The following is a 72,089-nucleotide window of genomic DNA, read 5'->3' on the forward strand; positions in this document are numbered from 1 at the left end:
TAGGGTTGATCATGATGTCAAATATTTTTTGAGTGTCATCATAACCACAAACTGTATAAAGTAAAGAACAATAATAAAAACAAAACACACTCCATTACATGTTGGTCTCCTTTTAACTTCTACATCTATGTTTTTGAATTTTTCTGCTTTTGCATGTTCACATATTTAGAAAACGTTTGGTGAACTTATGAACTTTTCTATTAGGACTAGTGCGGGGATATTATGAGGATATTCATATTTTAAGTTACAACTTTTGTGAAATTCGGTAGAGAAGCTGTGAAAAAGACATTTGCATAAAATGTGTGCATTAATACAAAGAGTGGCAGTCATATCGATGCTAAAGGAATCAATTTCTAGAGTATAAGCAGTTAAGCTAAGTCTTATGTTAAGTCGTTCATCAATGGCTGCATTGTGGCAAAATAGAAATATTTTTTTCTGTCACTCATTTCCAAGCTTAGAGAAACATTCAACAGAAATTAATTTGGGATTAGTCCATAAGACTATTAAAGAAGCACGACTAGAAAGGAAAACACACAGGCAGGTTCCTGTACAGTTCAATAATAGCTGTTCTTGAACAGAACCAAAACATATTCTAAACCAGAAACATGTTAATACAGCTCAACATACATGTTATTTCAATAATGATTAAAAATGTAAACCAGGGGAAAGACATTTTTTATATATCTTACATTATCTTGACATGCTGTGGGAAATCTACATAAAAACAGAAGAGGTGCACCATGGAAGACATGACCTTGTCTCAACTTTTTTGAGACATGGTAATTGGTAAATGGCAAACGGTCTGCACTTATATAGCGTTTTTCTACCCAACTGGCACTCAAAGCACTTTTACACTGCTTCTAATTCACCCATTTGCACACACAAAACACACTCACACACCAATGGCAGAGCTGCCATGGAGCTGACCTTAGGGTTCAGTATCTTACCCAAAGACACTTTGATGTGTGACAGGAGGAGCTGAACCACCGATCCCATGATTGGTGGATGATTGTGCTACCTCCTCCTTTTATGTTCTTTAAATGCTACATTTAAACATTTGATATGTTTTCTATGTTTGAAGAAGACAGCACACATCAGTTGGACTAATGTTGAAATATAACTTCTTCTTCAAACATCTGTTAAACTGCCAAACTTTTAATCTGCCATTTTACTGTTGTTTGTTTTGCTTTAGTCCAACTGCCTGTCCGACAGTTTTATCCACCATATTGGAAAGTCTCATACACTGTGAGTGTGTATGTGTGTGTGTGTGTGTGTGTGTGTGTGTGTGTGTGCAAAATCCACAAGATTTTCATCTCCTTGCCAGCCAGCTAACCAGCTAACTTTGCAGTCTGCTCACACGCGCACAGCTCTCTCCTCTGGACAAACACAGCAGTCTCCTCTGTGATGGATGTGGATTAAGTGCCACCACTGTTTTTAGCCTTCTAAATATTTCTGCTCTCTCACAAATGCCTCCATGTGCTTGACTCTGACTTTTCTGTTTGGCCTCTTTGTGTGCAATATTTGCACCTGTTCTATGTGTCTCTCCACCCAGCACGTTGCCGTTCTTTCCCTGTTTTCACCACAGCATTTGGTTTTGTTCTGTGTTTCTCTGAGAAAATCCACTGGATACTTACTGTGAGAGCTATGCTAATTTCCCCAACAATAGTGTGGGTGAGGGAAACATATTGCCTATTATGGAGAAAATATGTGTGCATACACAACACCGTATATACACTTGTGTGGGCATCCATATGTTTGATGTGTGTTTCCTTTTCTTCTCTGTCTGTAAACGTGTTCTGGTAGGTTAAAGACACAAACTGAGGTTTGATGAGACTGAATAAAGTGTTTTTGCTGCAGAAAATCTAAGTTAGGAGGGTAAATCTTTAATTATACACAACAAAATCTGTTGGTCTCCTGTACGAGATAAGAAAATCATACATAATATGGCAATTATAAAGGTTTCAAACTGAGTGGAGCTATTTAGTTTTAACTTCTCGCAGGTTGTGTGTGTATGTGTGTTTGAATCTCTCTACATTTATGACCACCGTTGGACAGTAACACTACATGTAACTTAGTAGCGTGTTATCGTAATGGGATTGATTTGTTTTATTAACAATTTCAGTATTAACATCACGGTTATTGAGTCCATTTCTGCTCCATTTTGCTGTGATTTTGTTAGTCTATTTCTATCGCACCAGCAATTAGTTAACCTAGATTTTTGACCCTAGAGCATTAATATAATCTTGGCTTTCTGAGTTCAGTTAATAGACTTGTCCAGTAGCTTGATGCAGGGAGCAGGGGAACAGAGGTTAGTTAGTGAGGGAAGGGAAACCATGAGAGCAGAAATGGGACAAACAGTAATTCCATAGTTGTCTAAGTATTATTGTTGAAATATTGTGTGTTGGGCACGTTGTGGGACTAATCTATCTATATTTGATTAGCGTTGGAGAGGGAGTGAATCACGCTAGGTCCAAACCTCTAGGGAGCTGTGTTCAGTCACTGTGGTTAAGCTACTGTAGCAGCTGGATGGTCAGTAAATCGCTGCAGTTTGTAGAACTGCATGCTTTAAAACACAATGTGTGGTTTTCTATTTCCACGTGTTAAATACAGGATGAGTGTATGTGAAGTCTTGAGCTGTAGATTAGGAAATAAGCTAATTTTTTACTTCATTAGATTATGTTGGAATATAAAAATACAGATGTATTGTTTCTATCATGAACATCAAAACAATAAAATGTCTTTCCCTATAAAACTGATTCAGTTTTACAGTAGAAACTGCTATACTTTTACAATCTGTGGTTGTAAGATTTCATTTGCGGTCAACATCCTTGATTTTCTTTAGTTTCTAACTAATAACTTTGTTAAAACACTAAAAACTAAAATGCATTGTGAGCAGTAAAGGTATTGGTTCATAAAAATACACAAGCAACTCTAAAAGGCAGCCGGCAGCTTTAGCGAAGTTATTGACCTGACAATGATTGTCGGGTAGAAAAATAGAAGGCGATGTTTTGGAACACATTTGGTAGGCTGATGTGTGGCAAAAATGTACACTCAGAGAAAAGTAATGCTTTAGTTAAAAGAGACCGCATTTAGTGAAGTGACAACAGCTAAAAACTGGATGTTGACCGAAAAGTCTAATCTCATTGCATGCATAATATATCTCTACAAGGCACTATAGGAACCCATAAAGGAAAAGCAGTGATGAAGTATTAAGTGACCCAAGGACATAAGTCCTGTTAATAAAAGTTTTCTATTGTTACGGTTGAGCACTAGGGAGACAAATTCTGGCGGGACACAGTTTATGTTGACACATTTACAATGAAGCAATCCTCTAAGCTATTCCGTCGAGGGAGACTTGATTCGGAACAGAACCTTGGAGAGTCGGTTTCAGACTGCAGCAGACACAAACCGACCATGAAGGGAAGACATCAGTGCTGAGCTGTTTCCTGCCTCTTTAGGGAGGGGTTGAGTAATACTGGGAGACAGCCTAAGAGTCAAAGATGCACTGAAGGGTGTCAATATAGTGCAAAATTGAATTAAAGTGTAATTAGGGAAATCATTACCTGACACTTCTGCAGTGGGGGATTTGGTTAATTTACTGAACAATCCTTCAGCGAATGGACTGTGTCTTAGAAGATTTTTCTGTCAAGGGTGACTGAGCAGCTGCAAGTAGTAGAGGATGAATTCATAATGCACTCCTTAATAATGGAACACAGATTCAATCAGATCTGCTTTAAAAGTGTTTATGCAGTGTAAAAGATGGAAAAGTTAGTGCTGACAGAGGTATATCTTATCCTGCATTGAGGCGTAAGCAATAACTGTGAGGGGCAATTCTTCGCTTAAAAAGTAGTATAAGTCACCCAATTTATACCTCATATTGAAATTTCAGGAGAGCCTCGGATATGATGCCTTTGAATGACATTACATCCTTTAGTGTATTTACTTTTTGCCCTTGGTTTTCCTTTCATTTCTCCATTATTTATTGAGGTAAGGTCTTGTCGGATTTAAAATGTCTTTCTCAAGAGACACCGATCCAAGAGGGTAGAAACCAACACCTGAAAACACATTGACCAAACGTATGCTTTTTTTTTTCCTTTTCACTTCCATATTCTTGACACAGGTCCTCCAATATAAATAACTATATACTGTGGGTCATTTGTACCTGCCCTCTGATACACATCAGTAAAGTAAATAATGACCTCTACAGCAGCAAGGAACATGACACAATCTCTGTGGAAACGAATACCTTCATGATGTGACAATTCTGCTGCTTAGGTTTGAGCACAAAATCAACATAGGTTTAGGGAGAGATCATGTTTTGGACTAATGTAAGTTCTTTGTAGAGGTAAAAAGACCTTTGCCAACAGACATTGTTAAAGTTAGAGAATGAACAAACACATAACCTGAAACAGGAAACAAACAGCCAAGTCCTGTGTTTTGTCAACCTTTGTCTCCACACCAACCTCCTCCCTCCTATCTTCTTCTTTAAATAACACCATTGTGACTTCCCGATTTCAACCGTGTCTCCTAACTGCTCATTAGGACAGCTAAGGAAAAGTTTTTGTAGGTAATAAAAAAGTGGTTCACATCTAACATAATGAGAATACTGAAAATCTATGTAAATGGTAAGTTGCAAATAGTTATGTACTGTAGGTAGTGACGTTTTAATAAAATGATCAGATAAGATCAGAGCTCATGAGCTTGGCTTTTTTTTAAAGGGAGGGAAAGTAGCCCTAGGTCCCATTCCAATTTCACTTTAGTACCACTCAGACCACAAGCCTGAAGCATGCCCAAACCAGTACCAGAATGCTCTTTACAGTCAAAAATCAAAACCGCAATCCTTGACTAATCTTAACAGAAGTACCTGTGTTGCCTAAACCCAACCACACCCTGGAGTCGGACACCACCTTAGTGTGCCAGCCCTGTGAGAAATCTGTGAAAATAAACAAAAGTTAAAATTCCCATTATCATATTGACTTCAGGCATAAAAACTAAGTGTTATACTTCATAAGAAAGCTTGGTGATCGTCTTTTCAACTATTGCCGCTTTGTATAACATGGAAGTGGTGGAGGAAAGTTTTATGGCAGTACTGTACAAACAGCAGTGAGAGCGACTTGCCTGTTAGCTATTTACAGTCTTGTTAAAAAATGTTTTTTGGCATATGCATATGCAGTAAGAATGAAACAACCTAGGGAACAATTATTAATCAACGTCAACCACTGTGAGACTCTTTACACAAACAATGGCCACTCATCATACAAAGTACAAGGTTGTAGAGGGTAATGACAGCCAGTGACAAATGCAAAGCACAGCTCAATATCCAATATGGGCAAATGTACTGTATACTTGGAGAGCAAATCACTATTAGGCAGTAAAGTAAAAGACGAAAAGAAAAGCCCTAAAGGAGAAACTAAATCCAAACCTAAAGCTTAACATGTATTTTAACTGAGGCAAATAAAGAGTTTTTAAATATGTGACTTACTCTAAATGATGAGGTTGATTATATTACCTACATACTTGAGGTCATTTGGCTCAATTTGGGTTAGAGGAAAAAATGAACATCAAAGGCAGAGCTGCAGGGATTCAAAGGCTTGTACTACAAACGGGGAACTGCAATCAATAACAGTATCATCAGCATAACAATTGTACAATTAATTTTAACACAAAGAATATTTGCATAAGTGAAAAATAACAATAGTCCCAGCATAGTACCCAGGGGAACATTGTTTAAAATGGGAAAGATGGGAGAGGAACACCAACCAAACATACACTGAGTTTTGGCTGACATGGAGGGGGTAGACCTTTCTCAAATGAGCTAGTACAGAGCAGTCTATTAACCAAGGTGATATATTCAAATGTATCACAAGCCTTGGCCTTTAAACTACCCTGTAAGTTTTAAAAGTAGTTGATGCCTTTGGAAATAAATCTGGAAGCGATGTCGGTGACATTGCTGTACATGCTGCACTGATCATTTTCAGGCTAAACAATGTAGCTACACACAAGTTACATGACCGCAATTAGCTACAGTGGTCCCCCTGGGAGAGAGATTTATGAGCAGGTGCATGTTATTGTGTGTGTATTAGTATGTGTGTGTATGTGATCTTGGAAATGCTGCACTGGGGCAACACAGTATGGTGTGTGATGCTATTATTTTCACAGAGGAGCTTCATTTGTTGCTCCTTCTCAAGTAATTAATTTATTCATGCCAGTTAAAAATAAAACCAGGAGAAGACCCTTGTGAGAATACTAAGGCAGGGGAAGGAGCTGGAAGGGTGTCAAAACATCTGCTGGTCACACCGCAACTGCTGCAACCGCTGACAAAAACACAAAAAATATTATTTTATGGGCTCTTAGTAGCGCTTTTACATTTTGTACTGCTTCATCACTTTATTTGGCAGCAGCACAGCCAAAACATTTACCTCCTTAGAGAAAATAAATAAGAGCATGAATCCTGAAACTTGATGCTTGGATGAAACTATCAGGATGTTCAAGTCCAGCTATGCAGACACTCCTGTGAAAGCCAAAGTGAAGAAGCGATAAAAAGAGAGCAAGAGAGACGGGCACTTTTAATCTTCAGAAATAGCATTTTTATCTTACCCTTTCCATTGAATCTTCGTAAATAAGGTCTAATGCTTCGAAGGTGAGTTTGGTTAAAAGCAAAATGTTCAAAGTTTCATTTGCAGTATTGTTGCTAACGCTCAATAGGTAATGATAAATAAAAACATGTGAAAAATGTGACCTTCAGTCACTGAATGTCGTCAGATAAACGGCCACCAGTAAAAAACATAACTGCATTTTTAAAAAGCATTTACTTCCCTCTTTGCACTCATCATTTATACGTATGCATTTACATATAATTCAATTTACTTTGCTTTAATGATGAGTACTACTTCAAAGTAGATCCTTTTGCAGAAAATGACCCAGGAACGACTTAAACCACTTTCTTTAACACCTTTTCACTAATTCCTTTGATTTTCTTCCTTTCTCATGTGTCTCTGGCCGGAGTTGTGACAGACGAGGTCCCTGCAGTCTCCCCATGTGTCAGTCATTTTTCAGCAACACCCTCAGATCACAACATTCCATTTATTCTGTAAGTGTTTGTGGTCACATGTAATTTGGTTTTCTCTCTACTGTCCCACTGTTGATGGCAGCTGATGAGGTCTTATAGAGCCAAGCCTTTTATTCCCTTGAGAGTGTGTCCCAAAACAGCATCTGGCCATGCCTCACAGCCAAACCCACACACATGCAGCCTGTCACACAAACTGCCACACACTCGCTGAATATACTATATTTAACCAGTTCAGTCCGTCTCACTGCTGCATTAGCTCTAAGCATTCATCCATCTGCAGTCACTCTATTAAATCTCAACGCAGTCTGTTGTCTGCCGTTTAAAATCTCACTGCTGTGTCATTTCAATATTGCGGGGACATATGGTCTCTTATAAAATTATGATATTATGTTGTGCCATATTAAAATCATTTCACAAATTGCACTCTGAGAGGAATTTGTCTTTTATTTCATTAGTCTTAACTGATGCACACAACATGAAAACAACAAAACATACAAAGCTGCAAATAATGAAAACTATATGAGACAAGTTAAAGCAGGACACGAGTGAGAATGTTTTTTACAGCTTTAGGATGTAGCACCATAAGAAAAGCTGAGTCCGTGCCTTCCTTTTATTAACATTCTGATACGTTTCCAACATCCACCGTATTATCTCAAATATAGCCTGCAGCAAATGGCTGAGCAATACCTACAATTTGTTAAAGTAATAGTGTCAGGAATTTAAAATGTATTATTACATTCATCTGGGGTGGCTACAGAGAAGAGAGGAGATGAGAAGAGAGGAAAAGAGAAGAGGAGAGTTCACCAGAAAAATGGAAATCTTCTGGTCTAGATGAAGTTTGCATATCATTAGGACGTAACGAGTTAGCTGGTGCAGCTCCTTCCCCAAAACAGTGCTGACCTATAACGAGGTCATTTGAGCTCGAATGTGAGCAAACAATGACCATAAAATTACTGCAAACATCTTGTGCAGCACAATCCAATGATTCAAAAGTCCAATATTTACCTCATTATCTCAGAGATTTTTCCCACTCACAATGCTCTAATGGTCACGCAGCCCTTAGAATAGAGCTGCTGCTATCTTCATGCCCTTATAAACACATTCTTCCACATTTCAAAGCAATAAATACAACATACGTTATGAGACATAAAAGCAGTGGGATGAAAATAGCTCTGTTGGCATTTATTTATTATTTGCTACCATGAAATGCAAAGATGTTTCCTGTTGCATTGTAGAATTAATAACTATTCTAAGCAAAATTAGAATGGTTTCGTTGTAGTGTGCAGATGGTGTCACAGTTCAGTTAGTTTGGTAGATGTATTCATTCAGTCTCTCTCTTTCTTGCCATCACTCACTAACTGTCTTGTCTTCTCAGTTCCAGTCACTCCACCAGTCCTGCGGCAACCCCACAGTCTCCTGATCACCTGTTCCTCATTTCCTCATTAGCTCCCTACTGGTTCACCTCCACTTGTGCTCTTGTGGTGTCTCAGCTTTATCTTTGCTGCCTTTTCAAGCTCATCTGTTTGTCTGTTTATTGACCTTCTGCATTATCTGGTGTTTCTCCTTGTCACAGACCACTGCCTGACTGCTGACTTTGCATCTCATTCAACCCACTGCCTGCTCGTACCCCTGTTACCTTTTAATAAAGGTGAATTGTTTAAATTGTTCTTCTGTCTCTGATTTGTCCTTCTGCAGCTAGTTTTGTATTTCTGAGCTATAACAAGTTAAGGGTTGGTTGATTTATTTTAAAAAATTATTACAATAAAATGACCGTTCCTTCGTGATCTGACAGAAACTTTGAAGTTTAGTCTTTCTTCAGTAAAAAAATATGAAAGCAGTCAATTACCAAAAGCTCAAAGTCAAAAAGACGGATACAACTAAGCCATGTGGACCATCAGCATACTCTGACGACAGTTATCCTTACAATGAGTGAGCAAAAGAAAACCAAGAAGAAGGCTTTTATACAAAATGTGAGCCACATGGAGAGGAGCAGAGCTCTTTGGATATTTCAGCTGGACACTGCACAAGACTGGAGGCTGTTGGCTGAGGTCATTTATCAGCAGCCAGCCACTACAGGCAGAGGCTGGGCACTTTCTATCCCTGACCTATGTTCTCTATAAACCGAGACAATGTCCTACTAACGCCGGGTTTTATTCTAGAAAAAGTCTCTTTATCACTGCTGAATTGTTTGCTTGTTTGCTTTTCTTACTCCGGAGGGAATGAATCGTCCTTGGCTCCCCTGCAAATGCAGACCAGCATCAAGGGGGGGACAACTCTGTAGAGGTAAAAACAGAAAAAGGAAGAAACATAACACTAACAAGGTTTATACAATGGGCAGTGCCAGCCAAGCAATCTGCTTGGTCAGATAAGCAGTTGTACCATGTTTTATGGGACTCTTAACCACGTTCAGCTCAACTGGACAAAAATGAAATTGGTTGCTAAGCTAAAAAAGTGAGCTACCTTGCTATTCAGGGCGATGAGAAACCATTTGTAGCTGTGTTTTTGTTTATTTACAAATTCACTTTAAGGGCATCATGGAGTCAATAATATGTTAAACAGCTGTGACTCAGTGTGAATGAGAAATCAGTTATGATCTGGTGATGGATTTCTTAACTCTTCAGGAAATACTGAGGTTACATAAGACAGCCTTTATGAATACTAATCATTTCAATTACAGAGTCCATGACAAAAACTTATAGGACCACTAAATATATAATTTCAGTTTCACTGCACCACAATCATTAATCAGAAGGACTCAGCGATGACAAAGTTAGAGATTCGTTAAGTGCAAATATTGTCAAAGTCGCAGCGGTGTCGCACACTTTAAAAACTAATTAAACAATGCGATACAGAGGAAGTAACAGCCAGTTGAACAGATTACATAAGACAAGTATGAGTCAGCAAATGGATCTGACCCGGAGCTAACTAATGCTGCAGTCCATAGCAGGATAACAGCTGTGTAAAGAAGGCACGTCAGACGCTTCAGCATTCCTGCAAAGCAGCATTAGTCATCAGAATCACATTTTAACTCTGTTAACTGTTTTATATGTTTCCCATTCTATTGGCTGATTCTGGCATGTTACTTTCTGTATTTGTGTTATTCTGTTTTTTGTATTTGATTCTAATAAACCATTCCCACGGTCTGCACAAGGCATTATAAATCTCTGCAATACACCCTCTTTGCAAAATACACACTATTAGAGGGTGAAGCATCAATTAGAAACTTTGCAGACTGTGTCAATGCCTACCTCCCTATTAAACTCTGTATACTGTATAATTGCTATCAGTACAACATTTTGAATGTCTAACATGGTGGAGTTTGCAAACTGCTTGTTAGCCTAGTGTTTTCTCACTCAATAAAAATGCAATAATGTTTACTCTTTACTATGCAACACAGTATATATTTCAATCTCTGAAGTTAATGGTTTCTCGACTGGAGTGGCCACATTTGCAAATAACAATTTTGCTCCTGAAAATGAACTCAACTCCCTGATGAGGTGAAAAGTCTAGCAGCCTTAACAGTGGGGAATGATTTCACACGGGTCCTTATCATATCATATACGCACGTGCACTGTCACTGCATTCTTGACTGAATATATGAATGTCAGAATCGTTCAATAAGACAAGTAACCACAGGGAGAGGCTGAGCATATGGGGAGGTGTGAGCCACTCCCTCGGTGGGTCGACTGACACATTTTATTATTTTCTCTTTCGCTTCAAATATACTGCGTTTGCATGGATGTGTAAGGTGATTGTAAAGCAAGCAGTGGAACAACTCAAAGCAGAATATGCAATGCATAAAACACAGTATAACCACAGAAATGGGTCCAGTTGATTATATGCATCATACAAATGATATATTTACTATGTGCTTTATTATATACTCTATAGTACGACTGGTTTACATGGTCTCAAACAGCTGTTTTATATCCGATGTTAGAGCAGGTGAGAACATCCTGTACTTGCACAAACAGTATCTGTGTTAGTTATACACTTTCCCCCAGCAGAATGCAGACTTCCTTTTAACAGTTAAAAGTTAATCCTACACAACCTTACAAATAATGAACAACTGAAGAAACATATGCACACTGACTAAGAAGTACCGTGTGCAGACAGAGAGGAGAATGTATGTTAATGTTAAATTGCACAGATGTTGGTCTGAATGTGTTCAGAAACCAGATTCTCAACCATCTAACAAAAGGAAGGTCTATGAATCTCAGTGAAGGAAGAATCAATGAAATAAACCATGGCCAGCATCTACTGTTGAGCGGTGAAACATCCTTTCAGCGACGATCAATCTCCCGTTGACTCTGCATGTGCACGATACAGTGGTGTGTCTTTAACAGTCTGAGAACACAAGACGTCACAGTAAACCAGGCAATTAGCTGAAAACAGGGATTTTATTATACTGAAACCCAAAAATGTAAAACAGAAACCTTGAATAGTCTGACAGGCTCTGGAGCTGCAGTACACAAAGCATGATGAGGATACAGCAGCCAGAGAACCAGACAAGAGGCTCAGCATTTTCTCAGGTTGATTAATGGCGAGTGTGGTGACCCAAATGAACAATAAGAAATGCAGATTCTGATTAAAGCTTTGTCAGGCTATTGGTTCTTTTAATCACCACATTATGTATATCTCTAACCCTGCAGAGATATGGACAGTGAGGATTTTCACAAATGGCTGGTAACATTTTATAATTTATGTATAGAGACACATAAGCGGTTGCAGTAATTGGCACCCTACACTACTTAGTGCTATTTGTTCAAGGAAAGACGACGCTCTATCGTGGCGTAGGTGAAGATAATGCTGAGGATTTATTTTTGAGGATAAACTCATCTGGTGTGCATTTCATCAAGCATCTGGAAGCGTCAAACAAACACACGATTTTCCCTGTTCTGTATCGCTCACAAAGGCAAATGTTAAGTAAAGTAAAACCAGCACTGCTGTGACAAAGCAGTGACAAAGGCTGTCAGATTTTCAGGCTAATTAAAACCTCAGCTTCACTCTGTTCCCTGATCACTCCTCACAAAGACCCTTGAGTGGCATCAGTGAGCACGCTCAGGCTTAAGTGAATGTTTACCTCCCCTAATGACTATCTGTCTCAGTGCTGAGTAAATGCGACTGACTCGGTCCTCTCCACCGCTCGCTGAGGTTACACACACTCACACAGAGATGAGACCTCCGTCTGAGGTCTGTGTACCAGCTGTTTGTTGACACAAAACCATTTGTAGGATGTTATTAAGGATGTTATTATTTTACTTTGCATAATGACTGTTGGACAGCACAGCAGCTCAGTGGTGCACTGTGCTGAACAAGACTGAGAAAAATGCTGCTTGGATTCGACGCCTCTGTCTAGTTGGAGGTGCACCCACTTTACTTTTATAAAGAATTCAATTCAGGTGGGTGAAGGAAACTAAACTGTCCAATATGAATGTCTCTTTATCTGTCTGCCCTGTGGTGGAATGACGACACACTCGGGGTGCTTTCTTGACTGCTGCACCCATTCATGCTGGCTGCTTGGTGGGTTCCCAGTGATCCTTAGATGATGAGGTTAGGACTGGATAAACTCCAGATTTTATTTGATGCACACTGTATTTAATGCATTTGATGGGTCAACAGTTTGCAGGGGAGAGATGCAGGGACTTATTTAATCCTTTAACTGTATTTATTTTAGCTTTTCACTTAACCAAATCCTGAATGTTTTGTTCCAAACTACACTCTGTGTCTAAACTTGTTCCACAGCTGTAACCCAGCATTTATTATTTATCAACTGTTTTTCACTACACCTTGCACTTTCACTACTCCAATGAATATGTTTGGCTGCTGCATGTTCTATACAGTTATATTACATGTTCAGGGAATCAATGTTATAAAACTGATGCATACGGCATAAAACTGCAACAATGAAAATGCAATTTATTTGTAATTTCATGAATTTCAACAGCCTCAGCAAGAGTTGCCAATGACACGCATGTACAATCTTTGGGTATTGTGGTCTGCAAGAGTGGAAGGATGACTCCTTGATATAGGTCATTGCTCAGCCACTGTGACCTGCACATTCCCTGCATCTTTCTGGAGCTCTAATGAGCCCTTTGCGGTGACATTCTCTTGTTTTTGTGTGTTGTTTTTTTTCTCTTTGGTTTAGATCTGGTCTCACATGGATGTTCCCATGTTCCAGCAAATGACAATCAATTCAGTTCCCTCGCCTGTCTCTCCGAAAAAGAAACAAGCGAGCACAGATGCTTGTGTGCACATTACGCCACACTTGTAAATGTATCTATCTGCTCTCACATACATAAACATGAACAAATTAATTTATGTATCTAAAGGGGTGAATATGAGCTGTGAGGACGTGCTTTCACTCTGTCCATATGAGTTTTGGGCTCAGAAACCTGAAACAATGTAGAAGTGTCTAAAAGTTAATGTGATTCCATGGAAGTAATGAGCCGTGACTCACTCCCCACTACAAGTCATCTGGTATTCAAAACATAGAATAACATTATTGACAATAATAATAACCTGTGCTTGCATATGAACTTTAAATGATCAGCTACAACGCAGCCTGAAACAAGTGGAAAACAAATCTATCCACAAACAACACTATAGACCACAGAATGTCCTTGTTAGGAAGTTGTCCTTCACAAATCATCATGGCTGCTAGGCAGGGTCAGAAGAAAAGACACCCAGTCCCAAGACATGATGATGAAACCGTGACAAATCAACTCATTCTTTCACTCCACATTCTGCAAGTCGCTGTGCCACGGGATTTGCGCTTCTCTTTAAGTTTGGGAGCCAGTGAATCCCGCGACTCAGTGGTGTTCATTTCTCTAATCCAATCCCCGTATAAAACCTCCCTTTGAACGTCTACAGAAAAGCTGAAATGCAGCGCATATCCCTCTCTCCATTTAGCTGCTCTGCCTCTGTGATCCACGCTCAGTGTCCGACGCACAAGCGCTCAGATAGAGCGGGGATAGAGCAGATCTAATTAAGTTTGCTGATGGTGAAAGTGGTGATTATTCTGCAGGAAGAAAGGAGAGGGAGGCAGAGGGCGACGAAGATAACGAGAAGAACTGCAGGGCGCTGGATACATTCTCTCCTCCTCCTCAGGATCATCATCATCATCATAACCATAATCATGATTAAAGTAATTATTCAAATAATTCAGACTTTCATTTACAGGATACAATTCTATTATTATTTTAGCAATATACTAAAAGAATAACTTTACCAGTATATGTATTTCAGTGGACTAAATTCCCCTCTCTAAATCCAAATCCCATCATTTCTCATGTACTTTGATTTAGTCTCACTTGTCTCAGTTGTTTGTTTTTGATATTTGAACCATCTTGGTAGAATTTCAAGCGTTTTGAAAAGAAAAAAAAAAGATTGTAAATGTCGACTTTAAAGTTCAATCGACTGCCCTGAGACGGCTTTTAATCCTGCTTTCTCTCTACTGTGCCTTTAATCTGTACTCATCTCAACTGCAGGTGACTTCGGTAAATGAAGCATCTGACTCCAGCGCATCACCATCCTCTGACCATCGCCTCACTCACTCTACCCCCCCATCTGAACACCTCCTACTCTCACTTCCTCCAGTTACGTCCCAGCCAACCGGGAGTGCGCTCGCTACTGGAATAAATTAAATTGCGGCGTTATGGTACAGGAGGGAGAGTGGAGAGAGAACCGCGAATGCCATTCACACATTGTGTGCGCTGGGAGAGTAGGCACCGTCAGCAGCATCAGCAGCTCTCCGTGCGCCCTACATGCGCCCCGAGCGCATCTCTCTTATCAGCAGCAGAAATGAGTTAGAGGACAGCAGCTACCGGCGCTGCTCACATGCGTTGTGGTCACTGGCTCCCTGCGCATTCAACGAATCAAAAACGCACTGCTTAAATAATTAATCTACCTGGAAGGTTTGCCCCTGTGCGCTGCTGAGGCATCGTGCCCACTGCGACTCATCTCTTTGGGTTGGACCTACAATACCTACAGCTCATCTTGGGAGGCTCTCCGCTGGAAATATCGCCACCACTGTGAAAAAAGAAGAGAGGAGTGCGCCCTGAGGAGACTGGATGTCATCTTCTCTTTCGCTCAACTCACGCGGCCCCTGATTGTGCGTCTGTTTGCATTTGTGGCGAAAATCCTTCCCAAGAAAAGTCTTTTTCTGATGCTGCCCCGTGTACGCGCCGCGCTGAACCCAACTTCACGGTCCTATCAAGGGATTTTAAGGAGACTGATTCCGACCAGTCACGGACCCCAGTACTTACAGAATAAGGTATAAACCACCACGTTAAAACTATAACGAACATTATTGGTGAACATTGATATAATAGAACTATTATAGAACAGGTCATTATTTTATGTGCTTTACTGTGTAAAATCTAATTTTTGTACACAATAAATTAACTGTAGATATTCTAACCTCTAAAATTGCTGTCCCTCTGCCATGATTTTTGAATGCTGGACAAAATGCAGCCCTCAGTTCATCCTCACCCCCCTCACGCCCCAAACCAAAATTACAACCTTACAGTTTTGTGTTCACTCCTTTAACTCCTCTCCCTCTTCCTCTCCTTCCTCCTTCCTCCTTCCAGCAGGACTCATCCAGAGTACAGGGAGAATGAGGAGTCACCGGGGCCGGGGGAAGCAGCATGAGTGGCCCGTGCATCTCCATTAGACTGACGGCCCTCATGTTTCTATGGAAGTGCTTAACACTAAGCCTGCTCCAGAGCTGGGTGTCAGTAGGGGCTGGTGCTGCGGACCCCGCTGGAGCTGGCTTCAGCGGCTCCACTGGGCCCCTGGGCTGGCTCCTATCGGACAAGGGTCCTTTTCACCACTCGCAGGAGTTTGTAGATTTCACAGAGCGCTACCAACAAGGATTCACCACCAAGTACAAGATATACAGGTGAGAGATGGGGAGAGGTGTCAGGGCTGGCTGAGAGAGGCTTTTTCTGAAATCTGATTCTAAATCCAACATTTGCCAAATGCAAAAAAGCTACGCAATTGTTTAAACTCTCATATAATAGTGACTGATATGGTCTTCCTTAGAGGAACATGATTTTTGCAGGATCTTTTCAAATAGTATAGACAAGGGATCACATAATACTTTTCTTTAGACTAAAAAAGAATTCAGATTGAGTAGGTGGTGTGCTGTGGGATGAGCACCGACTAGATTACTTAGTAGAATTTTGCATACAAATGAAAGCTCTGCATGCATTCTGTACAGATGCAAGCTTCTTTGGGTGCGACTGCTTCTTTCTTCTTTTGTGGGCAGCAGAGACACATGGTTTGAGTCTGATACAAACCCCCAGAATGCTGCATATCAATGAAAACTCAAAGTGTAGAAACCGCAGGAGGGTTTGGGCAGAGCAGCAGGATATAACAGATATCTGACTGAGCCAGTTGATGTGTGACAGTGGGCAGGCAGGATGGCTTCAGAAGTGTGAGGAGTGAAGTATAGTGGGTGTGTGCTGAGGACCAGCGGGGTTTTGTTTGAAAGCCTGCTATGATAACATGTTCTTATTTTTTTAGAGATAAAACACTGAAATTAACAGAGTGATTAAAATTGCCCACTGCCACGTATGAATGCACAAGATATTAGATAGTTGTCTCTTTAGTTGTTGTCAGATAGAGTTTATTGAATGAAATGAAATGTCATACAACACATGCACATCTGTTGTTCGAAGCCGTTTTCTAACAAATTGGCAGTTTTGAACCTCGCTTGTGAAAAGAACTGGACTGTAATCGTACATACAGACTTTCTGTTTGATAGTCGTCTGTGTGTATGTTACTGTGGGTGTGTGTTTGTGCTGGTGTTTCCCACTGAGTCTTATTCTCTTTGGCTTGAAACACCTCTGAAGCATTTAAACTCAGACTGGTAAAAATCCTTCAGCTGGTGCTTCAGTATATGTTTAAGGCAGCATGACTCACACTGGGTGTATCACTCTAGGGCAAACGTGACGGAAATATAATTTTTTAAATCACATTTCAAAATCAACATTTACATTATATTATGATATTATACGTATTTGATACATTCTTATTTTAACCTCAGGGTCATTGTGTCCTCTAGTGTCAAAGTTTTTCAACAATCTTTATTTAAGATCTCAGACAAAACTCAGACTCAGACGAAACCATGTGTTTCATCACGGGAAACTTTACTGCGTGTCTGTACTTGTGTCTTCGTGTATGCTTGGTAAGTGTGTGTGATGCATTGTGATGAGAGCGATGTTGTCGGAGTGTCCACAGCCATGCAGTGGAGGGGTTGATGCCAGCTGAATAGAGGTTTGACTGACACTGGCATTTAGCAGCTGACAGGGGCGACAATGCCAGGCAAAGATAGAGAATGTAACACTGTTGGCTTCCCCACATCCATCACTTCCTCCGTCACTTGCTCTTTGTTGGCCTCTTCTCTCCGTCTCTCACGATGTCTCTATACCTCTCCTTTCTTGTTTTTCCTTCATCCTGCACCTTTAGCATGCAAATTTAACAAATATCTCCATACGTGAGATTTACTCGCACAGATCTTGTCTGTTCAAAATAATAGCTGTTTGGGCCGTTTAGGCATTTTGTGACCTTCTGTGCGACTTCTTCTCCTCTATCAGCAATTAGACTAATACGAGTTTTCAGTTTTATTTGCATAATTAAAGTAAGATGGTTAATATGTGGAGTGGAGTGACTCTTCCTACCTTGCCATTGGCTTTATTTGGCTTGACAACCAGGCTTTTTTAGGCTTTAAATATCTTGCACCCATAGCACGGTCATCCATCGCTGAGCAGTTTAGGATGCCAGTTAGTTGAGAGCTGAAGAGATCAGAAGTGCCTTCAACCTGCAATGGGCTGCAGTTTTTCCCCTTTGTAACAAAACAGAGTCATGAATTTTGAAAGCCAGCCAAAAAAATCCATCAAAGTAATCCTTGTGTCGTTTGTATTGATCAACAACACTCTTCTGCTTCTTGCAGACTGTTTACAATCCTTTATGGGTCAGTAAAAGTCCTCTTATTGCCTCTTGAATCGTCACAGCTACGTGTCGTAACCTTAAATCCAAGTCCAAACCTTAAACTTAACTTGCCTCACGTGAGCTCGAGTAGCGGCAACAATTTCATCAGTATAGCCAGCTTTCCTCAATTCTCTTACAGATTTTGGTCCTCATAAGCAGTTATAGGCAGTAACACATAGAGAATAAGTGCACACACACACACACACACACACACACACACACACACACACACACACACACACACACACACACACACACAGGAAGAGAAACAACATTAAGAAATTAGTTTTAATTAACCACCGGGTTAAAAGAAGGTCAAATGAAAATATTAAAATCAGCCGTTGTCTCTGCCTGCCAATGATCTCCATGCCTTTCTCACAATTTCTCTCTCTTCCCTCGCTCCTACTGCCGCCCCACCACCACCCCCTCCATTCCTCCTGACTTCCCTCCCTCCCTTGTTGAATGATCTCAAACCAATTGCTCTCCCTCGCTCATAAATATTCTCCAGAGCTCAGTTGGCCTTTCGCGTCGGGGGGGCAGTGGAGAGGGAGTCAGGGATGAGGTGGAGGACTGAAGGAGTAGAAATACCGAGGAGGGGATGAGAGTTGAACTGGAGCATTATCCCCCCCTGCTGGCTGATCACTGCACTGGAACAGCTTAAAGTCATTTCTAATTTAATTAATAAGAAGTTAATTAAGTATTGTTCAGAGCAGAAGTTATAAATGGTTTAATATCTACAGTAACACATCTTCATCTTCTGTCTAGACTGTATTGAAGGGCAGATTAAAAAGCTAAGAGAACAACATCTTTCTGTTGCCACGTTTCAATGTGAGGGGTTCTAAAAACCGTGGTTTTCAAACTGCAAATTCTCTGAGTGAAACCATTTTCCTCTTCTCAAGGTGTGATCAGATGCACTAATCAGAGTGATGAATTAATGGCTTCAGCTGACTCAAAAGCAGCAAAAAAAAAAAAAAAACAGCCATAGAGGCACTTAACAATATTACTCCAGCTGTGATTGCAGAAAAATGCAGCTCTTGTGTCAGGAATAATAGGGGTTTTAAAACACCTATTCATTCATTCAGTCATTCTTCCTGTTCTCCTAGCGTAGCTTCTTTATTGTCCGCTCCTGTCCTTCACAACATTACCATGAGTTCGAATTAACAGTATTTTTTTGTGTAGTTTCTGATGTTACCTGATCATCAGAGGTGGAAAAAAATATATACTTAAATTTAAGAAAAGCATATTTTATTTAATAATTGTGGAAAATAATATCAGCAAATGGGAGAATCTCTTGGTCTTTGTCTCCTTTTGTGTAGTCGAGCAATATCCACAGACAGAAGCATATTAGTCAAAATGTCAGCTCCTCCTTTCTTCTTCTTCATGGGCCATAACTTTTATATCACGCCTCATCTCCCATGTTTCTTCCTCTGTTTTCTCCTGACAGCTCTCTGGCAATTCCATTGACTTGATTTGATGTAAGGCGTCATCTCTTGTAATTATGGAGTGATTAGTGTTTTAAATATATGCAAACATGTTTGTGGAGAAGATGCATGATGCTACAGTACCTTTGCTGCACTGTGTAATCACGTCATTTACATTTGGAAGACGTAGAGCCTTTTGTGCTTTGTGGCTCGTGTTTGTGCTGTACTGTTTTCAATTCTTTGGATGGTGAAGTGCATTTAAAAGACATTATAAAATGGACTGGAATAAATAGGCGTACTATGGCATGGAGTGTAGAAAGCAATGAGAAGAAGAAACAAGGAAAAATGAGAGAATTGCATTGAAATGCAATACTTTTGGAAGCCTTACAATTGATAGTGTATGTGCATGGGGAGTTATCGTTTAATATTTGAGGGTGCAACTCTGCAAAGTTGAAGACTTTGAAAAGTTTCTGGTAACTTTTAAGGCTGAACATATAGCATTAATTTATCAAATGATATAGGAAGTGGACATTTCTTTCTGCATGAAATGTGAAAGTATGCTGAATGGTGAATTTGGTGGCTACAATGTTAAATCTAAATTTGGTTAAATTGTGTTAACATAGCAATAATTCCCAAATAAAAACATCTCAAGGCACATAGTAACATTAAGACCTAATGAAATATAAAGAAAACTTCCCCTTGAGAAAAGTTTACAGGCCAGTGGAGTTTAAAACCTCCCTTCTGTCAAGGAGAAAACCTCCAGGTTAAGGGTGGGCGGCCATCTGCCTCGAATGGTTGGGGTGAGTGAAGAGTGGAGAGAGAAAAAAAAAATGAACAGCAGCAACAAGCAACTGACTGAGCAAAGACTGAGTAGGTTGATGTGGCCAGCAACTGGACACTGCAAACATAAAGCACCCAAGCTGGGGATACCTGCAGAGGGAGGGAAGCAGAGAGGGAATGAACAACTATCCAACACACAGAATGATTGGAATACAATGGTTAAACAATGCAGCGTTAGAATACATTACAAATATTTACGAATGTTTTATGGTAGAGGAATAGCATCAGCATGTTTGAGAGACGCCATTGGACTGAACAACATGGTCATGTTGAAACAAACCTGAAGCATTCATGTCGTTCCCATAATGACCGTTGTCTCTCAAATCAGTTCTGTGTCCAAGAAACCCAACATTTGTATCCTACTGAACTGTTCCAAGTATGTCGAGGCGGCACTGTAATCACTGGACGGATTATGTTCTTATGTGCACAACTGTCACACTAAAGACTGGAGTTTGCATCCAAAGTCTCATCTGTGGTTGGGTTTAGGCAACAAAGAGCTTTTGGTTAAATACAAATCAGCATGTTTTGTACAAAGCTGCTCTAGATTTGTTCTCTGTTTAATCAAACCATGTTCCCTTTTATTTCAGACCACGATCTTTCTATGAGTGTCTGACTATGACCATAAAAACATATATTGTACTGAAAAATCAGATTTACGTAGAAACAAGAGTTGTTGCTTGTGACAATTTTACTTTCAGTTTTAACATATTTGGAACTTATCAAAGATGCAAATGAACATTCTTTTGCTAATTGTTTTAGAAAATGTGTTCAGGCTGCACCAACTTTTCCTTGAAAATTACTTTGACCTTGCAAATTCTGATTTAGTATAACAATAACAATATTTTTATGATGTTGTTAAATCACCATAAAACCCATTAAGATGTGAAAGGCTGGGATGGCAAAGTATTTGAATTTCACATGTGGGACTGTTAACTTCCCTTTTCCCAACAGTTATTGTGCTTTTGTGATTTGTGTTGAGAGGAAATGTGACATGAATTTTGGTCTCTGGGTGTAATATGGCACACATTCCTTCCTGGAGCACTTTACTTTAAGGTTCCTCTCCTTGCCTTAGATCTTTTGCCTTGTACCTTACTTGTAAGTCGCTTTGGATAAAAGCGTCTGATAAATGACTAAATGAAATGTAAATGTACGTTTGAATAAGAAAGCATGCGCACACAGTTCCTTGCTAACAAATTCTGTGGCGTGTGATCCCCCTTTCTATAAAATAAGAAATGTATTTCAAGTGATTTGAATACACGAAACATCACAATAATTGATAGAAATGGGTATTCAGCTCACACTATATTTATTTGTATATTACTGGTGTTTTTCCAACACTTTCCCTCTGAGTTTTCACTTTCTCGACTTGCAGTTTGTAGCTGAATCAAATATGACCTTGCAGTACATAATGTAAACTGCATTTGGAGGCAGGGGATGTTGATCCTCTATGTGATTTATGCAATGATCTTGTTTGTTTATAATCAATGTAATAGTGTCTGGAAATTATGATGGTAACGATTTTTGCAACACATACAGCCCTGGAGAGAGCAGAGGAGTAGCTCAAGATACAGTTTACATTAAACCACAGTTTTGTCTTATGGCTGTATGCCTGAGCAGCTTGTTCAATGAGAGAGCTGTGGTAGGGAGAAAAGTCTTTCCAATGTCCTCCACTCGGAGGTTGAATGTGTCTTCAGGACAGAGGCAGAGCCGCCTCATCCTCTTGATCACCAGCAGCAATGGCAGTGACGAGGGTTTCTCCACCGCAGAGCTTATGGATTGTGACAAGTGTGTGATGTAGGAGTTATCAGGGCCAGAGGACCATGGAAGCAGCTTTTACGAAAGAGAAACTCCACGTGTGCTGTGTAAGGATCGCCTTAGTTATGACCACTGGTGTAGAGCTGGCAGAACAGTTTCAGTAGTTACAGTTGTGCATCTTAAAGGTCAACTTACATTTAATGCCAAAATTAATCTGCAGTGCTTTTTTACACTTCCACTCCAACTACGAAACAAAAATAGAGGGAATTCACTCTTCTTTTGCTAATTTTAAACTGGTGTCATGAATCGTCAATGTCAGAATATCATCACAATATGTTGATGATGAGGGTTCATGCCGTCACAAAGAGGTGGTGGAGTTCAGGGAGGAATGGTGGTGGTGGAGTTAGAGTTCTGAATGATCCTCGTCTTGTCATTGTTATTACCCCTTCTCCATCAAGCCAATACCAGGGCAGGTTCAGAGTCCAGTTCTTAATTTTTAACCAGTTCTTGATTTTTTGACAGCCAAAGAAACCCAGCTCTCGACAAGGAGAACTCGTTCTCTTTGCTGGTCTAGAGCAAACACTGTATATAAAGCTAAACAAAGCCTCCCCACCTCCTCCCACTATGTGAAATTGAAGCCACTGAATTGCACTTAAGGGAGCTGCCATTTCACTTTTGTGTTGCAATTTGCAACTAGAACCTGCACAGTGGTGTCGAGAGGGCGTGAGGGCGGACTGTCCCCAGCCTGCTCCTTCATCTTGACTGGCAGCAGACAAATCTTGATGTGAGACAAATCAATTGACCAGAGTAGCCATGGTGGAAAGCAAATAAACCAGTAACTAATTATTCAAATTGTATATAGAGACAGCTAAGTAATTAACTACATGTATCTTCTCATCTGAACATCTAATAACAAAAAGATTAGATTAATTGTGATGATAAAACTTGTATTATCCTAGATGTACATACACCTTATGGGTGTTTTCAAAATGGCCACCAATGTCTAATTAGATAAGCATTTGTTATGTCATTTATTCAGGATAATCCTTCTCCATGTGTTTGTTATTGGAGGGAATGCTGATGTTACGATTTGGCAATCGATTAAAACAGTTCTGCTCTGATGGTCGTTCGATTCTCTCAAGCACCGTGTTCTTGCCTGAAACTAGTTACACCTATATCATTGAGGCACGGTACACAACTTCACGGCTTGTTCACTACATATGTACAGCTGATAACTATGTTTCTGCTAATGCCATAGAGATAGAGATTGTGTGATATAAATTGTAAGAATCCAAGCAGAGTGATGAGCTATGTTCTCTTTATGTCTTCAGTTAGTCATTTAGGTCATTTGATAAATACAGTATGAGACTAATACATGTAATGTTACACCTACAATAAGAGGGATACGTGGAAGAACGTGAGGTTTCAAGGGCTTTTAAAAATTGAATTAGCAAGAAAAAACCTTTATTTGAATATAAGTAGTGTTCGAATGCAAGTTTTAAAAATGTTCATAATGTATTGTATAACAATGAGAACACAATGAAGTCTGACTTGGTAAGAAGTTGCAGAATAAAAATAAGGATAATAAGGATTCTTTGAAAAGAGTCATAACTGTAAAACATTGTCAAATATTGATGGAGTAAGTAGCTCACATAAAATAAAACATAGCTATAATTAACTTTAATTGGGCTAAGAGCAATGGGTTTCTGGTGGGTAATGTAGATAACAAGGCAGCGGATGTCACTCCACAAGAAATCTATGATGTGATTTTGAATTTGGGAGATAATAAGACATAATAAGTTCCATCTTTTGTTATCTATTTGCGTTACTGGATTTTAGTCCATGGTGTTCTGCCTGACTCTGTATCATCAGCTTTATTAGTGCCAATGATTAAAGATAAAGCTAAATAACCAGTTTGGAGAATTATAGGCCTAAAATAGCCATTTTACTAGAACAGTCAGTTTGGTTTCAGATGTGACCATTGTACCGACATGTACTTTTACATTAAAGGACATTTTAATTATAAATAAAATAGGCATAACTACACCGTGTTTTATCTGTTTTATTTATGTATGAGCAGCTTTTCATCACATAAATCATGAAAAAATATTTATGAAGTTGCACCAAAGAGCGGTCCTTAGATGTTTTGTGATAATTTTGGCTTTTTTGCACAGAGAGAGAGAAAAAAAAATAGAGAAACTGTGTCTGCTCCCTTTGATGTGAGTTATGGGGTTTGACAGAGTGGTCTTTTATCTCCTGTTCTTTTTAATATCCATATGGATGATTTGTGAGGATGTGTTTTTGGTAATTCACTTATCAATCACCTTCTGTATGCAGATGATTTGGTGATTTTCTGTCTTCATAGTGAGGATTTGTTTAATAAGTAGGTAATAACAACAAGAGTAATATCATGGTTGTTAGAAAGTGAAGAAGACACCAAACTGTTGTTTTTCTGATGTAGTGTAATGGGATTAAGTATTAAGGTCCCTACATAATGACAGATCAGATGATAGGGACTTGTACAGATAGTGTTGAACATTATATGCACATACTAAAATGCTGGCTGGTACATTTAGGATGTGCTCGGTGACTGTGAAGACCTCGTTATTTAAAGGCTTGTGTAGCCCACTGGATATTGTGCAGCTGTGGTGTTGCTATAGAAAAGACATCATGCAAAGACTTTCAGTGGCTCAGAAAGATGCAGATTGTATGTGAAATGTGCTGCAACCAACCAGCTACCAAGGAGCTGTAGCATGTATTTGGTTTAATCTGCTCTATAGAACTTAACAGCTTTCACATCATACATCACGGTTATTTGGAAGGTAAAAGGAAACAGAAAATGCTATGTCAATTAAATTCAGCACAACACTCCAGAGCATATAGAATAATTTGAAAAAATAAACTAAACCTTTTTCATAGTTTAGTCTAACTTTAGTTTAGTTTACAGCCTATATCTTAGTTTGTTATGTGCTGCCAGTTTGCATTAACAGATGTAGACATTATGAACAAAAGAAAATCCAAGTCACTTCTACTGACTGTAGAATTGAATGGAGCTAATGCACGTGTTTGTGTTCGAGTATATGTGGATGTGCTTACAGTGTGTGCAAACAGTATACAGTACGATTGTGCACTGTGTAAAACTGCAATATGTGATTCTAATTTTTTAAAGCCTATTCAAGCTTTTTAGTAACGGAAGCAATATGAAGAGCAGGGTAGAGCATAACCGATGGCTCTACTATCTTATGTTTGTTCAGTGTCTGTGCACAGCTCATATTAAGACTATTTGCATGCTTCATTATGTACACAATGTGATTCCAGACATTCCTTGTTTTGTGTGTGAAGAGAAGTCTCTTGTCAACAGTGTTATGACAAATTGCAGTACAAAGAGGATCAACAGACTTCATGTCAGCAAACCCCCAGTTTGTGCCTTTTTTCTCCGTCTCTCTCTCTCACTCCCTCTTGCTTTCTATTATCAGAGGTGTAGTGATATTCATGGAAGCCATAAATCAATAAGGAAATTGCTTTTGTTAACAAAACTCAACCTCCTGCAACATTTTTGCTGTTCTGTTTTTTTGTTTTTGTTTTGTCTTCAGTACTTTAGTATTTTTGTCCAAGTTTTATTTGGCTAAAATAAAATAAAATAGTTAAAATATGTGTTATTTTCCTTTTTGTAGTAGAAAAAAATGCTAAAGTTTTACTAAAAGGCAAAAAAACATAGCTCTCTATTATATTTTTATATTAAGGATTAATTTGAAATGATATACAGTATACAACTAACATTGGTCAGGAAATAAAATCAAGTGATCTGTTCACGTTAAGGACGTACCCACAGAAACTGTTTTCCATTTGGCATTAAAGGCTCAGCTCTTCGAGGCAGTTCTCAAATAATCTGACCAACGAGGATTATTCTTCTCAAATCACACACAGGCAGGGTTTCCAAACTGCAGAAAATCGTAGCATAGCCATGAGTATATTAGGAGATTAATTACGGAGATGTGTCGGGGTGTGTAAGCCTGCACAAATATGATGTTACTAGTCATCAGTCAACTAATGAATGAGTTTTTGATGGCGAAGCATCAATAAAGCAGCTAATTCCAATCAGCAAATGCAAGAACCAATACAGTGTCAGCCTCTGTTTGAACTATTCTAAAGATATGTTTGATTATTGCTAAACTGACAATGACAATGCCAACTGAAATTTGGGGTCTATTTTGCAGATGACACACAGCTCTATATGTCCACAAATGATTCCGATTTTTCACACTTCTGTCTGAATAACTGCTTATATGAAGTAATATAACATTCACTTACTAATAGTAAGAGTGGAGTTCTCCTTATAGGCTCTAGATCATTTTACTTCCACTTGATGGGTTCTTTGTCTCTGCTTCTCCCCAGATTTAGAATTTGGAGGTCATCTCTGAAAGCACCTTATCTTTTGAATTTAAATCCCACCTTAACAGTGTTACATGGTCTCGTGTCTTATTACTTTACATTATTATAAAATTACCAATCTCTGTTCAGTTCTCGCTACTCCCTGGTCAATTCCCATCTGTACTTACTGTAAATCTCCTTTATCTGGCATTCAACATAAGCGCCAATTGACACAGAATTCTGCAGCGCGTTTTACAACCGTGCATATTCGTCATTCGGTCTTTTTAGCAGCTTCACTGGCTCCCCATCAAGTACCGTATTGATTTATAAATTCTCCTCCTCACCTCCAAAGCCCTTCTTAACCTTCTCTTTACCTTTCAGAGCTCTTACAATTATGCAGTCATTCTCACAGTCTTCAATCTTCCACTCAGAGTCTTATCTTCATACCCTCTACCCATTTGACTACCACTGTTTCTTTGCCTCTGGACTTCACTTTCAGAAAATATTTGTAAGAATGATTCATTACCCCTATTTAAATAATGCCTTAAGACTCATCTATTCAAAATAGCTTATTTTCTATGATCCCTGGCTTCAAAATTGTTAGTTATTTTTCATAATTATTATCATGAGGTTTGTGCATTGGATTTCTGGAGCCGTTTTAGAGTCATGTTGTAAATACAAATATTCTAGGTGACCATGGGACATTCTAAATAGTGAAAAATGGTGTCAGTCTGTTTAACTACTGTTATTTTAGAACAACAAAATATAGTCAGCTACTGTGTAACTGTGAGATGTTCAGTAAGTTGGACCCTTCTTCAACTCCACGAGGTAAGGCTTGGCTGCTTTCTTGTGCGTTCTTTTGCATCCTTAGTACAATTCATCCTTCAGAATGTCTGTTGCCGTGGTCACAGTCTTTTCTGGTAATCAAGTGTTTGAAATGTGTACTTGAGTAACACTCAGCAGCATCAAAGGCATGAAGAAGCAAAATAGGCAGGAAACGTTGTCTTGTTTATGGGACCTCTCAAGAGGTTTAATAGGATTTTCACAAATTAATGGTCTGATGTTTGTTTGATGTTGTTGGAAAGACTGTCGGTGGCAATTTCATGAAGCGCTCACAAGCAGCAGCTATTAGCTACATCATTACACTCACTTTCTCCGTCTTGATCTCGCTTTCTGTCCTTGTTTGTCTCCACGGTGGCTGGATGACTAAAAGACACAAGCCTCTATCTTTTTTGTCCCCACATCACACTCCCACTCTGCTTCCACTCTCCAGCTCCCCTCTTGCTGGATCATCCGTGCCACTATGAAAGTGCCTTTCAGGAAAATGTTCTAGAATTCTTTTTAACGTCGCTCAAATGAAAAGCCTCTTTGTTTGTAATTCTTAATTTCTAAAATCATTTCTGTGTTGCTAATGGGGTATGTACATTGAGAAGGATCAGTGTCACGTCAGATTAAACCAAGAGGAGGTATCCAGCAAAAACTGCAGCAAAGAAAAAAATCTGTAACACTGAAAACAGCAGAGTGGTTGCGATTTTCTTGCAAGGTCTTCCAAATAAATGTGATTTGGTTTATCTTGCATGAAGGACTTTTCTCCCATTTTGCACAATTCTCTTTGGGGAGCTCCTTGAAATAACTTTGAGTCTACATCAACCAACTGTTTTGCACAGTGGGTTATTTTGGTATCTGGGGTAACCCAGCTACAAAACACAACAATGTGTTCTCACTCAGGCCTTGCAGACAATACGCAAATGTTTGTTTCCGATGGTAAGGTAAAGTGTTGTTTGTTCGTTCTCTTGTTCCTGTGTTTTATATTATCTTATACTATTATATCTCAACTGATTACAGTTCTCCCAGAGCTTTTATTATTTAAACACTAAAAGACAATAAAAGACGACATGTAAGTGAAATTAAGACATGCATAAAATCCATCTATTAAACAAAATTAAGCTTAAAATGTGCATTAATTACATTATAATAAAACAAAAATGACTGTATTGCATCCTACAGTTTGTACTGTGTGTAAATATTGTGTATTTACTTCATGAACCTCAGTTCATGAATCCCACCTTTTGATATTTAGAGCAATGATCTGGACTTGTCAATGCATTATACTGTATCTGCAAGGAAAATGGCAATGAAACAAGAGATGGAAGAAAACTGTCTTTAGTGGTAATCAGCTCACTGTCGGAAACAGTGTATAAATGCAAATATTCAGAACACCTGCAAAGACAAGTCATTTCAGATTTTTCCTTTCTTTCTCTGTGACATTTAAATGTTCTTATCAAATTATGAACAATTTCATGCATGACTGTAGGAATTCAAAGGTTTGTATTCAGTTTTAAGTCACAGAGATAATTTTAGCAGAGATCCTTCAATATTTATTTGATATTGATTATGTATTAATGTAATCTACATCACAATCATTTATTAGAATTTGAAAATTAACTTTGCACGAACTTTAAAAGACCTAGTGGTTATTTCCAATTCAATTTCCAATCCAAATGTTTAAAAGACTTATGAAGCAGTTGTAGCACGGAGTAGTTTTAGGCACTTTATAACATAGGGATCAGGATTTCATCTGGTGGAAGGCTTTATTTTATTTTTGTACAGAAAGAATCATGCTATACAAACAATGGCAGATTTGGGCCAGTGCCATTGTAACTGTTCACATGATTGATATACACATAATGTTGTTTACAGTACAGTTCAAGTATGAGTGTATGATAGAACTGTTTGTTGGTTGAATAGACATGTAGAGAAATAATAAAGAAAAAGTAAAAGAAACATTGTCTCTGGATGCAGAAAGCAAATAGATTGTTTTTTTAAATATTAAACTAATAAAAGTAATATTATAACACTATTATTTCCCTAGTTTGGGTTTAGAATACACTGTTTTGTGTACCTGAACTGTCCTGTCAACAACAGGCATTTTAACATGCCCTCAGGAGATAATATCCGCTGTAGCAGACATTCCTCTAGCCTGCACACTGACACATGCACTATGCGCATGTTCAGTAGAGCGTTTCAACCACATCATCAGGTTATTCACTGGGCTGATTCCTTGATTTGTTATGGTGGGTACCAAGCAGTTCCCTCAGGTTGTCTGTACGCTGTGATGGATCTGAGACATGTGGGCTGTCATGGACAGGTAGTAGGCCACCTCCCCTTCTCTGATCATAGACCCTGTGGCTCCTGCAGTTCCTCACTTTCTTTGTGTGCAGCAGTCTGGCTCGCTCCAAAGGAGGGTGGAGGTGACAGCTAGATGTGCAGCAATCCCTCTGCTGCACAAACAGCAGCTGATATAAGCGTGCCCAGTGTGTGTTTCCATGATTGGCTATACCAGTCAGTCGAGCGTCTTGCTTTCAGGGTTAAACAAACCTGCAGTCTCCCATGAAATTCAGAACATTTCAGTTTGTCTATGTGCATGTGTAAAAAGTGAGTTGAACTTGAGTCTACAGTCAACAGATTTGTGTACCATGTGTGTGCTGTATTCTCCAGCTTAGCTGTGGCACCTTTCATAAATGTCCATCAACAAGCAGCAGAGCAAGGCAGCGTGTCTATCACAGCTAAGCTCTCCCTCTTTCTCTCTCTCTATTGCTCCGCTTTTCAGTTGTGCCCCAGCGGATGGAGAGAAACACTAATGGCCCCTCGTTATAGAGGAACACCGACATGAAACAGGCCTTAATGAGCTGTTTTCAGTTTTGTATTTTTCTCGGGGGGTCATTGTTATTGGTGGGAAATTGATTGGCAGCAGGCCTGCACCCATAGGGGCTCTGTGATATTCTGGGCGATAGCAAAGTTGTTGTAGCAAGGGCAGCTTTGTTTAGATGTTTGCAGCTGCAGGGTGTGTGAATGCATGTGTGTGGGCATGTGTCTCTGCATGAGGATGTTGGTCTGCATCTGCAGGGTGTTGGGGGTTCAACAGTAAAGAGAAAGGCACAAGCCTATTAGAAAGCCAGAAGTTTCTATTTATTTTTATTGGGACAATTTTGTCTGTTCTATAAAGTTTCAAGGGCCACTAATAAACTGTCAAACACAGTAGACACTATTCATATTGCTATCTGTGTACTCCCCTTTTGCCCTTGAATGCCAGCCTACATTAATACTAGATTTGATCTGTCTGTCATAAGAACACATTGCTTACATGCATTGTAAAGACATAGCTTTGCTATAATGCTGTTTTGTTTGTGGTGTTTAATTTCCTCTTTTCATTTGCTGTCTTATACAGACGCTAAAGGGACATTTACCTTACATTTAACATCAATAAATAATGCCATGGGAATGATGTCTGACGTCTGGTCAAAACAACATAAGAAATAATAATAAACATCATTTACAGGGTGAAAACATCAAAATTTTAATAACTTTATGCTCAAAGACAACTTTGGAAAGTTGTTATTTCAATCTAAAATATGACATATTAGGGTTTCTAAAGTCATTCTGCCTTAATCTGAAGTAAGGGAATAAGTGGGAATAGAACATTTCCCAGCTGGATCCCAACCAGAGAAGTTGTGAATAATGACCTACACTCTCCAGGGTGCCACTTTTTTCTACCACAAACAATCTCCAAACACAAATTCAGGCGCCAAAATTTAGTGAAAGTTTTTAAGTGAACCATATCTAAATTTCAGAAAATACAGATGGCGAGGAGGAGTAGGAGGAGGAGATAGTTGCCAGTTGGTCAGATAAGTCATGCTACGTGTTCTAACTAACGCTTGATCAAATTAAGTTAATAAAAGTGGTTTTGAAAGTGAATTATTCACATAGATGATTCTTTTTATTTATTCTTAACTTAACATTTCTTAAAATCAATTATCAGCATTTGCCGGGGTGGGTTTCTGAATGTAAATCTGACCCATTCAAACACAAATGTAACATTTTATTTTTAGTGCTTTTACCTAGAGATAAGTCAACGACCTATCCAGTAGTGATTGAAAGGTCTTTCCTGCTAGGTTGGGATAGAATCATGTTTACTACCAGCTGTATTTGAATAGTACTAATCTATGCATCAAGCAGCAGCGTTCAGTCTGCACTTGGTAGATAAAGGCAGTTGGCATGCTCCAAGGCCAGGCTGAATATCAAAATATTTCAGATGAAGCTTGTTCCTTCCAAAAGAGGCCCTGAAAGTAGCAAGACTCTGTCCGTGATTACAGCCTGTCCAACAGCAGTGCCTCAAAAAGTGACTCTAAATGAGAAAAGATTGTGCTATTATTTAAAATCGGTGGAGAAACACAATGTTTTTCACTATGGTGCAAAGCAATTCTCTGAGCTGGAGGAAGGAACAGCATGAGACTATTCATCCTTTAAAGAGTGGCACACAAGATTCACTTAGGGGTCGTGCAGACATCACATTTTACGCCTGGCATGGAATAGATCTCAATATGAGCTTCCTTGTGAGGGTCAAGCTGTGTCCTGTCCATTTTAAAATCACAACAATAGGCCCTATTTTCCTCCTTTTCAAAAAGAAGCAAACAACTCTTCAGATCGACTCTGATAGATTTGGTCTTTTCTTTGCGTCTCTAATGGAAATGCCTCAAAACAGCTCTGACATCTCTGTCGCCTTTGATGGAAATAAGGTGTTTTTTTTCCAAATGCTCCTACATGCAGCATCCATGTGTTGTGTGTCCTTACACTGAAAATGTTTTGTGTAACATTGCAGGGAGTTTGGCCGCTGGAAGGTGAACAGCTTGGCCCTGGAGAGACAGGAGAACAATGGCTTTTCCTTGCCACTGGACCCGGAGTTCCTCCAGACCATTAGGCAGCTGGGCAGGAGGCCCAGTCTCAGCACCATCACTGACAACATTATTAGGAAATATGGAACCCACTTCCTGCTTTCTGCTACACTGGGAGGTAAATAAAGTATGGGTTGTGGTTCTCTTAGCTTTTATTGACTTACCTTAGCTTTGGGCTGAATGAAAGTGTTGCAAGGTTGGGTAGAATGCATGGTCCTTGAATAACTTTAAGAGTTTCATCTTGGGGACTCAGCCTCAAATAATGGAATTATGTTCTCAAATTAGTGTCAAAACATAACTAAGTATTTACTACCTGAAGATTAAGCAGCAGTTTCAATTTCACTTTATAGCTCTGAACATCTTCTATCTGCCATTTTCACATCACAGTAGCCAGTGAAATAAAAATGTTGTACTATCTGTTTAAAAATATGATGCTTTCCATAAGCATTGGAATTAAGTCATCCGTTCTTCAGATGTGATAGAAACCCCAAACAGGAAAAGGCTAGAGAGGTGCTTTACTGATTCACTTTCTAAATATATCTCTGCGGCTCATGTTCCTGGAGCCATTTAGCTGAAAATGCCCAACGTACATGATGTACACAACAAGCTGGGACAGTGCTAACGCTCTCTTCCTTTGCTTGCTCCATCATTGTTGCTGTAAATGTAGGTGAAAAATCATAAAACAGTTGAGATCGACCAGTTAAACAAACCCAAAGCTCTAAAGATTCTTGTATTGTGCTTAAACAACAACATACTGTATTTGACAAAACGTTGGCTCAGCTGTTAATGTGGAATGATCTGTGGTTGTTTAAGCTTCAGATTCTAAATCTGTTTTTGCTTTTGTTTGACAAAAATGCCCAACTTTATGATGAATACTGTATTATAATAAAAAAAAAATACCAGTATTGTATTTAAACCAAAGGATTTTAAGAATGAGACAAGATTATTCCAAACGTTTTCAGAGCCCAGTTCCTTGTTTGAAGAATCTTTCTAGAAAAGTGACAGACTCCTGGAAGAGAATCAAATAATTAATAAGGAAGCTCACTGAATAAGAATCACTTGATTCATTTTACTGTAAAACACATAAATTAACGTAAATCCATCAGATTATTCTTTTGGATGGATAAGAAGAAAGAAGGTATTAAGATGTAAAGATTTTTGTAGTGTATTGGAGACAAGTGCTAACCTTTATCATTCCCCACTGGGAATGAGCTGCATGTTAGATATACAGTCTCTCCAAATTAAAACCACATTCCCCATAAAACCTAAAGCTGTTAGAAAGGATTTTTCTATCGATCGTTCACTCCTTCCTGCATCTATCAATACTGTGTCCTCTGAAAGCCTTGGCTCTGATTGCATTGCAATACTTGTTCCATAAAGCATCACAATTTGTGAAGGATAGCTGGAGGTTCATTATCATTAGTAGAAGCTCAGTATCTTCCACCTTCACAAGGACTGTTTTTCTGCTTTTGTGATTGCATAATGAGTGCTGGCAGGTGTTCATGAGTTAATATTTACCACAGAGAACACTAAATGTGTGTGTATGTTCACAGGGGATGAGTCATTAATGAAGTGTGTGTCTCGGTTTGTGTATTCACAGGGGAAGAGTCATTAATGATCTTTGTGGACAAGCGGAAGTTGAGTCGGACAAGTGAAGTGAGTGAATCCAATGGCACAGCTGTGACTCTGGAAGCACTGCACCAGCTGGCTGCCTCCTACTTCATCGACAGGGAGAGCACCCTGCACAAGCTGCACCACATCCAGATTGCCTCCACCGCCATCAAGGTAAAAACCTGCTTCTCCCTGAGCTTCAACCAAACGCAGGAGCAACAGCAATAAAAACAAATCAAATAATCATTGTCCAAAACTTTAAATTAGTAGCATTGTTTGGACTTTTTATTTCATTATTACAGTTATTTGACCAAGACATTGTTAAAATCAGATTATTTTTCAGTGGATTAATGCAATAATTGTATTTTTCAAAACATGGCAAGTGATTTTGATTAGACCCCTCGCTAATGTATTAGTGACCACTTTAGACCCTTTGAAGACAGACCCTAGAATCAGCAGGTATAGCTCATTTTAATGAGTGCTTTCTACCGGCTAATCAGGGCCCTGTGTTCTTCTGTTTCTCTCTTGATCATTCAGTATTTTTAACTATGTTTATGCTTCAAAGCAACAATGACACTAGGGTGTATTCAGTATATGGGTAAAAACAACAGAATATCATGCAATCGTTCCCGAGAGGTAGCGGCTCATTTTGGTTGACTGTGTGTGAAATCCAGCAAGCCTATTACAATCAATATTGTAGTTGGTTTGAAAGTTTTAAACCTTAATTATTCTGAGAAGGTAGAAAGTACTTTTTCCGTTTTGTGCATTCTTGCTGTGCTCTCACTTACTGATTAATAGACTGAGTCAACTCAGACTGAAACAGCTGTTTATGTGCTTGTGTTTTTGAGATAATAATGCTGCTTATGCTCTCTGCTGGCCAGAAGTTTTGCAGCACAAAAAGAAAGTCACACTGAACAGTGGTCATTATGTGCCCAGTACTGACAATTGCTCCCAATCACTGTATTTATGACCCATCTGGCCTTTCCAGTGGCAGAATATCAGGCTGCAAATTATTAAAACACATTTTAAGGATGTACAGCAGTCTTCAGCTACTTTTATTGGGCTACTATTTTTAATTAATGAACCCTTCAAAGTCAAAACCTCCACTAATGTCCTAGCCAAAATCAGATGACCAGTGACCTCCAGTAAGGCAAGTAAACATTTCCAAAGTGCTATATAAAAGACAGAGAGATGCTCTTAGCAATTAAATACAGTAAGTCCATATCACATCCATATGTTTATTTGATATAAGTTTTAAGTAGCTAGGGTTCACTAACATTTTCAGACCATGAAATTTCTTGTTATAGCATCTCTTCAGCTTTGTGTCACACTTTATTTAAAGGAACAGGTGAATATGAAGCATAAAAAAGTGTAATCCTGTGGCGGTATTAGCCAAACAGGGTGTCGCGCTGCACTCTTTATGAAACCTCCACAGCTGATATCCCACCCACCATGAAAAGAACATTGTCACCATTGACTGCTGATGCAGTGCTGATGAGCCACAAACGTTGCGGCTTTGAGTAAACTGAGGCCAACCTGCTTGACAGTCTTCATGTTGCTGCTAGAGTCAAATACAGGTACACGGTTTTACAAATGAGCATGCTCAGTAAACAAAAGAGAGCGTGACCAAGAGAAGAAATGAAGCAAGCAGTATTGTTTACTTCCCTGCTCACCCTTTCATGTGTGCATTCACAAGCTGGTATATTGAACACTATGCTATCTAGATATGCTTATGATGTAAATATCGCCCTGCATATTTTACCACTTAATACCTTTGGGGTGTGTTCATTCATCACTTTGTCAGTTGTTATCAAGCAGGATGAATTGAATCGGCTGAGTTTGCCCTTCTGAATTCTCGGTGTTCTCTGAGGAATCTGTTCCCTCATGTGGCTTTATTGTGTTTACATTTGCTTGTGGTAAACAACAGATTAACGTCACAGAATGTAGCTAATATCTGCAACCTCGAAAGAGAAAAAACACCTATCTGAGATACTGCCAGCATCTTCAGTCTGTTTGTCGTGTGCTGTGTGCTCTGATTACACCTGTCTCAGCAGTGTTTCTGACTGGATGCTCCACACCCAGACGCATCAAACCTGAATAATAGATGCACACTTATTGCTTCAGTGTGAAATGTGTCCAGGTCTGTGGTCTTTTTTTTTCCTGCAATGACTCTGAGCAAAACTGGTGCTGAAAATGAACGAACATTACCTCTTTGGAACATGCGTAATGCAGGACAATGATGAGATGGACTAATCACATAGACTAAAAACCATTGCACTGGTATTATGATTATGGAGTGTCACATATAGTGGATCGACAACATCAGCCGTAATGATTGAGTATCTTGTAGCCAGTCAGAGCTCTAAAGACTGAACTCCAATTGAACATCAGAAACATCAGCGTCCATTTCTCTCATTCTTACTGTGTATAGCTGCAGCCAACGCACTAAATTGCTTGCCTTTTTCTGAGTCGCAGCCCATTTTTCATTGACTTGTCCTTAGTTATGCCCCACTATACAGTGCATCACAGATAAAACTGTACATTTTCTAAAGTGAATTGGCAAGAGGACGTCAAACTGGTTTGGCAGACGCCACTGAACCAAAGTGCTGCTAAAAACCCCTCTGATTGAGACGAATAGAGGAAAAAGCCCTCTGGGGTACATTTGTTTGTGAGGCATTTTCAGGTGACTGATGTAAAATATTCACAGCATCAGCAGCCTTTAATTCCAAACATGCCCCAACCCCACTGAAGACGGATGCCAAAACAAAGCCGCCTTTAAGAAGAGTACTGGTCCCCTGGTTTTAAGAGATAACATATTTTAAATGGTAGAAATGCTTGGCCTGAAGGCCACTGGAAAATAATCAAAGACAAGGAAAGTGAGATAGGAGTGCAGAAAAAAAAGACTCTGCTGTAACATGGTGAGATGTATCAGCGCTTCCATGTTAGTAAACTCCAAAGAAGGTACTAAAGAAATGACTCCATTCAAACATACTGAAATCAGTTTGTGGTGTCATATGCGACTGAACAGAACAGATGAGATGAGGACAGACAGGTCTTGGGTAGCAGGCCCCTAGCCCAGGAGGAACAGCAGGTACACAGGAAATTCTCAATGTGCTTTCCTTTGATTTGCAGCCCGGGCACGGCCATATTGAAGATTCATTAAACTAAAGTTGGGAGGCGAATGTTATTGACGGGAAGGAGAAGTGAAAAGGAATGTTTGACCCAATTTTTTTTTTACATCTTTGTTATTCACAAAAGGAAAATAAATGTTCTTCGCAAACCCATTTAACCTTTAACCAGATCTAGGATTTCTTTATTTGACACATTAGAGGTGACAAGATCTCACATAAGTTTATAAATAGATATGTGACAGCTCCTGATTTCCAATATAAAAATTTTAAGAATGTAATTTCTTCCAGATATTTCTTATTCATCTGTAGCTGGCTGAAAGATGTGAAGCCTAGAGAGGAAAAAATACATAACAATGAATCATATTTGCTCTCCTGGCCTCTCTACAAGTGACTTCCTGTAAAATAGCATAGCTTTGCTTTCCTTAAACAGACTCAGTCAACATAACATCACATCCAGTATTAAATTCCACTTTCTTCTCCCAAAGATTCCCCTCTGCTCCCCTGTGGCTCTGAGTGTTTTTTTTTTTTTTTTATTCCAGGGCACAAAATAATCTCATTCTGATGCTATTTTCTCCTTCTTCCCCCCTTTTTCTTGCTTATACTGTATGAGCTTATCCCTCGCTGGTTGACATTAGAGTGTAAGCCAGTGCAACAAAGTGCTCTTTAAACATGCATTGAAATCCTCAAAGACTGAATAAACAGGCAGAAATGTATCTCAGATGCAAATGTGGATTTGCACATCTACTTTCCTGTGGCGATTAACCAAACGACAATCCTTGAAGGTACGGCGAATGAGGCAATTTTGAAATGAGCGATGATTTTCATGAAACATTAATGCTACAGTATTTTGTACTTTTTCCAGCAAGCAGAAAGTGCAGCCATTTAAAGTCCATTGTTGCTCAGACATCTGACAACACAAGCTCACTAAGTGACATTTTATGCAGTTTGTGGAATTATTCATATGAGGGATTTGCAGCAGTGATGAATCTTCATCAGTAAAATGCTCTCGCCTAACTGGTTTTATAATAATATTAAAGCCGTGCATTTTTAAATAATGGATGTGCCTCAGAGCCATCTGTATCAGTGGACCATGTTAACAGGCTAAGTGCTGCGTTGCCCTGCTGAGACCCACACCAATAAGCCAGAGGCTATCATCTATCTACATATACGGGTCAAGAAAAAAACGAATCCCATTAAAAATAATCGGATTCAATAGATAATATAGAAAACAAACTATAAACTTGAACATATAACATTATCATTTATAATAACGATAATCAAGCAAACCGAGTAGCTGTGCAGCTTTTGGTCGAGGTACAAAGTCAGACCAGGGCTCTGGCCCTCACCTGTTCCAGAAGTTGAAACAACTCATGTGGAGTCATTGCACTTGTGCGCTGGGCCTCTGTGTCTTCTAAGAGTGGAGCTATGTCAGCTTTCCAAGTCGCAGTGTTTCTGCGAACAGTGTGTCAGGCAGCAGGCAGAGTTACATACTCACCAAAGATGAAACTATAAAAGATGCCTTCTGGGCTCACTCGGGAATGTTTGCTTGCTGCTTGACTTTGCAGAGTGGTGACAAATTAAAGGAAAATCCTGAATAAATGTGTTGAGCAACATTACAAATGCAGATGCTTCCAAACACGGCATGAGAGCTCAATGAATGGTTTGAAGAAAATCATGTGAATCATGTAGATCTCAACACAGTTGAGCACTCAAGGGAGATTTTATATGCATGTGTTGAAACCCAGCTTGTAACACTGTAGTAAAAACTACCAAACACAGAAATATGTCTAGAAAGAGACTTGGAGACTCCACGCCAAGCATAGCAGCTTGTGGTCAAACACTGGAAGGTGGAGTTGACTTGCTTGACTTACCTTTCTTATGCTCATATATAGTTTTATACTTGAAAAGTGTGATCATATTATTACTGAGTGTGTTTTTCTCGAGTTTTGTTAGAGTTTAATTATTTATATATTTATTTGCCTGCTTATCAAACCGTCTGCTTCAAGGATTCTGTGCACAGTGGTGAATGGTGAATACAAAAAGAGACGACGCAACAAAAAACAAAGTTTAATTGAAGGCTGAACCAGGCATCAGCCATTATATCATTGCACTTGAATATGAGCATGAATTTGTGAAAATGGTCTGACCTAAATGATCACTCATGTAATGATGATCATGTTGCACAAAGTAAAAAATTAAAAAATGAGTAAAGACAAACAAATATTTAAATATTCTCAGACTTAATGCATTTTAAAGAGGATTTAGACAGTTTCAAGATATTGTTTTATATGTCTAGAGTGCAATGAGAAATTCACGGTGATGAGATAAACAAGTCACGTACAAAGCATGCCTAAGCATTACAAACTGCTTATTCCAGGAAAGCATTTAAGTGCAATTAAATGTTCCATTAAATACAGCTGTTACTTATTCCAGTGCAGTCAGCACAATTATCTTGTTCTCAATTATGGCACATTAATAATTCCCCCACCAACTGATTCTTGTCATTTACATATCACATTTTTTAGAACAACTTACTGATTTCTCCCTTTTAGCAAAATGTCCCAAGAGGTCTCTAAAGCAGAAAGGTCTACAAAAAGGATTTGTCTTTTTTGGGTTGATTTCTAATAGAGAAGGCTCATTGTGCACACATGCTTTGCTCCACTGGGTTCTTTTTGCAGATGGTCTCATTGCTATGCATAGAAAAGCCATCGTTAGATTTGCATTTGGTCAATTTTCTCCTTTAAGTTGGACATCTGTCCGTGTGAAATTAATCTGCACGTCCCAACGGAGGCTGCTCATATTTTAATTAATTGTGTTAACACATCAATAAGAAAAAAAGAAGAATGGAAGTCAACTCTCACTCTCCCACACAATTTCTAGCTCCGTCTACATGTCCTGTCTAAACGGATGAAGTCTTTGTTTTCAATAATATTAATTTGAAAAACATTAGATCAGTTAAGCTTTTTTTTCCTAGTAGAAATGTGCCATGCTTGCAAACCATGAGCCAAGCTTTTACCTTTTCTTATGTCTCAGTGCACTTTGTTGTATTATTGACCTTGTAGATGTCAAAACTACGACAACTTTGCTGCCCTCATCAGCAGAAGTCTTTCTTTTCCTCCTGGCTGGATACCATGGTTGCTGTCATTAATCTAGCAAGGAGATGTGGTTACTTTTATTGGACCTTTGGGAAAATATTAAAAGAAGACACCGTCATGGTGTTTGGCAATAATTCGCAAGTGACAGCGAAGGAGATGGATTTTCCTCCAGGTTGGCAGTTTATCTTTGCTGCCCAGGGAGCCTGGATATATGCATGTTCTAAATCAAGCTTTTGTCAAGGATGATTGAATTGAGATTGTGAACAATCTAACCATGAGCTCAGAGAAGAATAGACAGTCTGCATGTTGTGTGTGTGTGTTTTATCTACACCAATCTGGTGTTATGTCTTTGAGGCGTCGACGTGGGTACAACTTTTAAGACTTGCAGCTAAGGTTGGGGGCTCTTTTTATGCTACTCTCAGGAGATTTCTGATTCTACAAAAGTTTTTTTCACTTACAAGTTTTTATTAAACTTATTCGCTGGATTCAGAATGTGCTCAATAAAATAAATTGGGAAAGTTTTTTTGTATTAATTTATGATAATATTTAATTAGTGGAGATTAAAGTCTTTATCTACACAGTATTGTGTCACCACAAGGATCTTTAAATCAACATGTTGTAAAAATGTATTGCCTTTTTATTCAGAATAACCAATAATACCTCATACCTATAATATACTCATATTCAGTGTTCTTGAGGGATCTTATCAGTATAATATGTCCTTTCCACAGTAACTGTGAATTTAATATCCCTTGTCTATAGTTCACCTTAATGCAAGAATCTTTGATTAATTTTGATGGCAGTGTAGGCTAATGACTCTAGAAGATTGAAGCAGTTGCTATAAAAGTAGTTAGCATTTAGTCCTTCTTTGTTATTGTACTCTGTCAAATCACACATGAATTCTCTTTTTTAATTTAATCTACAATACTTGAGATTGTTTTGGATTAAAGCCAGCAGAGAATGAGCAATAACATTTCATAGATCACCAAACTGGTAAAAGAAATAAACACAGTTATCTGCTGAACCTGCTACAAAGTCTTCATTTGTCCCAGAGAATCATGTTGTCCTGGCACACGAGAGGTGTTTTTATTAAAATCAGGGAGAGGACAGGTTCACTCCATTTGCACTTAAGCAAATCCAAGCCAGCAACAGATGCTCAAGAAACATTATGTAGCCCTGTACAGTCTGTTATGTTTGCTGCCACTGAATTTTACATTAGCATTGGATACTTTTAAAACTTTGTTTGTTAATCAGTATGTTGCACCTCAACCACACTTTTTTAATGCTGGACCCAACATGGGTTTGCACATTTGGCACAAAGTAAATTTAAGACCTTTTATATTTTAAACTGTATAAAGAAAATGTGTTTATTCAGCCAAAGAAATGACAAATAGTCAACTAGATGTCTGAAATAATAATAACTTTAATGTTTTACTCCAGTCATAAGAATGACTTCTGTCAGCTCTCCTTGTGCTGCTACCTTCTCATGCTGGCAGCAATGGTCAGATTTTTGGGTAGCATGTGCCCCCCTGGCAACGGCAAGCGAGAAGCTCAGAGTCCTAATCACAGGTGCTGTTTTCATGAATTTACCAAGCAAACTGAAGTTATTTCACACAGCTCTCCAGCCCAGAAAAGAAACGGCACAGTGCTGTTTACTGCACAAACTGTTCATTCAGACAAACAGTGGCTCAGTGCCTTAGACACACAACTCAACTGCACACACCCTTCAACACAACATTTACCTCCTAAATATAAGCTACAAAAAGGAGAAAAGGAGCTGTCTTCAACGTTTTTCTTTTACTCGGATATGGTTGAATGACCCAAATCTGTACTGTGAGGCCGTTTCCATACAGTTAAATGCAAAACAAACAAAAAATCAGTCCAGGGTACCGTATGTGGTCCTTGGTCCGAGTCATATCCAGCATCTTCAGACAAATTAACATGATTTGAACTAAGCATCAAAGAAAAAGTTTCTATTGCTAATTAGGTTCAAACACGTGTTTTGACAGCTTATTCATAAAATGCCATCATGATCCATGCCTAAATAAAAAGCATGGCCATAGATTTCCCTTTAAAACAGCCAACCCAACTACTTCTGCCAACTAGTTTGGCGCCTCACTTTATGTCACTGAACCGTTTCCTAGATTTCTACAAGAGTTCTCCTGAGACAAGAGAAACTTGTGCTAACTAAATGTGTTTTCTCCCCTCAAGCTGCAATAATTTAATATCCTACAACCCTCAGTAGCTCACTTGGGGTGCAATTTATTCTTTCACGGACACTTCACACCTCACCCTCAGCTACATACATTTGTTCTGGGAAACTTTTTTTGCCCTTTTTGCTCTACACTGTTCTCACCATCACCTGTCTGCCATTGTGAAGTGCTAACTTCTAAAGTGAGGTAAAAGAAGCGGTTTGATTGATCATGATTAAAGTAATCAAACCTAAATAAAACGTAATCTCAAATCTGTTTTTAACGCCAACACAGGTGCACTGACATTGCCAAAAATGACGAGTTGCACCATTTGGGCACATCACAAACCACTGAAAGTTTTAAATGTTTGTGTCAAAGTGTCTCTTAGCATAAAAATATATCCTTTAAATAAAAAAGGGAAAAACTAGTGTGCGTAGGTTTTGAAATCATGTTCTTTTAGTCTATGAGCCAGAACAATTCTCACTATAATTTTGTTACATGCTGCACGATGATGTTATAACCTTTAATGTACCAGCAGCTCTGCAAACATAATAACCCTACACTGCAATATTGCTTGACTCATTTAAAAGTTTGCAACACACAATTACTGTACATGTATCCCCAGGTGTATGTATAATTGAATAGGACATGCTTACACTAGCAACACAATGAATTTTAGCATGTTATGGGTGTCAGTGGGAATTATGATGGGTAAACACATTGTAGAGATGAATTTGACAGATGACACCACGATTTACTCATTACGCTTTACTTCAGGGATCCTCATCACAACTAAATTACCCATACACTAGTCCACAAAGTCGTTATCTTAAATATGATTTGCAGAAGTCTAAAGAATGCGTAATATTTTTTGTTTCTCGGAAGAAGAGACGGTGAAGGGAAAGAGTGTTGCTAATCTTATTCTGCATGATATTTAGTCATGTTTCCTCTCCTTTCATGCTCCTTTCCTTTTCTTTATCTTACGCTGCCTCTATATTTAATGTCATTAGTGGGTTCTTTCTCAGTATGGATTATTGTTACGAGCCTCTGTTTTTCTCCCTTTAGGTGACCGAAACAAGGACGGGCCCTCTTGGATGCAGTAACTATGACAACCTCGACTCTGTCAGCTCCGTTTTGGTTCAGAGCCCTGAAAACAAGATTCATTTGCAAGGTTGGTCATCCATAATTGAACTCCCCCAATTTCTGATGGAATTGTTGCAGTGTCTGTTCTCTGGCAAGCTTATAACTGCAGTACGAAAGTGTCAGAGTGGATTTAGCTTCAATCACTCATCGTTTTTTTTTTTTGCTTTTTTTTTTGCCATGCATCTATTGCAGAGTTCTGACGTGATTCCCAGATAGTAACGATTCAGAACAAATGCAGCAGAATTGTGAAGTAAAAGTAAAATTTCAAGCGTATCGTCAGTGATGCCAAGCATGTGTTAGCATTAGAGAATTAATACCAGGCTTCAGTGATTTACAGATCTAGTGCACTAAAACAAATCATATTTTATGCTATACTGCAAGAACTCTCAGCTCAGTCATTCAGTCATGTTACATTTCCATGTTTTGTCCTGTTTTCGTCTCTGCCTCAGGCCTCCAAGCCATACTTCCAGAGTATCTGAGAGCCAGGTTCGTGCAGGCAGCTCTGAGCTACATCGGCTGTAATGAGGAGGGCCAGTTTGTGTGCCGGGACAATGACTGCTGGTGCCAGTGCACTGTGGACTACCCACAGTGTAATTGCCCTGAGGTGGATCTGAGGGCTATGGAAGCCAGTTTGCTGCAAATCCGACTTTCCTGGAACACGGCCAACCAAGACTTTGAGGAGTCAGGTCAGTGTTTTCCTTTTTGCACTCATTGGACGGCTGTGACTCTCCCATTACGCCACATCGTTAGAGGAGCCAAAGAAAACAAAGACAGACAAGCCATGAACACAAGGGGCAAATACATCAGAACTGTGTAATAAGAATTCATTAGTACACTGAGGAGCAGTTTTTAAAATAGTATCTTACAAAAATATAAAGAGTGACAGAGAGGAGCATCTTGTTCTTATTAAGTGGATTGACTTGGTTTTTATGGACTGTACCAAAGTCCATTAGCTGCTATTATGTTAATCAGCATCTCAGTAGAGGTGAACAGTGGTTAAAATGGTCCTATTGTGTTATTTTACAATAGTGATATATAAAAACAAAGAAAACCATCATTCAAACCATAAAATCATAATTGATAAATTAGGTTCTTCATCACATAGCTGCACAAATATTGTAGGACCAATACTGTCATAAAGTAAACTGCAACATTTCCCTGGACATATTACAAGCATAGCCGACTCAGAAGAAATGGCAGGAAGTTCTCTAGCGGTTGACAAATCTGTCATCTCACATTGTGCGTTGTCAAAACAACCAACACTCTTCTCTGACCTTCAAACAATGGCCTTTTGCTGCCATATGAGCCTGTCTACATAGGGAAATTACATGGTGCTAAAATAGCGTCCACAAAATAAAAGGGCAGCATTTAGCGGAACGTGACTGGGTCAACAGTTATTCAGACAAATTCGGGTTTTCACTAGTGTAGGAGGAGCTGTTATGCCCCAGAAACAACTAGGTTAGAGTTGCTGTAATGTGCAGCATGTGATGTAAGCTGTGATTTTATACATAGCAGTGCAGTTGTATCTGTTTTAATCAGTTTCTATTAGCTAGTTTAATTTATTGTCAACTTGTTAACATGACAGAAACATGCACATCAGACATCAGCTAACCTTTGCACTTTCAGTTTCGGGTGTGAGCAGGGCATTAGCGTGAGTTTCAAACAAGCTTTTTGCCAGGTGTTTTCATTAATTAATAGGTGCACTGTCTGGCACACATGCTGACAATTAGCCCATATGTTGTGCCCTCACGGTGTTGTGTATTACATATTTTAGAATATCTCCCAACATAGCTCTGTTTCTCTCCCCGCCATTAAACTGTGATCTACATCTACAGGCTCCGAGGGCATCTACTGTCGCTGTTTCAGTCATTTCCAGCCCTGCCTTAAGCTGTTCTTTTGCACCATGCTGTCTGTGAGTGCTATTACTGGCTACATGCTTCTGTACTAAGGGCAACTTGATTAGCGGACAGCTGGCAATAACTTCAGCAGCAAGGTGCCCTGAGAACTGCAGTTTGCAGAGTATTAAATAAAGAAATATAAGTAGGTTCCCTTGAAACCCCTGGGGATCCACTTTTATACTTGATCCAAGAGAGAACAACTATCATCAGTACTAGAGAAATTAATAAGCATGACTCGGATTGCTGGAAGAGGCTTCCACACTCAGCTGGTGGTAAGAATGATTTGCTTCCACCTTCCACTGTGTTGTATTTTAATTACCCATTAACCATGGATTCTATAGCAATGTAATTCTTAATGCAGTATGTTTAGCCTTACATGTCACATTTTCAAAAAGGTCTTCACAGAGACAGAAGGTACAATGTGTACCAAGGCATGGAGCTACAATAGGTACTGATCTGATTTAATTATTTTTGCTTTAATTGGGATATTTGTGTTAAACCAGCTACTAAGACACATTGGGCATTAATTGTAAATGTATATTTAGAAATTTAGGATGATTTTGCCAAATAAGCCTCTTGATACACATCATTGCTCCAACCCACATATATCATTTTTAATTATGCCCACACGGTGTCTTATATTCCTCCAAATCTGACAGTGCCGACTATTTTTAAAATCATACAAAACAGAAGCGCTGTTAGCTTCCTGGGTTCAGTGGCTGACAAGATAATAATGGTGGGTAGAGAGTGGGTTCCTGGGGATGAAGGATTGTTGCCTCAGTAATAGTCTATTCAGCAGCAATGCTTGCTACCTTCCACAGGAAACTTTATTTCCTAAACAGGTTTAGTTGCTGTTTCATGTACAGGAATTAATTAATCACTGTGTCATATTTTATTCATTTACTTTGTATTTTCCAAAGATACTGTGCACTTTTACAGGAGAGACGTGTCCAAACAGATAAATCAAACTCTTGTAGTTGTGAGATTAACTTGAGTTTATGTTGTATTGTTTTTTGCAGTGCCCTTGAGATTACCTTTTCCTTCTCATCATTATTATCATCTATGATTATTAGGTAGATTGCCTCCAGTTCTGTATCTGTTTGATTTGTCTTGATGATGTACTGAACTTGACTTGGCTGTTTTTTATCACCTAATTGGATCACCTAATGACTGACAGCCTGCAGCTGTGAGAGGATGGTGGGTGGGGTCAACCTTATAAATACAACTGGTTGGAGTGAAGCCTCCTGCCATGCTACACAGATAAAGGACAAAACGATTAAGCTTTCTTTTGGCCCTGTTAGCAGCTGAAGATCTGTGTTTCTTCTACTGTTGTTTTTGCAGTTTTACAAAAGCTCATGTTCACATTTGAGGGAATTTGTGAGAGGTACTTCTACGAATCAAGATAAAGGAAGAAATCTGTGTAGACTGTAAATTCACAAGTTGAGGATTTATTCTGAAGATTTGAAACAAAGATTTAGCAGAACACAAAAGAAAACGATGAAAGAACATAAAAAAAGACCAAAACATGTTAAAATCTGTATTTTTCTTCTTGTTAACAAGTTTGCATGGGAAAACCAAAGACAATAACTAAATGGGTCATGCTAGGAGAGACCATCCGTGCATCCACCATCCTATTCGGTGCCAGAGAGCTCTAATGTTCAAAAACCATAAAAAACACACCAGTGTTGCACTGGGGGGCATAGTCACACCTACATCGTCTTATTGTATGTTTGCTAGTACGCAGTGACTGAAGACGGCTCAAGTCTCTGAGTAAAAAATGTAAAACCTACATTAAAAATTAAATAAAATACTGTATATTAATAAGGAATAAAGGCCTCTGGACCACTTATATAATGTAGCACTAAGGATATTTGCCAATATCAACAGTCTTTACTTAACATGAGGAATTAAATGAACAAACACTGCGGCTGCACTGTCTCCTCAGGAGAATATCTCTCATTTAAAAGTGTAGGCCGTTAATATATTTTATTACAAGTTGTTTAATCAACTTATTAATTTCACAGGAACATTCAGTACACCTTGCATAATCACCAGGGAAGCCATTGACACTTAAATGGTTTTCTAATCAGGTGCAGTATTATCAAGATAATACAAACTAATTACAAACAGTAGTGTGGTCATTTTCTCAGCAGCAGTGCACAAGCATTGATTTTCCATACAACCAGTTATGATTAGAATAATGAAGATATTGTTATTGAATACTTTGGAAATGTGAATACTGCGCCTTGTGTGTGCTATAGACAGGTTGGCAGATATGATCTTCTGTGTTCATGTGTCCATGCTATTTTTCTCATAGACAGACCCACAGTATTAGTCCTGGAAAAAGCTGCCGGCTGTTTATTAATGAAAGGGAAAAGAAATCTTAACACAACCCCATATTTAGCTGTGCCTTTTTCCATTAGCATATGTGTCAAACAATATCACTTCCAGTTTGCCCTGCAGCTTTTGAATCCATGTGGCCTCTGCAAAGTGATTTATCTCATTTGGGCTGACTAAATTAGCCAAATATAGTTGGAAGGAAGTGAGAGAGCTGGTTTGCCCTGTGTTAGAGAACAAAAAGATAACTCTGCTCTCCTCTCACGTGTCTCTCTCTGTCTTCCAGATGAGTTTCAGAATTTTGTTCGAAGGCTTCCCACATTCTACGCTCTGAACACGTCCGCCATCCAGTACTTCTGGAAGATGGATCCGACGGTACATCAGCGCTACAGACAGCTAGAGCTCAGCACCCAGCAGCTCCTGAGCAAAGCGCGACGCATTGTCAACAAGCTTTTCACCCTCAGCAAGAGGTGTCGAACGCAGCCTAAAATTACAATGCTGAGGGAGAGGTGAGAAACTGATGAGTATTCCTGCTGACCTTTCTGTTAACACAGATGTGGAAGTGTGTGTGTGTGTGTGTGTGTGTGTGTGTGTGTGTGAGTGCGTGTGCGCACAAACGTTTACTTGCGTGCATGTGCATGCATATGTGAAAATAAGCAAAAAGTCCAAAGCCTGCAGCCACATCAAGTCTTTCTAGGCAAACCAAACGGCACTGCTCATTTATTTTCTTTGGCCCACACTGTGAGCACCACTTTGTATCCCCTGAACTAGGCATTATGCTAATAATGTACACAATATATTATCACCTTGATATTCAACTGAGGTCCCACTGAAGTGAGCTACATGTATAGTGTCACACCTGCTGACTTGGCTGCACTCCCAGCCCAGGTCTTCTTTACATCGAGGAAATCAAAGCTATCCTGCTGTGAAATTAAAGTGTGCAGTGTTTAAAGAAAGATGCTGCGTTCGGGAGATTTTTCTTTTGGATAAATAGCCTGTGATGGAGTCGTACACAAAAAATGTCTCCTCAGTGGCAGTCATACAAGCTATTTTTGTGTTTCTCTCACAATAATTCAGTCATATAGTCTTCATATCCCAAGCTTATGAAAAAGAAATATGATTATGCCTGTACAGCTGATGGAGCCAGGTTTATTTTGGGAGCTATTTCAGGTGGGAAACCAAATATTCATCCTCTGCAATATGATTTTTAGCATGATTTTCTTTCCCCAGACAGTTTCTGAGACAAATGTGTGGATTGCAGTTATAAAATGCAGCTGGAGTGATTAAAGTAAATGCTTAAAGTGAACATTTAGGGTCATGCTGTGATATAAGTGTGTTGTCAACAAACAGCGTGTTTTCAAGAAATCGAAGGAAGGAAGGAGGAGTCTTTTGGTTCATATTAACAGGCTGCAAAGCCAAGCAGGTAGCATTAAAGATATTATCCCTCCCCTTAAAATAATGGATTTTCATTTATAAAGTGTTATTTTAAAATTCAATCCAAATTAAATTCATCAGTGAACTACAAAGCTGATACACAACTTTTGTGTTTCACTCTATACCACAGCGTCTTTTCATGTAACCATGTGTGTCACGACCTATTTCATACATTTGTTTTGTTCCTCTTTACAAAAGAGAATATTGTATAATATGTATTTGTGCTGCCATCATTCATGTACTGAAGCATCGTGGTCTTTGTCAGATGAAGGAAATTACGTGCTTTGTAATTTAACGCTGCAGATCCATTTTGGAGTTTCTTTTGTAACTTTCTAGTACAGTCATTGGAGATGAGGACACCATGTTTTTGGGGACTTTTCATCTCCACTGTTGGAGAATACAAGAGGTGTCAGGACAGTAGTGATGAAGCCACACAGAATAGAACAGATGTGCTTTTTTTTTTTTCTCTCTTTTCTGAAATTACCAAGTAAATAAATGTCACTCTTAATGGCTGAAATGTAATGCATCTTCTGTGGAGAACAAAGTTTGGCTCACTAGTGAAAATTGAATCCATGGCAGAAGGAGGAAGTCGGTGTGTGGCACTGATCTGCGTGAAATGAGCTGACAGACATGAACAGATTGCAGAGTGAACACCCAGCTTCTCTTTGGCCCGTACTGCACACTGCGTCTCCATGACAGTTTACATGTCCTGCTGACACAATGCGCTTTATGATGGCAGAACAGCTTCCTCTCTCTTGCTGTGCACAGCCTCCACTCTGGAGGTGAGATATGCACAACTGACTCCAACTGATGAGTTTCAGACAAGCTGGGTACTGTTAACACATTATATCGACTGTCTTTTTAAATTTGATGATTTGAGAAAATGTATTTTGCTCCTTTCCTTTTTCCTCCACGTCACACTCTGCTACACACACTGGCTGTGATGATGTCTTGCTGGTTCAAAGCACTTCTGAAAAAACTGGCTTGTAACTGACAAACAGTACAGCTGAAGTTTTCTATAGACTCTTTTTTTTTTATAGATTTATTTATTTATTTATGGATTTCCTTTGTACTAGTATACTGTACATGTTTATTGAGTGATGGGGTACAGTACTTTGCAAGAAAAAAAGGTGTAATACAAGTAAAGAAAAATCACACTTTCACAGATTTACATTAGTGGCTTTATCATAAACAGCCCTGTGCAGGCTTATTTGGTTGCGGTGGAATGAAAAGTATTTCTAGCATTTCTTCTGTTTTCACACTCTTAAAATGAATTTATGTTGTCAAATTCTCCACTATGTAATTAAGGACACCATAAAGGTGTTAGAAGCTTAACATCATGCAGAAATACTGTGAAAATCTTTCTTTGCTTGTATGCATTTTACCTTAACCATCACATACTGTTTGCTGTGCCCTAACAGTAGCATTGTGGCCCTTGAAGTGGCTTGAAATGACTAAAGGCCCCTGTTGTAGCTACAGTGCAGAGTTTAAACCACGGTGTCTACATCTGTCAAAGTTAATGATACTGTATGTATGTAATTAATCGCATATCAGAGAAAAGGCAGGAGATGAATATTAACTTTAAATATGAAAATGTGGTTTTGGCATTAATTGCCACAGTAATGCCTGGGACTATTGATTTTCCCAATGAGAGGATACTAGTGTCAAAGCTCTGTTGTGGCTGGACATGGCTGGATGAATTGCTCTGGATGCATCTCAAACCAAAGCCAAGGGGTACCTTTTAGTGTCAGTGCCAGATGCCAAAGGGCTTGACAAAGTGGGAGAATATGACTGCACATGAGAGGATGGGCTGTAGCTGCACAACTAGTAGATAAATCAACGTTTTCATAAGCACAAAATGAATCAATATGAAGTAATTGTATATGGCTGTGTATGTCTGCTGGCCAAATAATTAATATTGCATTTGACTGTGTGAAATTCATCTGATGAAACACTGATTAAATACTCATCCTATAATTATTATTTTATAGAAAGCTTATTTCATGAAATGTGATACTGCAGCTCCGAACAAACCAAATGAGAAGTATATGTACTTTATTTGTTGCATGGTGACGCGAGGCACTGAAAACGTCTTGGTGCAATGCTTCTGCTTTGAAAGGAAAGGTCAACTCTGTGTCGAGTCATCACCAAGTGTAACACCACTGTGCACAATTATACTTTATGTTTACTAAACTTTGATGGGGGTGTGACAGTAACACAGAACCACAGCGGGCCATGCGGCTGCTCAAACCAAACCAAACCGCATTTTAATATACATGCTGCATCGGATCGAATGAAAATGGACAGATTTAGTTTGATGGGTTTTTAAAGAATTCTTCATCTTCAATGTTTTAATGCACAGTTTCCATCAGAAAGCTTCATGTCCAAAGTATCAAAGTCTTCATCAACTGAGTTTGGGAAATAAGGGTTTGTTTTAAATGTATTGCCACTTTAATCTGCTCTCGTTCGACAGTGGCTCTGTGTACAAGCGTATTCATCCAGCATTTATCATAGAGTCACATCAAATTTTTAAGGAACAGCAATAAACACTGTCACAGCATTTGTTCCTGTGCAGAACAAAATAAAGGTCTACCACCAGGTTAAAACGCCAAAATATGCCTTGTATACTGTGTCTGCTCTAAACCCGGTTTGTTGGCTGACCTTACATGACTTTAATCTAATATTCATCATTAATGTTAAAATTCCCAAACAGCAAGTTTATTTATACGTGCACCACTGTTTTCCTTAAATTAATTTAGTAGCTGCCCACGACCACAATAACCAGACTGCAACCTCTGCTAGAAAACAAAAGTATGTAACAGATGTTAAACGAAGAAAGTAAAATACTAATTTATAATATTATAGTCTTGTCATGCAGTCCATCTGCTCCTCTGTTAAAAAACATTGTGTGGAATTTTGATTTAACATTACAGCCTGTGTCTGAGAATAAATAAAACATTTTGTAGGTGTTTTCAGGGGATCGAATGTTCAGGGATTTAAGTGGATTGCTTAAATTCAGGACTTACTTTGCAGAGTTGGGAAAATGAAGTGATGTAGAGCTGTGGAGGACTGTTAAACCATAAACATTTACATCTTCTGTGGAGGAAATAATTACCAGTGGATTACATTGTCTATTAGCATAATGAGAATATACATAATTAACCTAAATGGCAAGTTGCAAATGTGTTGATATTGAACAAATCAAGAAAATGTTCCTAAACAGAATTTGTTTTCCATCAAAATATCCAGTGTTGTAGTACATCATGCTGTCGTGTGTGTGTGTGTGTGTGGTAGCTGTCGTGTGTGTGTGTGTGTGTGTGTGCGTGTGTGCGCTCTGTACTCCCACCATCCACCTGAACCACCATTTTGTATCTTACTTCATTAATTAATTCAAAAGAATATTTAGCATAGTAACATTATTTTTTTGCAAAAACTACATTTACATAATATTTGTAATGTTATTAGATATATGTACTGTATTTATTTCTACATTAATCTGACGGACTCCTCTATCTCTGTCACAGGCCTTTCAGCTACTGGATGAACTACATCCTTTCTATCATGTACTGCAGTGAGAACAACCACATCGGCTCCTATCTAGAGGAAACTCGGAGCTGCTCCTGCCCCTACGAGCACCCCCCCTGCCAGGGCGTGATTCCTTGCACAGTGGGTGAGGGCACCTCCTGTGCCTCTTGCTCATATGAGAACCGCTCCCGCTGTGCAACCTGCAACCAGGGTTACATGCTTAGCCAGGGTGTGTGCCGCAACGAAGTGCCCGACTCCACTGACCACTACATTGGTTTCGAGACAGACCTGCAGGACCTGGAGTTGCGCTACCTTCTGCAGAAACGTGATAACCGCATAAGCATTCATGGGATCTTTGTCAGCAACGACGTCAGACTGAACAACTGGTTTGACCCATCGTGGAGGAAGAGGATGCTGCTGACGCTGAAAAGTAATAAATACAAGTCAAATCATGTCCACATGCTCCTGGGGATGTCTCTACAGATCTGCCTTACCAAGAACACCACTCTGGACCCCATGCTGTCAGTCTATATCAATCCATTTGGGGGGAGCCATTCAGAGAGTTGGATCATGCCCATTGACCAGAACAACTACCCAGACTGGGAGAGGACTAAATTGGACCTTCCCTATGACTGTTATAACTGGACTTTGACTTTGGGCAACAAGTGGAAAACATTTTTTGAAACTGTCCACTTTTATCTGCGGAGCCGGATCAGAGGGCCCTCAAGTAACGGGAATGGAACTGTATATTACGAGCCGCTGGAGTACCTGGAACCAGGACGGAATCTAGGGTACATGAAGATCAATAGCATCCAGGTATATGGCTATAGTATGCACTTTGACCCGGAAGCGATCCAGGACTTGATTTTACAGCTGGACTATCCATATACTCAGGGATCGCAGGACTCAGCCCTGCTGCAGCTGCTAGAGATCCGGGACCGGGTCAACAGGCTTTCCCCGCCTGGAGCTCAGCCTCTGGACCTCTTCTCGTGTCTGCTGCGTCACCGGCTGAAACTGTCTACCACAGACGTTGCCAGGATCCAGGCAGCGCTGCAGACTTTCAGTGCCAAGCAGCCCAACTCAATGGAATATGAAACAACCAAATTATGTAGCTAATAAGTCGGCAGGCGGCCAGTTGCACAGACGGCACAGCAGTTATCACACAGGCCTGATTATGGTTAAGAGCAATTTTGGAGTCACGCAAGGGACATTTGGGGGACATTTTTGTTGTCGTCATGGATCTCAAGAGTGCATTTGAGATTCTTATGTCAGCTTTTCGTATAAATTTGTACAACATTGTAGAATTAAGGTGGATTTCACCAAACTTGCCTCATATCTTTCTTTTTCTCCTGATAAAAATAATAACTTTGACAGTTAATAATATAAATTTAAAACTCTGCCATGACTGATATGTTGCCAATGTGCTAACATTTGTAGACTGCACAAGTTCAATCACTCACATAAATGAACAAAAGCTTTTGCTGATGAAGTATTACCCAAGCAATGTTATCATCTCACACACATAAACAATTCAACACCACCATGTTTTTCTGTTGGTCTGTATTTTTCTCATTACATTCATTTTTCTGGTGCAAAAAAGAAACGTAAATATGTTTTTTATCACAGCTGTTTTCTTTAACTTGGGACATGAGAGGCACCTTTCTGTTTAGCTTTCTGCACTGCAACAAGCTCACTCCTTTTTTTTTTTTAACTCTACTACAAAGTTTTTGTAAGAAAACAGTAAATCAAATAAAGTGATTAAACAGATGCTGTATTACTCCAGAAAAAGACACCATGATCACAATATATGTTACATGTGCTTTTATTTTTATAATGCTGTTGTTTGTGAAACAAAAATTACAAAAACACTGTCTATAAAATGTATAATACAGTTTGTTAATACACTAAATAAAATACATTTTTATGTGTGGTCTATAGATTAGTTTGTTTTATGTATACAGAATACAGTACAGTGGCACAGCAACAGAAAATAAATCAGCAACTAGCTATAGTTTTAAAATCAATCTGAACAACTCTAGTTAAAACATCACAGTTAAAACTTTTAGTTCAACTAAAGTAACTTTTAAAACAACAAAGAAACAGAAAAAAAATCTACGTCGTAATGATGCAAAGAGGATTTGTTCATTAAAGACATTTCGACATTTCAAAAGCAAATGTGTAAATATTAAAAATATTGTTGGCTGATCCATTAAGTTGTTTCAGTTTCGGGGTCCTGGCTTTGTGCAAACAGGCTCACTGTCACACTGTCGTGTTGTTGTTGGGTTGACTTGACATGATTGGCACAAATGAATGGAACCATTGTTGAAGTCTACATTGGAAAAAACCCAGCACAAAAAAAATATGAAATATAAGTGCAAAACTGTGTGTGTGTGTGTGTGTGTGTGTGTGTGTGTGTGTTTACAGTACAGGACATAGTTCAAATTTTAGTTAAGAAACGTTATTTATAATATCAGATATTTAATTATATCAAATGATTTGGTAGGAGGTCAGGTGGCCCAAGCAAAACATAACTTAGTTACAGAAAAATAACCATTAGTTGTTATTTTACATGTATTTTATCTTCTTCTGGCACAAAGACCATAATTCTGTGGACATCAATCCAAGATTAGAAACATCTATACTGTACGTACAGTAAATTGTTCTTTTTTTGTTTTACATGCTGCATCTAGTATTTATATTTACATATTTAGATGAAGACGCACATTGGAGTGTGTGTATAGTGCTCTCTGGTAACAGGAAGAGAAATTCTGGGTTTCAGATTTCTTTTGAATCTCTGCTGATGGATGGCTGCTGGAGGCAGAGGAGAAAGTCGCAGCATCAAAGTCCATTATCTCAGGTGGTTCTCCCACTGGTTTGTAGTCTGCTGTAATTTGTAGGGTTTTATATCTTACTCCAAGCCGTGAAATAAAAGTATCACACTCCAAGTCCCCCAGGTGCTTTGCGTAATACTCGTAGTATGAAGTCCCGATTGCACCATGTATAGCCATTCACTTACTGCTTTCTGACGTTTAACAATTTCATAGGATGAAAGCAGTCAACATGGAAATGGAGGTTCAGAGACTGCAGTCACCCAGAGTATTCCCCATCACACATTTAGACAGAGATGATGCTTTCTGCTAGCGATGTCACAAAAATGCAAATGTCTCCTTCCTAGCAGAACAGTGGAATGAAAGAACGTGAAATTACAAGCTGGATTTAGAGGATGTTTCAGCATAGAAACAGCTAAAAATGACAAACAAGCAGTGTGCCACCTTATAAGTGCACTTTAGTGTTTTTATTCCTGTCTAACCAGACAAACCTTTGAAGAATTGCTGAAGATATGCTTAGATGTCGTTGCACTTTCAAGGAAGGTGTCGACATTTGCATTTACATTTAGTCATTTGGCAGTTCACTTTTATTCAAAGCAACTTACAGGGGTTCAAGGTACAAGGCTGAACGTATAAAGGGCAGTGATATTACCACTACACCATGCAGCCGCCTGTCCACTGTCAGATGCTGAGGCTTCAGTACATATAGAGATAAATGGAGATTCATGCAAGGGGCGCCACAGTGGTGTAGTGGTTAGCACTGTCGCCTCACAGCCAGGAGGACCCTGGTTAGAATCCTCAGGTTGGCAGGGTGCCTTTCTGTGTGGAGTTTGCATGTTCTCTCCGGGTACTCCGGCTTCCTCCTACCCCTAAAGACCAGTGTGTACCCCGCCTCTCGCATGATGACAGCTGGGATAGGCTCCAGCCCTCCTGTGACCCTTGAGTGGACAAGCTGTTAAGATGGACGGATGGATTCATGTAGGGTTGAGTGGAAATTACATTATAGAAACACTGTTATTTGGCACCAGCCCTGACACACTTTAATATTAGTGGTGGTGTGAAAACATTGACTTTGGTTAAATCACAACTGACATGCATCAATATTTCATTTATTTCTTCTTTCATATCTGAGTTGAACATACTAATACTGTAATTGTATGCGACCAGCAGGGAATTTCTCCTTTCCAACATTTAATGGAATCGAGTATAAGCCCCATCATGCACCAGACTGTCTGGTGTTTTGCTTTTGTCATTATTTTTCTGAACAGTGATTTAGTTTGAAATTATCTCTGAATTACAGACATAAAAAATAACATCTTTGTGGTATGTTGTCAATGTAAGTCAGAGCAATCGAATGCTTTCTATTGGAACCACACCAACGATTTGATGGTTTCATTAAGCCACAAGTCCAACTGGCTACAGGGAGGTAGGAATGAATCAGATTCCCTCATGCTCCCGTACTCAGACAGCCCACACCACTCATCCATCAAACAAGAAAAATAAGGAAAAAAGTAAAGTGCAAGACTGGTGAAGACAACAGACTTAAAAAATGCAACATGAAAGTGTTAACAGGAGGATTAAGCTCATTGAACTAAGGCAAAGGAATTCCCATTACAGTATGTAGTCATTTATAATAAAGGCAAATGCTGTGTTGTTCTGCCTCAAAGAATTTTAAAAGATTTTCTTTGACTTTCTGCTGTGGTGGTGATAAGGGCTATCTCCGACCTCTGATCAGATGCTCAGACAGGAACTCGGTGATGGCGGCTCTGTGATAGGGACACGACTAGATGATGATTCGTTTCTGTCTGTACTGTGTTGGTCAGAATCATTTAGCTTTACTGCTGCCATCCTCTCTTTTCCTCAAATTAACAGAAATCAAACATATATACTGATGAAGGCAGCATTAGTGTGTTTATTAATCTCTACTAATAGACAAGTCAAGACTTTATTAAAGTAACATTTCTATTTCTTTTGCAGTTCTAGTTATGTTCTCATTAAAACAGCATATTTAAGCATACTGTACAATGAGACTTACATACATTATTACAATCATACATTGACCATCTATTTCCCTAGATGTACACACAATATCACAAGTAAAGAAAACAAAGATGCCTTATAGGAAAATTATAAGATTACAACAAATCAGTTGGTGAAACACTCCATTTCCAGCTCCAGTCTCAAACCTGTCTCCTAAAAGTGTAGAGAACAGGTTGCCATTCCAGACCAGGAAGCAGTCAGAGCTGATGCCCCACTACACCCCAACTCTGAGAGGCTAACAGAAGGCAGTGCTGTGGTGGCATTTAACGCAATAGTGCGTCTAAAAAAATGTTAAAAGACAGAGATGTCAGATTATCTATTGGATATGAGGAGAACAGAGGAGGTGATAAATATAGGATTTATGGTAAGAATTCACTCTTTGGTCATTTGGTCATATCTCACTCCAATTAGGAGTTTTTTTTCCTTAAGTATAAATTAGTGTGGGGTAAATGGAAAAACATATGATATCAAGAAATACAATTGAGTACATGTATGCAGTTTATTATAACAGTTCAAGTGAAATGCTAAGTTATTGTTAGGAATAGTTAAATCTCTTTCAGTATTCTGAACTAGAATTTATCCTGAATAAGAGGCTGTATTTATAGCAGCAGGTTAGAAAATCTAAGATTCAAAATGTTTGATTTATAACTACGTGTAAAAAAATGTTTGTGTCTACATCTTATTACAACTTTAACAGTGGGTCTATTTAAATTCGTCTTCTGTGTGATGAGCTATAACTCTCAAGTAGCAGCTTTCTCCTCCTCAAGAGACACAGAATCAAAATATTTCCTGCAATCAGCGAGAGCTGCTTTGCTTTTATTGTTCACCGTTCCGTTGTTTCTCCTCAGCTTGTTCCTAGCTGCAGTTCCCCACAGAGCAATCTGTGCTGCTCTTTCAAAACGTACTTCATAGTTCACCACACAAGCTGCAATCAGACACAATTCCCAAAGTGACCCCGAGAGTCGCAGTCCTTCCTCCAGCAGAAAGAAAAACATTCATGGAAACTCATAATGCCTTAATAGTGGCACTAAAACATAATGTTAAAAGATGAAAGTGAAAGAGCACCGTCTGCACAGAATATGGTGGGTGAAGGTGACAATATTATCATCACCTCACTGGCACATCGTCAGAGAAAACATTTCCTTAGAAACTTGAAGTAGGAGGGGAGACGTGGTGGCCCAGACTGGTGGAGGCAGCCTGTGACCTTTTGAAGAGCTCAAATGAAAAGACGAGAGTCATTCAGTTCATATCACAATAAACGCCCGTAACATGAAGGAGCTTTCAAGGTTATTGACATGCACGTGGCCTACCTACAGTGTATTTCAGCTGAATATTTTGAGAACAAATGTTTAGGGGTATAAGTTATTTTTATGCACATTATGCTTCCTTGCCAGAGGGGGTAAGTGAATCTAATTTAGCGGCAATAAAACTAAATTAATGGACTACAAGCATCGGAGCACATAAAGAGCTAATTCCATCTGAAAGTAACATTAACACAGAGAATATGTAATTGCGAAAGAGGTCTATAAAAATAGTGATTTGGTCGGCCAAATGCAAATGTGTCCCTCAATCAGCTTTGCCAAGTACTGTTGAGGCGTGACGTGCAATCTGAGGCAAGCTTTTTTGCCCAAATCATCAGATTTGAGCCTAGTCCTGAACTGAATAAAATATTTGCAATAATGGACTACAAAGATTGGAGCTCCTCCGTCAAACTTTTAGAAAGCGTTTCAGTAATTGGATAATTATTGCTGTGCCGTGTTAACCCGCCCTGGTGGTTGTCATAGTGACGCCAGTGATCCTTAGGGAGCCACGGGGAATTAGCTGTCATCTCTACTGAGATTTTTAGCCAGTTTGAAATTTGAAATAGATTTTCTGCAAACTCTTCTAGTAGTAAAATCATTTTTATAATCAAACCAGCAAGTTCAATAAATAAGAGAGTAAATGTTGGCTGATTTGTTTTGACTGATAATATTTTGGAACTAAAAAGCTAAAAAGGTTGTTGATACTCAGGTCTGTGAAAATCCTGGTTCTGGTGCATTTATATTGAAGTTAGCGATACTAGCGCAAGAATCTAGTTTTTTTTTTTTTTCTATTAATAATAATATTAATGCATTTCTTGTTCCACCACCTCATCCAGTGCAGATGTGTCTAGTGTGGCTGTTTCTCCAACGTACTGACTATCCACTAAAAAAATCCTTCAAATCCTAAGAGACTTGTATTCACAGTTACTGTTGCTGGAATGTGTCGTAATGCAATTTTAAGAATAAGCTCCAAATTTTTTGTGTTTTTTTTTTTTTTTTTTGATAGTTAAAAACAAAGCTGAAATTGCAACTGTAAAACAACATTGACTCTCGTGTTAATAAAGCTGCTTTGGATTAAAGGAAGATGATAACACACTTGTCTACAGTAACATTTATCGAACGTTTAAAAGAGGTTTAGAGCCACTGATGTGAAAATTGAGCTATTTCTGCTCTGGGCTTTGAAAGCTCTGTCAGAGGCAGCAGGACGTGTCACGCAGCTCTTACAGTTCTTATTATGACTCAAGGCCCTTTTTTTCTGATCTCTTTTCATTCCTCAAAGAACAGGAAAAGGAAATGAGGCTTAAAAGACAAACTACTGTAACAAAAATATGCTAACCTCATTTCTTTCAAAAATAAAACGCATTTCTCTTTTTGTTTCTGCTCTCTTATCCGCCACTCTTTGAACATCACATCTTGCCCTTATGTCCAACCTACTTATGCATGCCAGGAAAAAAGTATTTTGGGTCCATTTCTATTCCAATTGCTTATGATAGCGGGTGCACCGTGGTTTCCTCTGGGGCCGAGAAATGCTCATTTGAAAAATCGCCCAGACGTGCATGGAGGTTGCCAACCTCAATTTTTGATGCAGTAGCTCATTTTGTGTGTCTTCTACAGGAGTCACAGCCCAGCCCCACCGGAGGCCTGGCCACACTAGCCAGCCAATTATCAGGGCCTTTTCCTGCACCTGCCCACTGCCACCCTGTGTGTGGGTCTGCTGCTCCACTCCAGGCCAGGGAGCAATCAAAGTTGATGCCCTACTACAGCTCAACTCTGAGAGCTAACGGAGCTGTGGTGGCATTTAATGAGAAAGGTTCAAGTGTTTTAGGCTGTGGTGAGAGCGTGCATTGTGTTCCAAGATTCTGGTCAGTTTCAATCTATTCACTAGTTTAAGAACACTGAATGCTCTTTTGTAAAACTGCTTAAAGAACGGAATTTGAGGTCAGTCATGGTTCGAAGCTAAAAGCAACATTCTTTAGATGGGGAAAAAGTCAAGCTTCATACAAATGCAATGATAAATTCATAAGTTATTGATCACAACAGCCCAGCACAACACACCCCTATGTTAAGCTCTATCTTCTTTATGTAAACAGATTTGCTTCTACAAACAGTTATAAATTGCAGTTTTTATAAAGTAAATTTGAAATTGGCATCTGCACAAACCAGACCATGAAAATATGGCAGAAGCAGTTTCTGCTCCCAGCAAGACCATATTAAATTAATTATATATTAGAAGTTCTTCTATCCCGAACCCCCTTTTCCTGTTTTCTGCTTCCTTTCTTCCTCCGTCACTATCTCTGTCATTTATTGTTAGTAAATACTTTTATTTCGGTTGCTAAATATTGGAAACTTCCATATTTCCTGCAGTCTGATTGCAGCTAATGGAGTGAGTAATGCTGCGGATGCTTCCTGACTTGCAATTGCATTATGGGGCATCTGTTCGTGGGATGGAGTGTTCTTGGAATGAGATACAGAGACACTGTGACTTTCCAAGCTGCTCGTTGCTCCAGGTAAAGCCACAAAAGTGCACCCTGCTCATACACAGACTCGCACAGCATCAGGCACACAAAGGGCTCCAGTTAATACTATTGTATATCAGTCAATTCTCCAAAGACAAAGAACCTGCCTGCAGTACATTTCACTTGTAGAAGCTATTTCCCACGGATGCAATGCTTCTGTAAATCACAATTATCCAGCACAGTGATCAAAACAAGCTAAATGATAAGCACCATCCTAGGTGTAAATTAGTGGATGTCTCTTTTGCTTCAGCCAAATGGGACACAGGAGATTGAATGTTGAGGAGATGAGAGGAGCAAGTTGTGTGAAGAGCGGCTGGCAGATAAACTGACGGCAGTCTAGACTGGATGTAAAAATGGCCTGCATAAGTAGTTCCTGTCATTTATAATCAGCTTGACAGCATGATGACAAACCCAGACATACATTTGTGTGTACGCACTCTGGTCTTATCACTTTGCTGTGTGTGTAACGTGACATTGTTTTACCAAGTCCCCTGGATACGATGATACGCACCTCCTGACAGCAGCAATACGGGACTACTGGCTTTGATTAATAAAACTTCTCGACCATAACTTTTGTCAAGGAGACTCAAAGTTTTGAGCTTACTGGGGCTAATTTAAATCAAATATATTATCGTGCTGAAACAAAGACCTTGAGACCTTTGGGCAATAGTTCCCTTATGAAGCTCTGAACAATTTCCTATGGCTTTGTGTGTGTACTTGATGTAAGCACTTGATGTCCTACATGTAAAATTAACATTAACATTGCATGAAAAAGAATGTACAGGTACTGTTATATAAAAACTAACTGCTTTATTTATACAGGGGGTAAACGTTAGCTTATATAAAATCTGCTTGGTCACACTAGGAATCAAAAGTCATCTAGCATAGACATAGTCAGTTTTAAATTTGTTGCACAAGGTGGACCGTGGCCATTTAGCTTCCATATTTATCAAAAGATGTGCAGCATGACATATTATCTTGGCAGAAGAGAAGTGTAATGAGTTGCAATATATTTTGATGCCCTGAAATGGAAAACAATATTCAGTCAATACCTCACAGTAATGCTCTGGCAGGATTTCATATTGATATATCTCATCTGTTGATGGATGGATAGGTAATAATAATCAGTCCGTGCAACCGATGACTCTTCAAAATTTGGAAATGATTATATATGATGCAAAGTTGTATAAGCCTTCACATACATTTCTATTGAATTAACCATCCAGTGATTCTCTAATAGAGCAGATTTGTGTCCCCAGAAAAAAATATGCACGATACATGTTTTTGGCTTACATTTCTATTGTTTCATTCTCAAAATTAAAATAATTACGGTAATGCATGCAATTAGTGACGAAAAAATCCATGGTGGTGAAAACTAAAAGGGGGCAGAGTCTAGTAAAGGGGGTCTGCTTTAAATTGAAATGCTCATAAAAATCCATACACTGTCTACTCATGGTCTAATTACCCCTTTAAAACACAAATCTTTGTGAATAATGTGAGCAGCCACAGGGTACCTCAGAAAATATTAAAACTTCATTTTAAGCTACATGAAAGAAATTCATGAATAATCTGGTAATAATGTAATTTGACTTGAAGGAAGAACCTTGAAGGAAGAACCCACTGTTTTTCACTGTATTTTCAACATTCAGGAAAATTTAATTAGTTATAGTAATAGTGATTCATAGTAATAGTTATACCCTATTAAAGACAATACTACACTACTGTACCTAGCTTACAATCATTTAGGTACACAACACTAGTATTTGTGTCACTGAAACCCTGTGGTAGCACCTTCAGCTACTTACTGCACTACAATCATTTCCACCTGGGGATAAATAAAGTAATAAGGATTTTAAAAAATGTGCTGAATTTAATTAAACGGTATACAGTACTAACCTTATTCTTGCATTAAGACAAATAAACTGTATCTGTATCTAAAACTGTCTCTTTATTTATATAAAACAACTGCATGAACGTCTGAATGTTTATAGCTGAATGTTTTGCACAGTTTTTGCAAACGCTTTCTTCTTGTAAAAGCAGTCTTTATTGTACAATTTGTTAGACCACTTGCGAGTTGCACATTCTTATGATTGTGTTTCTGGCACTAGAAGAAGAGACTGTCACCGTCTCCAAACAATACGAATGCATGCTGTTTGTCATCCAAGCCCAGGACATTTCTTGAGGGTATTTTCCCATTTATGACAGGATTTATTTTCTCTCTCTCCTAGTCTCTCATCTCACTCTCACTCTCTATATCTTGCTCTTTCTATTTCTTTAATATATGTCCTGACTTGCGGGCACTTCCTCATTATTCCTATCTTGATATCTGCCACTGTTAATGAGTGGAGGGACTCGAGTTGCAGAGTTTGAGCATTTGGATTAATGTGGGCACTGCAGTGGGGAAGTTTGGGAATACTACGTGCTCTCACAGTTCATTACTGTGAATATATGACATTTTAAGGCTGTGAGGCGCCAGCCTAATGATGCTCCACAGTAAACACTGGAGACTGCCAGCCACTGCACCTGAGAATGTTCCTCTAATAGCAGGGATGTCTACATGGTGACAGGTCCACTTCCTCTGTACTGACTGTACTGCAGCATTTTTTTGTCTAGCTCGTTGTACTTGTTCTAATTGATAAAGGACAGATTTTACCATTGAGTCGTACAAAATAAAACGTGGGAATATCTGTGCAACATAACAACATCCTGACAGGTTTGTAGAGACAGTATTATTCTGGGGTAATTTTTGAGTAGCTTATATGTTTACAAGCTGACGTTTGACTGCAGTATGAAGCACTGTGTGTTGTAACCATGATCATTATTGTCACTGCTTATTGTATTGTCAAGTACATACTCACTTTAACAGCAATCCTTTACTAACAGATATTTATTTACAGGTCTATGTTGGTCTGAAAATGGCAAAAGTAGCGCTTATATATGCAATTAATATTATATTGAATATTTAAAACATTTTGATCTAACTCAGCTCACATGCGTTTGCCCATTTAACACATGGAATGAACCCATGAAAAGTAAGAACAGAAGTCGCCTTCAGGACCACAACCTTTTTCATGGAAAAGTATTGTCTGTCACTTCTTACTTTCATTTGCCTGTTAGGTATGAATTTTATATTTGCACTAGTATTGATTTAGTCATGCAAACACAAAATGGGCAATGAGGGATTTGTTGAAAGGCATTGATCACCTCAGTGGCCTGACAGCAACCTCTATTTATTTATTTTTTTATTTATTTTGAAGTAATGTCATTGTGAAAATGGAGGTCATATTTCAACGTTATCGAGTCCTGCCCCATCGGTGCAGCAGCAATATGGAGTCAGCATAAAAATCGCCTTTGGGTAGCAAACCCAACCTCTCTTTTGGGGATAAAATATGCCATCCAAACACAGGAAGTATTTATCAAGGCTCAAATTGATAATGTCAACAGTCGAGCCGCAGCATAGCCAGAAGCACAACCTAACCACTTCACATTTGTATCTAACCCAATATAACTCCAGCCTGTCTCACAGAAAGCCTTTACTTGAGCAGGAGACAAATTATCTTTTGATTTGAAATGGACCATTTCCTTAAATACCTGTATTCCTAATGAGTCCACCCCGCCCCCCTTCCTGCTCTCGCTCTCTGCTTGTCTTGCTATTAGTGTCCAGGGAGCTAGCAGCGAGCTGCCCGACTGCCTGGCTGCCTGAGTGATTAACTAAGGCTTCGGGCTGACAGGCTAGCTACCCTTGACAGAAGTAGGAGGGGGATAATGTGGGGTTCTGTTTAGCAAGGCAGAGAGGACAGGAGAAAATAGAGGATGGGTTAGAAAAGGAGCAAGAGGCGGGGGAAGTGGAGGAGGCAGAGATGATAGAGAAGGGAACAAATGGACGGAGTGAATGCAGGATGAGTAGAGGAGTGAGAGGTGGAGTAAAAAGTTGGTAGAGAACTGAGGAAAGAAGTAATAAACCCAAGCTAAGAATGAGGAAAAAAGTCACTTTTTGAAAAGAGAAGACCAGATATAGCACGGAGATGATGAAAATAAATACTGCAGTGAAGAAAAGGATGATTGGGCATCATGGGGAGAAGGAATGTGAAAATCAGAGGAGGCACACGGAGGGGGAAGCAATGAACATGACTGCAGGTGGGAGTCCCTTGTGAGATAACAGTTAAGTCTCTGCAGTGATAGGGGCTCAAGCAAAACTAATGATCTCGTCCAATTGAGAATAGGCCACACGAGACTAGCTTATATCTAATGGATGGTACAGTAGGTTGTGCAGGTGTTTCAAATAGTCTTTAGAGAAGTTCTCCCTTAAGTCTTTCTATGTATAGCAGCGCTGCTCGTATCAGGTCCCTCTGAATCCAACATTTATGGGCAGTGTTTGTGTTTTGTGCGCCAAGTCCGTGACTGTTGTGAGTCAAACTGACAGCTGCAGGTTGAAGTCCATAAAGTGGTGATGAGAGGGTGCAGCTTTAGTGATGATTTCTCCTGTGGATGCGGCACTGCCAGGGAAAACCGGTTCATTAGCACAATGGAGTGGTATGTGACAAGAGACAAAAAAGGGGATCTGCAACTTCTATCAGCTGGCCCGCATGCATCCGTTTTGTTCTGATGAACATGTTTCAAAACAACGCAGGCCCTTCGAGGCTTCCTAATTGACATTAACTATCAAGATGCAGCAATTAAAAATTTCCATTTATAACTTCAGCTGTAACGTTGGCTGCGAGAATTTAGACTTTAAAGCTCCACATTTGTTATGATGTATTTGTCAATCATATGAATAAAATTTTAATATTTATAAGAACTCATTGCTCAGGTTTCTGTAGAGCTGAGCATTATAATTCTCAACCACTTTCTGAAATAACTCACTAAAAAGCCATTGGTCAAGAAAATATGAATGTGTTGCTGTGCCAGCACTTTTCTCAATCATGCATTAATTTCAAAAAGGGAGCATATCACACCAACTTTTTTCCTTCTAAAAGCCTGGAGAAATCCAACAATTTTGGTGGCAATAACTATTGAATAATTCTGAGGGGACAGATAAGATTCAGGATTGGAGTAGTGCAGCACATTAATTCTCTTTTTCACATGAAATCATGGTGGCAGCATTTTCCCCCTAGAAAATGCTAGGCTCTGTATTTTGTCACCTTATTAGTGTCTTCCCGTCCTGCCACTGCTGTGGGTACTTTCCATATGTGACAACATGACAAGTTGTGGAAAGCCACTGGGCGCTTTTAGGTGAGAAAGTGTCACAGAGGAACGATGCAAACTATGTAGAAAAATAATAAATTCTGCACTTAGTGAAGTCTATGGGGCTATATCTTCATTTATGCTTCAGCACCCTTGGTTATTGTAATTGTATTATTAATGTGTAGGTGAATATTAAAGTTGGCATCCACTGACAATGTGTCAGATGCAAGAAGGAGGCTGGTTAAATTCATATTTTAAGTTGATGTAACAATAAAAAGGAAAGTTACATTGTTGAAACGAACGTGCTTAATGAAGTCTTTTGTCTTTTGTCTTTTGCCTCCAGATTTTATAGCATACACACACACACACACACACACACGCTCTCCCTGTTCAGCATTTAACAAAGAAAAATAAGGAGAAAGGTGAAAATAAAATAGCATAAGGTGAAAATAAGGAGAATGACTAATACCTTTTCTATTTATCAGTCATTCTCCTTATTTTTAGCACTAAAACAAGAACCACTACGGAGGCGTTAAAGAGCTTCAGAAGAAGCAAGGACAACTCTGCAAGAGTGATTCACCAGCTGGAAGCAAAAACCACAGCCCATCATTTTCCATCTCAGCTGCTCTTCTGACATTGTTCTTTGATGTCCTCTCAAAACCATTAAATCATGGTTAATTAACATAATAGAAATGTTGATGGCAGCAATGCAGAAAACAAAACGGAGCAGCTATTAGCTGGTAAACACACAATCAAGGACACAGATTAAAAGCAACGTTGCTGAGGTGGAGCACGAAAAAGAGCATGAAATAAAAGCTTGATCAAGTATTTTTATTAAGGGATCCTTATTGCATATACACCACCTACATCTCAAAAGAGCCTGTGTTGAAAGATGCACAATTCATAGATGTTATCACATCCTTGGCTGCACAGAGGAAGACTGACATATATGCCTTTGCAGAGTGCAGCCAATTATTTCCCTCTCCATGTGAGTAGTGCACTGCTGACTCTCAAATACTGACACATTCAGCAACAGCATTTGAAGAATGTTTCCTCTCTTCACCTTCACACTCTAAGAAAAAATAGAAAGTTTCTTCAAGTGTGCACATTTAGCATCAACTTATTTCAATTAGACTTCTGTTCAGTTCTCTCGAGGTTTGATTACAAATATGTTAAAAGCTGCAATTATTATATTTATCCTCTCACCCATCGTGTTGCTGCTGATGCAAAAGCCCTGAGGAAAAACTCAAGGTAGAGTCTGCAGAGATGCTGAGACAAAAGATGAGAGGTGCAGGGATGACAAAAAGGAAATCAACCTCAGGGCCTGAGAACCTGCTTCCTGCTCTTTTGCTCCATCACAGGCAGAAATAGGGTTCACGTAAACCACATTGAAGCATGAATCCGTACCTGCATAAACATCTGCAATTCAACCTTTAGCGCTCTTCATTGTAAACAATTTAAAACATTGCCTGATGGGAGAAAGGAATACAGGCGCCTGTTACCGCAGTGCTTCGCTCCTTCTCATCTGCCTGACTAATAATCAGAACGATGGCTCTTTCATAAAAAGCGTTGATCATACGTTAGTTTTGCTTGTGCAGACTTTTGTTCAGTTTTGCCTGAGGGGGATCCAGGATGATCTGAGAACTCACACCCCGTGCCTATCCAAATTTTAAAATCATTTTTGGTGCCTGTTAATAAAAAGAAAAACCAGCTCACATTACCACAGTGGCACATGTAAACAAAGCACCACATCTTCAGAGCTCACGTACTATACACACCTTTTAATACTTTTAATGTTTGACAGCTGAGAATAGATTGGATCCTTTTAGTTAAACATTTTCCCATGCAGCCCTTAAAATTGTGTTACCTCCAAATCCCTTTTTTTCTCTTTTTTCCCATTAAGAGACACTGAACAGCTTTTCACTTTTGTCAGTTGATTAATAGGACTACATTCACGGCAATGCTTGCCATCCGTGAAAAACAAAAAGCGAAAAGCTAGCATGAGATGCCTATTCTACATATTAGTCAGCAAACCACAATTAGGAAAGAAAAAAAAACAATGACAAGCTGTCACTGCCTGCTTTCACCCCCCTACCACGATGCACAGCGTGATCCGCTGGCTGCCTGCTTTCGTCTGACTAAATGCTGAATTTATGAGTCTTTAAATGAGTACTTTAGGGAAGGAGGATTTACGTCCTGCTGTGGTGACTTAAAGTGTTTTTGTTTAGCATTTGTTCAGACAAGATGACACTGAATATTTATGATTTCTCTTAATTTGCAGAGAGCCAGGCAAACTTTAATGAATGTTAGAGATTTTTGCACATCAAACACGCCACTGTTCACTGCTGGTGCAGGAACTGTGGTGGGTGATAGTGGGAGGGCGTGTAGTGTGTTGGACTATTAGAGAAGACTTTGAACCTTGTCACAGAATTATGTTTCTATCCAACTAAACTGCAACCATGATTCAATTTTTTCCTGAATGTATGTATGTTGTGATGCAAGGTGTTTTTTTATGAATGAAGCACTACACTTATTAATGGCAAACCTACAGGTTGTGTGGAGGGCGTTTCCTGTGCACGACACATAAACCAGACCCCAGTTTGACTCCACAGTCCCATGTGAGGTTGGGCTTAGACAAGATAAGCACTTTGGTTAAGGATTTTTTCTCTATTAGCCCTGTCCGCAATATAATTTAACCTTCAGATTTGCAACTTGTTATCCATGTTAATTGTCAACATATTGCCATTATGTTAATGGACACATAAAAATAGAAACATAATGGGGTTTCAACTTGAACATGTATTTCTGATTATAGTTTAGTTATATAGAAACAAACTGGGATGCTTTAAGTCATAATATCATGCTGTAGGTTCGCGTTGGACATTCATATTTTTTGCTATATTCTCTCTGGGAAACTCTACAGAATATGGCAACATTCTATTTTGAGTCACAACCTGTAGCAGACAAAAATAAAAAATGGTAAAGAGCTAAGTTTCTGCTGTGTGTAGAGGCCTGCTGCTAAATGAAACACTACTGCTACAATGATACGGGGATGCCAAATTGCACAGATAGAATCGAGAGCTTTCAAACTATGTACTGTATAATTTCTCAAGGTTAAGTGAAGATTAAATCCAGAACAAATCCAAACACTTCTAAAATAGCCTCCCCATAGAGCAATGGGTGGGAACATCTATTGTAAGAGAGTTTTTTATAGAGTTGCTGGTGTGTGTCTGTATCATTCTTTTTCGATGTATTCTGTTTTGCTAGTGTTGGCCTAGCGTTCTAGTGATGTCTCAAAGTATTTTTATTATCGTGCTGTAGTCCCTCTCCTTGATGTCTTGTTGTAGTGTTAACGAAGCTCGATGGGTGAATTGACTCAAGGGATTCATGATTTCATACAATCGCCCAATCATGTGAGGTCCTTAAGGTCCTTCAGCATGATTGAATATAACTGACAAGGAGCACGCAATCAAAAGAAGCTCTTCTGTTATCTGCCCTTTGAGAGTCGTAGTCAGTTTATATATTATACACTTAAGATTTCAAGTGTTTTATTGTGGTTCATCAGCAGCACACCTCTACCTACACACACGACAAACACATAGAGGACCGGGTTAATGGGGATCGAGTGGCACTCATTTGGTGGTTATTAGACCTATGAACCTTTTGGACAATGAACCTTGTCTTGAGAATAAACATCACAAGGACATGACAACAGAACAGAACTGTTGCATATAAAGTTTTAGTCCTTCATATTTGTGCTAATTTACAGGCTACTGTTTAACAGTTCACAAGGTCAGGCCTTATTTGGGGGATTTAGGATTAACGTTAAGTTATTTTACTGTTGTGCACAGATCCTTGAACCACCATTCTTAGAAAAGATACTTTTAATAATGAGAAACAATGAGCACCTCTGCATTTTTTATTTTGAAATAGAATTATGAGACACTGACATTTTTAATATATTTTAAAATGAACCTGCTCTGAATGCCGTCTCACAACGTACTTGTTAATTTTTGGGGCTTTCACAGTACAGTTAGCGAGTTTTTCTGTGGATTAATAGGCACTTCAACTCATTTTTCTCAAGCTACAAAGAAATGTTGTATAATATTGTTCTCTTCAAACGACCTATTTCTCCTTTATTTTCACCGACTTCTTCCTGCTGCTGCAGTACAGGTACTGCCTCTCTTGCCAGTTCATACTAATTCATATTAGAGCACAGTTGTCATGCAAGGTAATCACTCACATCTCTGCTGCAGTGACCCACTCTCTGGCAAGGAGAATGACTTAAAGAGTAGCACAGATGATTTCATGAGACTGCACAGTCCACCCACCTTTAACTAATGACTTGGAAGTAATGGCCTTCAACAATTTTATATTTTTCATTGACAGTCCCCATTACAGCCACCAGCATTATACAGAAACTCGACTGTGATACAGAAAGAGACAGAGAGGCAGTGGAAGGAGAGTTCAAGTATAAAATAGGTTCCTGACATTGTGAGTTAGTCAATTAGAATAATTATCATATATTGCTTGTGTGATTTCAAACATGGACTAAAAATTTCAACTACTAATTTGCAATATGAATATATTCCAGAGGGCACCATGGTGGGAAAGTGGTTAGCACTGACATATCGACCATAAACATATGAACCAGCACCAGCTGCTCTGCTCATGGCTTTCATGGCAGCTGTTCTGCTACGTACTGGGCTTTTTCAGCTACGTTCTTACCAAAAGGCAGGTGCTGTGTTGAAACTGGGCAGTGTTCGGTCCCCCTCAAGGTAAAGGGGCCTTAAAGACACAGGAGCTCTCATAGGAGCTGGCCTTGAGACCTTATAATTTGAGTCATTCTAGGATGTATTTGCACTTTTTTAAAACTAGAAAATCATTTATTCTTATGAGTGGAGCCAAATAATGAAATATAAATCCTAAATTAAGCATAATATGACCACTGTAAATATATAACCAAAAGACTGTAAAGCAACGGATATCCGATATTAACACAGAACTGTATGTCTGGTCCACAAACAGACAATAAATGATTCTCAATAAACCACTGTAATCAGTCTCTGCTTGCTTTACCTAACTTTCTCGACTTATCAATCACTGCCACTCCCACCTGCTCTGCATTATCTCCTTCACAATTTGGAAGTTATCTGGTTCCTACTCTTCTCATCTGTTCCTAATTCCCCATTCGCGTCCAAGAATATACACTGGTCTGCGTTCACATGTACTTTTCTAGATCATCTATCATGCTATCCCAGACCTGGAAAGTTTTCTAGCATTAGTTACCATTTTGTTTGTTTTTTGTTTGTTTTTTAAACCCCAGCGTTGATATATCATGAGTTAGGATAACAATCCTAACCATAACCAGGTGTTCCAGTAGTCGTGAGAAACAGGACAACATTAAACTTAAATATTTAGCTTAACTTAGAGGAACTAACTTTAAGAAATTCAGCATCTTGCCTCAGTGAAGTAGATCTTATGCCAGTAAATTAACATTGCTGGCATCGTCATCAGGCTTGAGGCTATGAAGTTATTTTGTCCAGGGTATGTACTTTTTCCCCTGCATTACATTGAGGAAACGTGGTGTCGTGCATGAATAAAACATGCTCACTTTTTCTTAACATACTCATGCACAACCACAGTTCCGTACAGTCCTGTGCTACCTCTG

The 72,089-nt window shown here is 39.0% G+C and overlaps 1 protein-coding gene across 1 annotated transcript; it reads left to right on the forward strand.

The window, feature by feature from the left end:
- Positions 1 to 15,052: 15,052 nt before the first annotated feature.
- LOC113152627 (BMP/retinoic acid-inducible neural-specific protein 3-like) lies at positions 15,053 to 54,458 on the forward strand. Its single transcript, XM_026345988.1, has 8 exons — positions 15,053 to 15,344; positions 15,661 to 15,971; positions 32,111 to 32,301; positions 33,784 to 33,968; positions 43,278 to 43,383; positions 43,805 to 44,041; positions 47,877 to 48,099; positions 52,549 to 54,458. The coding sequence occupies exons 2-8, from the start codon at positions 15,718 to 15,720 to the stop codon at positions 53,663 to 53,665; spliced, it is 2,313 nt and encodes a 770-aa protein (XP_026201773.1). The 5' UTR covers positions 15,053 to 15,344; positions 15,661 to 15,717; the 3' UTR covers positions 53,666 to 54,458.
- The last annotated feature ends 17,631 nt before the right edge of the window (positions 54,459 to 72,089 follow it).

This window comes from Anabas testudineus, chromosome 4, assembly GCF_900324465.2.
Source record: "Anabas testudineus chromosome 4, fAnaTes1.2, whole genome shotgun sequence".
Taxonomy (NCBI): domain Eukaryota; kingdom Metazoa; phylum Chordata; class Actinopteri; order Anabantiformes; family Anabantidae; genus Anabas; species Anabas testudineus.

What these genes read in the sequence shown, in the direction of transcription:
- LOC113152627 (XM_026345988.1), top strand. Translation starts at nt 15,718, where the DNA reads ATGAGTGGCCCGTGCATCTCCATTAGACTGACGGCCCTCATGTTTCTA. An exon ending in GCTTTCTGCTACACTGGGAG is followed by an intron (nt 32,302 to 33,783) that starts GTAAATAAAGTA and finishes GTGTATTCACAG; the next exon opens with GGGAAGAGTCATTAATGATC. An exon ending in ATTACAATGCTGAGGGAGAG is followed by an intron (nt 48,100 to 52,548) that starts GTGAGAAACTGA and finishes TCTCTGTCACAG; the next exon opens with GCCTTTCAGCTACTGGATGA.